This window comes from Juglans regia, chromosome 2 (genome assembly GCF_001411555.2).
Source record: "Juglans regia cultivar Chandler chromosome 2, Walnut 2.0, whole genome shotgun sequence".
Lineage (NCBI taxonomy): Eukaryota > Viridiplantae > Streptophyta > Magnoliopsida > Fagales > Juglandaceae > Juglans > Juglans regia.
This window is the reverse complement of record NC_049902.1, coordinates 23,297,982-23,370,070: the sequence shown is the minus strand read 5'-3', so window position 1 is coordinate 23,370,070 and position 72,089 is coordinate 23,297,982. Positions and strand designations below refer to the sequence as shown.

General features: G+C 35.6%; 4 protein-coding genes and 1 non-coding gene across 9 annotated transcripts; 2 read left to right on the top strand and 3 right to left on the bottom strand.

Annotated features, from left to right (window-relative positions):
- Window positions 1-4,791: 4,791 nt before the first annotated feature.
- On the top strand, window positions 4,792-10,924 carry LOC108991587 (SNF2 domain-containing protein CLASSY 3-like). Its single transcript, XM_018965906.2, has 3 exons — window positions 4,792-5,871; window positions 8,229-8,387; window positions 9,038-10,924. Exons 1-3 carry the CDS (start codon window positions 4,792-4,794, stop codon window positions 10,922-10,924), a joined length of 3,126 nt encoding a protein of 1,041 aa, XP_018821451.2.
- On the top strand, window positions 6,470-6,597 carry LOC118347844. The gene has a single exon (XR_004800989.1). It is a non-coding gene; the product is annotated as a small nucleolar RNA snoR80 (small nucleolar RNA).
- Window positions 10,925-12,624: 1,700 nt separating the features above from the next.
- Window positions 12,625-16,864, bottom strand: LOC108991594. 2 transcript variants are annotated; one of them, XM_018965917.2, is made up of 3 exons: window positions 15,513-16,864; window positions 14,687-14,945; window positions 12,625-13,287 (listed from the first exon to the last, which is right to left on the bottom strand). In XM_018965917.2, the coding sequence occupies exons 1-3, from the start codon at window positions 16,643-16,645 to the stop codon at window positions 13,108-13,110; spliced, it is 1,572 nt and encodes a 523-aa protein (XP_018821462.2). In that variant the 5' UTR covers window positions 16,646-16,864; the 3' UTR covers window positions 12,625-13,107. The 2 variants fall into 2 exon arrangements, with proteins under 2 accessions (XP_018821462.2, XP_018821463.2); XM_018965918.2 differs by having other exon boundaries at window positions 12,754-13,287; window positions 14,687-14,939; window positions 15,513-16,846.
- A 7,390-nt stretch (window positions 16,865-24,254) lies between these two features.
- On the bottom strand, window positions 24,255-30,567 carry LOC109019058 (casein kinase II subunit beta-1-like). Of its 4 annotated transcripts, none has more exons than XM_035687457.1 (5): window positions 30,066-30,567; window positions 25,923-26,141; window positions 25,532-25,641; window positions 25,266-25,431; window positions 24,255-24,751 (listed from the first exon to the last, which is right to left on the bottom strand). In XM_035687457.1, the coding sequence occupies exons 1-5, from the start codon at window positions 30,283-30,285 to the stop codon at window positions 24,621-24,623; spliced, it is 846 nt and encodes a 281-aa protein (XP_035543350.1). In that variant the 5' UTR covers window positions 30,286-30,567; the 3' UTR covers window positions 24,255-24,620. The 4 variants fall into 4 exon arrangements, with proteins under 4 accessions (XP_035543350.1, XP_035543351.1, XP_035543353.1 ...); XM_035687458.1 differs by having other exon boundaries at window positions 25,269-25,431; XM_035687460.1 differs by having other exon boundaries at window positions 25,269-25,431; window positions 25,923-26,126; window positions 30,066-30,553.
- Window positions 30,568-32,058: 1,491 nt separating this feature from the next.
- Window positions 32,059-40,987, bottom strand: LOC118347734 (coiled-coil domain-containing protein 97-like). Its single transcript, XM_035687907.1, has 3 exons — window positions 40,676-40,987; window positions 39,111-39,667; window positions 32,059-32,545 (listed from the first exon to the last, which is right to left on the bottom strand). Exons 1-3 carry the CDS (start codon window positions 40,830-40,832, stop codon window positions 32,288-32,290), a joined length of 972 nt encoding a protein of 323 aa, XP_035543800.1. The 5' UTR covers window positions 40,833-40,987; the 3' UTR covers window positions 32,059-32,287.
- Window positions 40,988-72,089: the final 31,102 nt, after the last annotated feature.

Here is a 72,089-nt window from a genome sequence, read left to right as displayed (position 1 = left end):
TGATGTGGAGTTTCGTAATTGGAGGGCACTAAGGGCTTGGTTTGTGCCAAGACTTTCGAAGTTATTCTCTTAAATTTTAAGTAGAAAAGATAAAACGTAAAAAGAAAATCCAATGGTAATGCTCACCAATCAAATAAAATTGAATAATTTCGAATTCTCTAATACCCCAACAACTAGTTCCATTATGATGTAAAAATTAAAAATGTTATTTAATGTACCATAGGTCCATAGTCATAATACTTTTGAATGTTTTATGATATAAATTTGTATTTAATTTATTATTTTATTGATGCATTTATTTTAATTTTATATTAAAAATTTTAGTCTTTAAATTTTGCCATAAACAAGGGGCTCGGCTTGTTAATTGAACCGAGCTCGAGCTCACTTCCATTCTACAAGAGCCGAGCTCGGATGCTATAATATACCCGGTTGATAAACAAGTCGAGCCCGAGCTTGACTCGAGTAGTGAACGAGCCGAGCTCGCACGCTCCAGGCTCGCTCGAACTCGACTAGTTTACAGTCTTAGTTGAAGAACTCATTCAAAGAGAAGCATATATGCATGCAAAATGGATAATATTTATAGAGAAATCAATACTCTTTTAACCGAACTTGATCGAGAATCTAATTTTATAGCAGTTTCTTTTTCTTAATTTTCGACAACCAAACAGAAAATCGCAAAACAATAAGAAAATACATCTAAAAAGATGAGATTATTGAGGCTTGTTCGACGGTAGAGGGCGACTACAAAAGAAAATTTAATATTTTTGTACTCATCCTCTTTTGATGTTATAAGCTGATGTGGAGTTTCGTAATTGGAGGGCACTAAGGGCTTGGTTTGTGCCAAGACTTTCGAAGTTATTCTCTTAAATTTTAAGTAGAAAAGATAAAACGTAAAAAGAAAATCCAATGGTAATGCTCACCAATCAAATAAAATTGAATAATTTCGAATTCTCTAATACCCCAACAACATTAATTGGCGAATTTTGAATTCAAGATATAATTGGATCGTGCTACACTATTTGGCTGTAACATATATTGTATGTGTTTTTTTTTAAGTTATTTTTTATATAATATTTTTTAATATTTTTTAAAAAATAAAATAAATTTAGAACATTATTAAAAATACTTTCTTAATCAAGAAGTAAAAAAGAAAATTATTAAAAAATACTTCCTTAATCACAAAGTAAAATAAAAAATCATAAAAAAATATTTTATATTTTACTTCATGATTAAGCAAGTATTATTTAATAATATTATAAATTTTTTTATTTTTTAAAAATATTTAAAATTATTAAAAATATTTATATAAAAAAAAAATTAAAAAATACACATTATAAATTACACTAGAGCTCCTGCGGGAGCTCCAGCATTTTCCTATATAATTACTGTATCGTAAGGCTGTCTCTGCTCAGAGGCTGGGTTCTCGTGCTGTCCTATAATTTCCAAGGTAGAGCAAGCATGTCATATTTATTACGAATAATGATATTTTACATCTTTCTTTTATTATTTAATTTAATTTTTTTTTTACTTTTTAAATTTAAATTAAAAATCTCATTATATAATATTTTTGTATAATCTTAAAAAATATAAATTCAATTAATTAAAAATAAATATATATAACTACGTTGATTAATTAAATTTATTTTTATTTAAATTATATAAGAAAATTATATTTTAAGATTTAAAAACATAATTAAATAATAAAATTATAGTGAATGAGGTGTCTATCCATTTATTATATTTATTGATATCTTTTCAATTCAATTTCAAAAGATTTTTCTGGTGTCTGCGTACGGCAATTCAGAAAACAAAAAGGAAGAGTGGGTCAGAGATTTTCTCCGATTCAATCGAAAAAGATATTTTTGGAAAGTGAAAGGGTCAGCATCAGGAGGATCCTATTCATTTATTGTGAATTGTAGCAGCCTGCATATTATAATCGTTACAGATCCCCTAGTCTTCCATCCTGGCCTATACCTTCCGTTCCTCAACCCAAAAAAAAAAAAAAAAAAAGCGCACTGCTACGTCCCGAATTCGAAATTTAAAATTTATTCCGAAAAGTATAATCTTTTTTATTTTTTTTATTTTTTTAATATATTTTTTTAATTATCATAAATATTTTAAAAAAATAAAAAATTCATAATATTATTAAAAAATATTTTTTTAATCATTTGGTTAAAAAAAAAAAATTTCCATTCTAGATAAATTTTAAATCCTGAATTCGAGATCTAAAATATTTTTTTTAAAAAAAAAGAAGAGTTCTAATTCGTGCCAAATTGTCTCCTTCTGTAAAATGGCAGCTTTTTTCCATCTTTTAAAAAATTACTTTTATAAAATAAAAGTAAAAAGAAAATGATAATATAATTTTCACTTTGCATAATATGTATAATTGGTTGTTTTTTTTTTCTTTTTGCATGTATTCTTTTAATATAATTTATTTCTTTTGACGCGGAGGTACATATGACAAGAATATCTTAAGAAAATAAAATGTATCATACACTCTTGAATTATCTCAACTTTTGTAATATGATGCTCTAATTTATTATCTTTTCTACCATTTGGACACCAAATGAAATGAAACTCCAATAGAGGTCATGTGTCATACATGAATGCACTATAATATTGATTCCATTGTTTAGTTAATAATGTCGATCATAGTAAGAGTTATTCTGATGGCTAGTTAATCAACATAAACTTGAGATTGAGATTAGGGAAAGATGAAATATAGAGAGAAAACTCTGAGAATAGAATTTATACATAAAAGTCAAAACTTACGAGCTGAGTTCAAATAGGTAAGAAAAATCAAGATTCTAAGAATTTTGCCCGAAAATGAAAAATTTCAATTATTGTCTAAAAAAATAACAAAGTAATAAAATAAGATTCTTCATCAAGAATATAAACCAGATCGAAATAAAGATCATTTCTTAAAATGATAGCAAAACATTACTATAAAATGAAAAAATAACTTAAATTGCAGATTCATAAGAAAAAATGGCTAATTTCAATATCGAAATGAGAACCACTAGGCATAACATGGTGACCATGACATGTGTTGATTCACAGTTATGATACCCTTCAAAGTTATGGTAAAAAATATTGACGCATGCGTAATATTGCTTAAATTTTCAAAATCTTTATATTTTTTTGTCATATTTGTGTTTATTTGCCTTTTCGAGATAGTGTGGCGCTATTAACGTTAAATATGTCAGTTCAACATCATCAGAACCAGAACCCATCAGTAAGTCACATTCTTGTATTGATTACCCATCATGTGCCATGCAAGCACTTATGGCAAGATGATATAAGGAATCATCTGTTGGATCGATTTATTGAAAAATAAAAAGGGGGAAAATAAGAAAAAAATTAAAAGGAAAAAAAATCCATTCAACATTGGACATTTAAATTATTTAGAGAAAAAAGGCATATATATAAAAATAAATATATATATATATATATATATGTATTATAGAACATCCAATGCAGGTCAGGACAAGTTGAAGGAGTATATTAGGTTTGGCTTGTTATCACAAATTATTTTATTTTATTTAATCATTATATTTATTTTAAATTTTTTTAAAAATTATAAAAAATAATTTTTAAAATAAAAATAATATTTTATTTTTTTTTCGAGACCTTAATTAGTCATTTCGAGTCGTAAGGAAAATTGGAAAAAGGTGAAAGGTTCAACACCTTTTCTCAATATTGTTTTTAATAATATTTTTTTAAAAATGATATTATTTTTTCTTTTAATTCTATTTATCAGTAAGATTGTGCAAACAGTCTCTCAAAACTGCAAATACAAAAATACAATTTGTCATTGTTTTGTGTGTGAATGAATAAACTCCCTTTGGCCACTTCCTTGCATGCACGCTTCGCGCCTTTTTCTCTTCTATTTTTCTCTGACTCTCCGTTGCTCCGTCTCTCTCTGTGTTCTCTTTCTCTCAAAGAAAAATGCATTGATTGTTGAAGGCAAGGCTCACCCGGTAACTGACGTACTCTGTACGTTTTCCATGTATTATGCGTGTTGTGTAAATATGCGTGTTTGTTGATTATCCCTTGTTTTGTTCTTGTTTTTGGGGTTTTCATAGGAAAGATTGAGGACCGATGATGAACTATAGCTTGCCCATAGCGAAGAGAACCAGGCACGGGAGAGCCCTAATTTACGAGGAGTACCATGAGGAGAAGAAGAAGAAGGAGAAGAGGAAGGATAATAATGGGGTTGACTCGGTCACTCCAAGCGTACCCAGTAGAGGTAGTAGGAAGAAATTGGCGGAGATGATTAAAGGCATTAGTCGGTTTGAGAGATTAGGGGCTAACCGTAAAATGGAGACTCAGAGCGAGACTGTTTCTATGCCTCGTAGAAGTGCGGAGGCCAGTGTGGAAGAGATTCGTGTGAATGATTGCGCTGAAGAAGTTAGTGAATCGATGAATTTGATGGGCAGGGAGAGTCTGGGGTTGAAGAATAAGGAATGTTCTAAAATGGAATTTGAGGGATTGGATAATGTGGATGAGATTATGGTGGATGATAGCGAGAAAGATGTGGTGTTTTTGGCTGAAGGGGTAGATTTGGACTGCGTGAACTCGAATTCTTCAAGACTGACATTGGGGTTGCAGAGAGATGAGGGAGTTGTTTGTATTGATGCTGATGATGAGACTGATTTGAGTGCGAAACATGTAAATGAAAGTGGTTTTTTGAAGTACAATGGGGTGAGGGGTAGTGACGAAATGATTTCATCGTTGAAGGGAAAGGTTGAGAGTGGTTGCTTAATTTTTTATGATAGAGAGGGTAAGGATATGGCGGCCAGGACTCGGTCGCGGTTCAGATTGTTGAATAGGAATGATAATGAGGATGGTGGTGATGATGCTGCATCGGCTGTTTCGAAGAGGAATAATGATAAGGATGTTGATGGCAATGTTCTCTCTGATTGGCTGAGAAGGAATGTGGATGAAGATGGTGGTAGTGAAGTTATTCTGGAGACATCGTTGGAATCGTCCTCTAGTGAAGATGACAATGATGATGACGATTATGAAGCGAAACAATTGCAAAGCTGCGAGGATTCTAAGAAGATCAGTTCGAATAGCAGTAGTCAAGAGGATGAGGAAGAGGAAGTTGCTGCGGAAAGCAAGAATATGAACAGAGGAAGTGAAAAAAGAGGAAGGCCTAAAAGATTTGACGCTGGGGTCAAGAGGAGGAGATATGGATTGGACTTCGTGGTGGATAGTGACAAAGATATCGACGTTAATAATCACGAAGAGGGTTCTGTTAATGCGCTTCATTATGTAGCAAAACGAACCCGTTCTCATTTTATTTCAAAATGCAGAAAGAAAAAAATGAAGCTTGGAACTTTTAGTCACCCCTTATGTGTTGATGAGGAGGAAGTGGAATCTTCATCTGCACATGATGACAGTAATGAAGGCGGTGATGATGCTTATGATGATGCTTATGAGAGTGAAGATGATCTTAGTGATGACGAGGCTTATCATGCTGACAAGAAAACTGTGTCTACTAGAGGCAAATATAAGAGTGACAAAGGTAATCGTGGTGAACGTGTGCAATCCACCAAGAGGATGCCCACCAAATGTAAGGGCATCCGCTGGGAGAAAAGTTGTAATGTCATGAGGATTCTTATAGATTCCATTTTGGAGAAGGAAGAAGTTCGTCTAGAAGAGTTGGCTTCTTCTGGAGATGAGGCTTGCAAAGATGAAAGCAATCCATCATTTTCCGAGACGTATCTACCCCTGAAGTTCACTTTTGGAACTGAGGAGCCAAATTCACCAAAGAAATCAGAAGATGATAAAAAGATGGATGAACTTTGGGCTGAGCTTGAGCTTGCACTCAGAGCTAGTGAAATTGGTTCGGTCGATTCTGCTAAGGTATGCTGTCTATGTGAAGATGCAAGCCAAGAGAGAAACATTTTTCAACTCATTTTACTTTTCTCATATGTTTCTTAAATCAGTTCATTTGGAGCCACGGTAACTTCTATTTCCTGTCTGTTCTGCATGACAATTTTATTTAATGGATTATAGTATGATCAATATTAGGAAGCCTGTATATTTCAGCAATCAAAAGTGCTAACTGGGTATGAAATGTAAACGACCTTTGTTTTTAGGTGAAATTGTGAATTAATTTGGTTTTGGTTTTTGGTCATGATATACGTGGTAACTAGAGACCCAAGGGTAATGAGTATACGTTTGCATGGCCTACTGATTGGGGACATTATTTGGTTTTTATGTTACTGGTATTAATTTATAAGAATGGAACTTGCATATCACATTTCGAACAAAATGCTTTTTACTGACAATGGATAATAATCGAGTAATCACTCATGCTGATTCTGCTGGTCCATGGATAGCTTTCATCAATTGGTGAAGTATCCCAGACATGTCTGCCATAAAATAGACAGCATGGTTTCCTTTATTTTGTCAAGTTTTGACAAAGTGGAATTAAGCTTTAAATAATACGAGTTTACTTATCAAAAGGACAAAAAAAAAAAAAAAAATCTTGGTATAATGGCTCAGACCCTACATCTAACTTTTGTGGCTATCCTGATCAATGGTTTCTTTCAATGCCATTTGATCCCAGAAACACCACATATATTATTTGTTACGATCGTTAGAGAACTTATCAAAAAAAAAAAGGACAAAAAATAGTAATAATAATAATGCAACGAGTTTGAAGTATTATGTTTACAGCATTTAAAATGCCATTCCATGTGATAGCTTACAAATGAAAGAAAAGGAATATGTGTAAATTCCTGGATTGATGGACTACATCCATTGATGACTTATAAGCTATGGAGCATAGATGGCCTATATTTTTTTTATTAATGATATGTAATCAAGCCAAATCTTTAATTTCTAAATGTGTTGTTTTAAATATGAACTTTCGATATTGTTTAACAACCTTTTATTCCCATATTCCTGCATGCATTTGTTCATTTTTGTGTGCTGTAAACTATGGCATCCTCACATTCTCAGGATCTGTCTTTGAGTGTTCTGAAGGCTTTACATGAACTATAAAATCTAAAATCATATATTTCTTTATTTCAGGCTGTTATATTATGATGCCTTTTGGCTAAATTAATTGGGCGTTCTATATATCTATATCTATATATATATATATATATTTGTAACTCTTTTAGGTATTGTTAGCAGGTATTGTTAGCACATCTGCTGCTTGGGTCTTTGTGAGAGTAATGTTTTAAGGATATGAAGAGCTTCATCAAAAATATATTTGTACTGAGAGTTAATTGGCCTGGCTGTAATGTGTAATGTTTCATTCACGAGTGTTTTATTTTTCTTTCTTTGATAAGTAGTTCATTTTTTTTTTTTTTTTTGAATTGCAGTTCATTCCATGCTGTAGTTCCAATGTCATTAGGCTGAAAATTGGGACTGGAAACATATTGATTAGAAATTGGTTTCCAAAATTGTTATGATATTTATATATTTACGTGCATGTGCAGGTGTGTCTTGTGTGCGTGCATGTATTCTGTGTGTCTTGTGCATGCAATCCTGTGTGTGTGTATTAAGAGCATCTTGCGTGTATGTGTGCGGTAACTAGCATGGCATATTTCCGTCTGAGTACAAGTGTAGAATTAAGTTTAATATGTGACGAAGCAAGGTTTTAAATGTTATTTTATTTTATGCAGAGCTTTTCTGGTTTTTATTTAAATTTCTGAAGTACTTAAGCATGAAACCCACATTCTTGAGTGTTTGAGTTAAATATATACGTTGCCATTACGGTATTTTCTACTCTGATTTCATATGTGCCTCATATTTATCGTGCTCTTTTCATTATTGTTAGCTAAAAAGGATTTGAGTACTTTGCTCGTAGCTCAATAGGCGATTGTATTGCTGACATGATTTGAAAATGAACATAGCACCATGTATAATGACATTTTTAGGCTTCATAAATGCACAATAAGGCTCAATAAGAGGGAGTCCAAGGTACCTGTTGCCCAGAATGTCTAGCATATGCCCACTGATGCTCTTGGCTACCCCCACAGAAGCATTTATATTTGAAAAAATGGGTCTAACCATGACCATTTATTGTTATTATTTTCTGGCCTTCATCCCCTAGCCGTATATGTACTCATCAAGACAACTACTTTTTTCTCTGCAATTTTTTAGTTTAGTTGACCCTCTCTCTCTCTCTCTCTCTCCATTTTGCCCCATCTACTCTTGGTGTATATGTTGGGGTGAAACTTGAAATGTTAAATGTTGATCAACAGGTTGAAAATGAAGATGCCCTTCCTCCAGAGGATGATGTTGATAGTGCTAGCCTTTGCCACCTAGGGAATCATCAGATTATTCTTGATGAACAAGTTGGATTTAGATGTGCATTTTGCTCTTACGTCAAAATGGAGATCAAGTATATTCTACCATCTTTTGTAAGTCATGCAATTTTGTCTTATTCATGTTCATATTAATCAAGATTTTGTTCTTAATCTCTCTGTATCTCTCTCTCCCCTTCTCTCTCCTGCAACATGCCAACATAGAATCATATTGATATTTTTTAGGATCTAATATTTAATGATAATAACATTACAGAATTCAAATTAATGCAAGTACTTTAACGCATTTGGACTTGACATTGCTAGCTGTTTAGTACTTGTGTTGATTTGAAAGCACAGTATATGATGGGCTATTAACTTGATAATGGGATTTCTTTTTTGAATTGGAGAGCATTATACTCTGTCGAAAAATATTCACTGATGTTACCTTGCAGACATCCACACACATTTAAATGTACAAAGAAAAGCTTGTCACATGTTAATTTGCATGACTTAAAACAAGAATTATGATGCTATTTGAGGTGAATGGCTGGTGTTTTGTGTCAAACCAAGTTTTTTCAGGTTTGCCGAGTTTAGTTGCTAATTTACATTTACTGATTTAAGATCATTAAGCCTAATGCTTTACTCATGTTTTACCTTCAACCTTTTTTCCCCATATAAACCTGTACTTATCAACTTGATAATAGAGGAGCTTTGTATCATATATCTGCTTTTCTTTTCTTTAAACGTGGTTTTGCATATTGCAGAGTACACATCCTTGTGGAAAATCAGACTGGAGGGACTCAGGGGGAGCAATGAATCACTCCATCTTTGATGAGCTTGGTTCTCAAGATTCCCTTTGCGATTCCTACCATGGCAGTGGATCCCGAGAGCATGCTGAAGGCACAGTGTGGGACATCATTCCAGGAATAAAAAGTAGTATGTACTCACATCAACGTGATGGTTTTGAATTTATTTGGAAGAACATAGCCGGAGGAATTTATCGTGACAAGTTGGAAAACCAAACAACTTTCTCTGGTGGGAATGGGTGCATTATTTCTCATGCTCCTGGGACAGGGAAAACCCGGTTGACCGTTGTTTTTCTCCAGGCATACATGAGCTGGAATCCAGGATGTAGACCACTCGTTATTGCTCCTTGCAGCATGCTCCTTACATGGGAAGAGGAATTTCAAAAGTGGAAATTCGACATCCCCTTTCACAATCTGAACAAGCCAGAGCTGTCTGGCAAGGAAAGTAAGTTTGCTGACTACATTGTGAGGCAAGTTGGACACCTGGAGAAAACAGATATCCGTATCTTGAAGTTGTATTCCTGGAGAAAGGATAGAAGCATTCTAGGGATGAGTTACAAACTGTTTGTAAAACTTACTGGTTTGAGAAAGGGTGAATTGAAGCCAAGTACGCAACATGCTCAGATCAGAAATATCCTCCTTGAGCTTCCTGGTATTGTAGTCCTCGATGAAGGGCACATACCTCGAAACTCCGACAGCCATATCCTGCAGGCTTTGTCAAATATCAAAACAGAAAAGAGAATCATCCTTTCAGGAACTCCTTTTCAAAATAATTTTGATGAGCTATATAATACTCTCTGCCTTGCACGGCCAAAGTTTGCAAACATAAGACATCAATGGGGTTCTCTTACAAGTTCCATTACCAAAGCCACTGATGACAGGCTGAAATGTGAGAAACTGAAGAAGGTTAGAGATATGATTGAGCCATTTGTGCATGTACACAAAGGTTCCATACTACAAGAGAAGCTTCCTGGTTTGAGGGACTCTGTGGTTATATTAAAGCCAGCCCAACTGCAGAAGAGCCTCTTTGATGAACTCAGTCATTATGCTAAAGGGAACCATTTTAAATTTGAGCATTACGAGTCTTTGATATCTGTCCATCCTTCAATCTTGCTTAAGTGTGGGGAAAAGGAGTTTCCTTCTGACCGGGATAAGTTAGAAGGATTGAATCCAGAGGCTGGAGTAAAAACAAAATTTTTAATGGAACTCATCCAGCTTAGTGAGGCTATGAGTGAGAAAGTTTTGGTTTTCAGTCAATATCTTCGTCCATTGACCTTTATGATGAATCAGCTCAAGTCTCATTTTAATTGGACTGAAGGGAATGAGGTGCTGTATATAAATGGAAAGAATGATGCAAAGGAGCGCCAATCCTCAATTAATGTTTTCAATGATCCCAGTAGCAACATTAGGGTATTACTGGCGTCGACAAGGGCTTGTTCTGAAGGTATAAATTTGGTTGGGGCTTCAAGGGTTGTTTTATTGGATGTGGTATGGAATCCATCGGTGGAAAGACAAGCTATAAGCCGTGCACATAGGCTAGGGCAGGAAAAAGTTGTGTATGTTTACCATCTCATTGTCTTTGGGACAAAGGAAGAGAAGAAATATTATAGACAAGTTGAGAAGGACTTGTTGTCTGAGTTGGTATTCTCTTCTTCTGACATGAGTGATGACCAGCAGAAACTCTCACCTCCAGACCTGAAGGATAAAATTTTGGAAGAAATGGTTCAACATGAGAAACTTAAACATATGTTTGAGAAGATAGCATACCAACAGAAAGAGTCCAAACTAATTGAGACTTTTACCTTGTTGGAAAAGCGATCTGTTGTAGCATCATCTAGTTCTTGAGGCTGAAATCATTCTCTGTTTGGTTCAAAAAGTCTGGTGGCATTAAAAGGGTTCCAGAAAATCTTGAACATTGACAGTACATGATGGAAATGATGCGAATGGCATGCTTCATATCTAGTCTGCACTCCTTTTGTTTTTTCCCAAGCTACCTAGTCTGCACTTGGCGATTCTCTGTTCTTTTTCTAGAATATTATTAGCTGGATTTCAGAATTTACAGCTTAGTCAAAGGTTGATGCATTTCAATGTTCCACCTGTGATTCTGGTGTATGCTCATGCTATACACACAACTCTTAACTTTTGGGATGGGATTGTGGAGCATTGGTAATGTGGTGAGTTACATATATATATATATAATAGGCAAATAAGAACGATAGTAAGATTGAAACCTTCAAATATCATCCGAGTTTACAATTGTTTCTCTTGTTTTGCCCACACATGCTTGGGATATCCATACATTTGACATTGTAAGTTTGTTTAGGCCAGTCGTGACTATGAGATACACTTGCATTGGCTTCCTGGTAGCTTCATATCCCTCCCCACTTCCAAAAAGAAAAACCCTTCATAAAAGGTGGAAATTTCACTCTTGCAATTGTGTTCTGTTGTTTTTCTCACAATGAACTAGCTGCCCTTGAAAGGGTTATATGATATTTGGCAAAAACTGTATCGCCATACTCTGCTGCCCACTGTAGTCTGTAATGGCAAGGGTAGGAAAGGAGGATCATTTTTCTTTTGGAAAGAAAATGAGTTTTTTTTTTTTTTTTTAATTTTATTATTATTACTATTCATTTATTCGCTTAAATATTGCACTACCATACGACTCAAACGTACTCGAGATTGTTAAATTTGCAGATAAAGTTCTAAAATGTAAATAATAATATATTTTGTGAAAATTAAGTTACTATCGAACAAACTCTAATATGTTAGATTAAAGAAAAAAAAGGGAAGCTTGTTATGTTACTTGATGATAAGATTGAGCTTGATTTTTGTTCAAATATAAATGAACTGAACAAGGGAGAAGTTTTTGCTCTACTCAAATAAAGTTTTACTTGTACCATTTATTTGTATTTTGGAATATAAATCCATATGTACGGTGACTTTGTACGGGCAAAATGACTTATTTAACCCTATCACTACCATTTTACTAATAATGTATTTAAAGTTTTTATTTTTATTTTTTTTATCATTTTATTTTAAGTATTTTTTTAACATCTTTAATCACTAAGAAAAAATTAAAAATATATATAATTTTACTAATAATCATTTTCTTAATCATTAAATAAAATAAAAAATAAAAAAATATTAAATAAAAAAAAGAGTAATAAATGAATAATAAGAGACTAATTAACCTATCATTTTCCTTATTCTACAGTCATATTCATTTCTTCTCTGCTCTCTTCGAATTGTTCCACCCCCTTCATTCCGCCCATCAACTCCCTATGCTACCCATCAATCTAGATCCATTTATTCCATTATTTTGATACTTTCCCTATGAAAATCTGGAGGATAAGACAGTAGATTTCTCCATAAAATATTCACAAATTCACTCTTGACTTGGTCAAATGGCCTGCGCCCACATTAGACAAAACTGCCTTTTTTTTTTTTTTTTTAATTTTCTTTTCTTAATTTGTATTGATTAGAAAAAGGTTTTTGTTAAGTTGGAAAAATCATTAGCTCATACGAACAGAGAATAACAATACTAATAATAAAGAATATATTTTCTTCTTTTCTTCCTGGAAATGATGGTGTACACAACTTTGGCTGGGAAGTTTATCCAAGCGCCAACTCATACGACCACTTGCATGTTTACAGGATGACTCTCAAGTGTTGTGAAAGAAAATCCTATGCTAAACACAGACAGCTGCTCAGTGTCCATCTGCACTCTATGTCTTGTAAACTTCAAACGCCCTATGCACACTTCTTGAAGCCAGCAAAATGGAGGGAACCTGTTTGCTCCTCAATCAGCCATTTACTCTAATGACCGAATGCGGTTCCAAGCAGGTACCTTTCGTATGCAGCACTGACAATGGAGCATTCACGGCAAAAGAAAGGAGAAAAATGGATTTAGAAAAGGCGACTTGTTTGTGCTTCTGTTGCTTTCTCTGTTGTAAAAGCTAATATGCTGTAGTGGTAGGCATTCTTTAGCGGATGCATAATGTTGATGAGGTAAGGTCTTAGAGGATCATTCATACGGATGGAATTGGTGTCTCGTCAATGTTGATGCCGAGATGCATTTTGTTTTGGACAGCCTTTACAGCAGCTACTCTTGCTGCATTTGCTGCTTTATTTGCCGCCGCCATGGCTCGGTTCACTTTCTCATCCATCTTCCCCACATCAAATGCTTTCTCAGCAGCTCGCTGCGCTTCCTGCTCATAAGACATCTCCATTAGTAATTGATAATTGTTCCAATAATTAAGGTTGCGTCTATGTTTAGAATAAGATTAAAATGCCATTGTATTACAAGCCTGTTAAGTTTGTTAGCATTGTTGGCTTTGAGCTGGTGTCTGTAATCAACCAGTGATCAGCTATGTGAACTGTGAAACCTCATCATAAGACAAACCAAACTCAATCTAATAGTTTCAGTGACCAGAAAATAACAAACACCACAAATATGTCCTGTCCTTTGACTGCCCAATGCACCTGGTCTAACAAAGAACACAACTGCATTCTTTTAGCCACTCAACCAGCATGCAAGCTAATCTCAGAAATTAGCTTACCCCTACATAACATTCCTATGTAAAAAGTTAATGTGGACAGGATTGGAAGTTGTGACAGTCAACACATACTATAACTTGTATCTTAACTAGGGAAATCAACTCCAAAGGTGTACAAATTCTTGCACTCTACCATTTACTTAATTAAAATAAAATAGCAAAATTCTCCTTTCACTGACAAAGGTGTACAATATTCCCCAACCAGACATCTTTTCGGATTCAGAGTTTATCTCCCATTTTGAGCATCTTCAGTTGCAAAATGGGTAGATGTCTAAAATTTTCTGAATTAATCATGATGGACATTCGAAGAAAATCCACATGAATATTATGGTTGACATTCAATTTTAATGATTTCTATAGTCAACACACGAAGTTAGGATATTTATATTTACATTCTAAAAATACAAAAACAGCAAAATAGATGTGAAATATTGATTGCATAATACCCAAGGCTTTTGGGCCAAATGATATCTCATTCCCTCATAAAAATGAGGAAAGTGGGTGAGTCATGGTAATGATTCAAGTTCTATGGGATGTGTGAATTTCTTATCAATCACCAAAGAAAAAATAAAGATATTGATTTCAAAAAAATATACGAAGAAAACAAATAATGATAGAATATGAAACTTCAATAGGAGTTACAAATCCGTCTAACAAGGTAGTGTGCTACTTTCCAAATTAGTATAGCCATTTGCCGTGTATGACCAGAAATGGAAGGATGGGTAGGTTTTGTGTCAGAGGGGCATTATTCTGGAAATTTTCCACATAGCAACCACTGGCAATGGTAGCTGCTCAAAACTTTTTACTTTTCAGGTCATCCATTGAATTTAATAGAGGGAGAGGGAGAGGGAGAGGGAGAGAGCATTCGTTACCCTAGGCACAGAAGAGTAAGGACCAAAATGGCATCTTTTTGGTTCTACCATGTTAGTAGTGAAGGTGAATGCATACAGTAACATTTGCTTATTCTACTTTTCATTTTGTTTAGTAGTTTTTCATTGCACAGGAAAATCCTATCACCAAAAGGGAAAAAATTAAAAAAAACCACAGTTACCTGGACTGCATTAAGAACTTTGGTATAGTTGACAGCATAGGGAGATCCATGACAGGTGAGTTGCAGGCAAGGAATGTCAAGAACCCCGTTTTGCCAGTGACCAGATTGTGTCTCCCCATTCCTGAAGGTGTATAAACCAAATCCCTGCCTTCTTCCCTCATGCCAGGATCCCTCATACCGATGTCCATTTCCAAACTGATAGACTCCAAAACCATGCATTTTGTCTGCAAAATATTCCCCAGCATATGTGTCCCTGTTCCTTCATTATCATATGAAACACATTAGCAAGAATGCTCTATCATGCAAACTGCAATTTGCGTCTGGTCACATGTGTTTATATTGCACCATGATCAGGAATAATTTAACTTAAAGGTTAGGAATTAAGACATAAGTAAAGAAGAAAACATTGTGCAATGCCATGGAGAGATGATAGAGACTAAACCACTGATTAATGTCACAAAATGTCAGAGAGCCATTCCTCAAGTTAGGTCAGTGGCCCATTTGGGTTGAAATCCTCCAGTATTAAAATTAAATTATCATGAGATTACAAATTGAAGTGCATTGTACACCACTTTTAATCAGCTAGGGCACTAAATCTAGCCCCTGATTGTAAGATTCTACAATTGATCAACCCTAAAACACAAAGATTAAACATAATTTAAAGAAAATTTTACGTGCTTATCAACAAATAAAATTCTTATAAACACTCGGCAGTTTGGATAAGCTAAACTTCAAGCATCAACATTGTGCCAAAGAGGACATCATACAAAATCTAATACAACCCATTAATGAAAATATCTAAAAACTGAAAGTTACAAGAATTCACCTGAAATGGTAACGACCAAGACCGTGTTTGACACCCCACTTGAATTCCCCCACATACTGGCTCCCGTCCACACAAGTATGGACTCCACACCCATGACACTGCCCATTAGACCACTCCCCAGCATAGACATCTCCAGTGTAGAACCTATACAATCCAATCCCATGCCTCAAGCCCTGCCTATACTGCCCACGGTACCTGCTACCTTTTGCCCACGTCTCAACCCCATACCCATCATACTTCTCATCAATCCAATCCCCCTCATACCTGCCTCTCCTGTGATAGTGGTAAACTCCACTTCCAGAACACTTTCCCTTGTGGAATTCACCCTCATAAACATCCCCATTGCTATAAACTTGCACAGAAGACCCTGAATTTGGCCTTTTTACCAATTCGGGCTTCGACCCAATTGACCAAAGAACAGGCGGATATGGTTTAGAGGGGCAGGAAGCTGAGAAAAACTTAATTGGGAACGAACGGCCAAAGAATAATCGAATCGAGGGCAGGCGAGGGAGTTCAAGATTGAGAGAAATTAAAAGGGCAGCGGAGAAAACTAGCAGTGAAAGGAAGTCAAGGATAAAAGAGCGGCGAGGATTGGAGACGAAGTAGTAAAGAGAAGGCAAGCAAAGGAGGATAAGAAAGCGAAAACGAGCTCGTAGCAAACGAGCACATCGCAAATGACGGAAAAACTTGAGGGCCAGTGCTTTTTTGGCAAAGGAAATTGAATACGAAGGAGTCGAGTGGGAAAAAGATGGTGATGAAGATTGTACATCCAAAGTTTTGTGGTGGGAATTATTGATAGGGGTTGGTGGTGAACAGTATGAAACTGTGGAAGGTGCTTGGGCCATTATAGGCCTCCTATGAGGCGCAGAACGAAGGGTTTGTGAAGCTGAGGGATTGCTGGAAATGGGTTCGCGGTGAAACTGGTTTTGGTGGGGTTGTGTTGGTGGGTTGTGGAGTGTGAGATGAGGGTGGGGTTTGCTTTGGTTGGAAACAAAGTGGATGATGGTGCTTAGTGAGTTGGATTGGGCATGGATTTGAAGGTGATTTTGGTGGTTTGGAGGAAGGTAAAGTGGTGGGGTTGGGTTCAAATCGGAAGCGACTTGTTGTTGAGTTTCGGATTTTTTCTGGTGCATTTACATATAAAAAAATTGATACGTATCGACTGTGTGTACCAGTGTAAAAGGTCTATGGTTTCTTTTTTCTTGCTGCAGCTAATAAGGTTTCTGCCTGCTGCGAATATCTGTGTATGCTTCTGCTTCTGTTTTTGGAGGTATTGATTTCTGGTTTTCGCCGAGAGAGAGAGAGAGAGAGAGAGAGAGCCGTCGGAAGAGGACTCCTCGTGTTTGGGACTTGGAAGTGAGTGAGACCTTGAGAACTAATATATATAGGAGGGGTTCTTCAATAAAAGACTGTGGCTTTACTAAATTTACTGATAATGCCACTACCTTTAAGGAAACTGGCAATCTAAGAGCATTCACATTGAATTTCCTATAAAATTTCCTATAATTTAGCTAAAAAGTATATTTTCTAAAAATTTTTTCTAAATTTTACTCATCTTTTAAAAACCTTCTACATCCCATTCCCTATCAATTCCCTATTCTATTAAAATAATATTTCTCTATTCTTTTTTTATTAATTTTTTCTCTCACTTTCATTTATAAATTTAACTACTCAATATTTTTTTTTATGTTTTGAATTATTACTCTAGTGAAGATTTTAAATAAAAATTTAAATTATTTTTAATATTTTTAAAATTATTATTTTTTTATATTTTCGTAGCTATTTAAATTATATTTAAAAATATTATTTAAAATTACAATAAATATGAGTATGAAAGAAAGTGTAGATGATTGGAAGAAGAATTAATTTAATTGAAATGAATAAAATATTGATAAAAGTGATTTAGGGAATGAATAGTGGTTCCCCAAATATAGGGAACCACTATTCATTCTCTAAATCTTTTTCTTAAAATAGGGATCCGGATGTAGGGAGATTTTTAGTTTATTTCCTAAAATATTCCTCAAATTATAGGAAAAAAGTGGTTTTAGGGAAGCTAATGGGAATGCTCTAAGAACTGAACAAGTTTGTTTCTTTCACTTGGTGGGTATTTCTTATTTCTTTTTCTTTAATTTCAAGTTTTGGTATAAACCAGAATAAGTTGAGATGTCATCAAAGCCTGCATAAGCTAATTCATACTTTATCCAAGGATAAGGAGATCTTGTGCTGGCAGGCAAATTGGGGGGGTTATTATAAGCCACCAATTAGAGCTCCGTGGTCAATGACCAATGGTGTTAAGGGTCTAATTTGTGGTATAAAAATATATTACATCGAAAGAGTTTTTGGTATGCATCGGTTAGTATTTACCTCACGTCTAACAATTATTTTTTTTATAAGGTGTGGGATAGTAAATAGTAACTGATAAAAATAATTATTCTTTCATCAATATTAAGATTTCGAAAAATCTAATTATAAATGATTCTGCATATTAATACATGCACTCATTCAATATGATTGGTCAGAAAGTATATTTTATTAAAAACAGTGCTAATTTGAATTTAGAATATAAAGACAATAATATTAATACGTAAATTAGTATGCAAACTTACTTGTAGATAACAAAACTCTTAAAATTTTTATCACTTGAGCCAACTATTAGAAATTATTAGATCTGTCATTAATCGACATATAATTACGATATTTTCTCATGGATTTTATCTTTTTTCTGCTTTTGTCTTGTTTTTTTGTAACCTATCTTGCTAATAACGTTCTCAATCAATCGTTGTTGTATCGATATACAAGAAGGATCCCCCGACCAATTTGGTCAAGTTGTAACATAATCCTTCGATTATTGTAAAGAAAACTGAAACTTTGTTTTACAAGGAAGGGTAGTGATACCCTTACCACGCTATACTACCGGTCTACTACTGATTTATTTTTTTAATTTCTTTCCTCTGCAGGTCAGGACTTCACAAGTCCATTTCACTGCTCAGATCACGCGATCTGATCGAATCTCAGATGAAAGTGTCAGCTTCTGACAAAAATAATATAAAATTCGTTTCTATCAATATTCAAAGCAAAATGGTAGCCCACGAGTTTACTCTCACATTTTCACCTTTCATCTATTTAATTTTAATTTTTTATTTTTTTAATTTTTTATTTAATAATTAAGGAAATAAAATTTAAAATAATGATATATTTTTTATTTTTTAAAAATATGAATAAAAAAATAAAATAAAATAAAATATAAAATTTATATCAATAAACATGCTCAATCATATGTTAAAAATGTGAAATTTATATTAGAAAAAGGATAATACTAATCTTCTCGCTACCGTTTGCATTTTTTTTTTTTTTACTTTAAGATTATGAAGGTGTTTTTTTAATGATGTTATCAATTTTTTTTTAAAAAAATATATATTTAAGTGTTAAAAAAATAAATGTAAAAAAAATAAGAAAAAAAATACATCAAAATAACTAACGAAAATCAGTCGTAGCTGTAATGCCATCCTAAATTTAAAGAAAATGATACTCTTATCACTAATTCTTACAGTTTGATATTACTGCTGAAATTTTTTATTTTTTTTATTTAATTATTATTAAAGTATTTTTTAATAATATTGTGATTTTTTTATTTTTTTTAAATATATTTAAAAATGTAAAAAAACATATATAAAAATATTAAAAAAAAAAGGACCAATTATACTTAACTGTCGGAGTAGCACAAAAGCTAAAAAAAAAAAAATAAGTCTATATATTTACGTCAAATCTTACCGAAAACGTGTAGAAGGAGGAAATAGTAAAACTGACAGAAAATTCAAAGTGAAGGGAGCGTGCAGCACTGCTGAGGCAAAATAAATTTTAAAAAATAAACGGGTAGTAGGCCGGTAGTACAGCGTAGTAAGGGTATCATTTTCCTACAAGGAATTCCATGTTGAGAGGATTGTTAGCCAATGCGAGCAGGCAATTCTGTAAATAGAGTTACATTCAAGGGCAATTTCCTAGATTATTTGGGTTGACCTTCAAACGGTGGTTGCTTATCTTCTTAAATTTCATCTGCCACTTACAACAAAATACCGTTGCAAAAACCAAAGCTCCCGTTAACGGTTAACCCAATTTTATGGGATGCATTAAAAAAGAACAAAAGTTTTCTTAGGTGCTGTTTCTATAGTTCAATATTTAAATACTATTAAAATATTTTTAATTTCTCTCATATTTTTTTTCTCTAATCGTTATAATTTTTTTAAACATTTTAATAAAACACAAAAACAATTAATTTTTTTAAATTCTAAAACAAAAATAATATTATAATTATATAATATTTTTACTCAAATTTTTCTCTCTTCTTTTCTAAAATTTAATAAAATTGTTAACTCAAATACTACACTTTTTTTTTAATGAAAAATAAATAAATATTTTGTTTTGTGGAGTCTTAATTTCCAAGATTCCACATGTTTGATACTTCATCTTCCCTCCCCTCTTTTAGATTAGATTGACGGGATTTGATAGATGTAGAAAAGGGCAGAACTGAAATAAGGGCATGTACAATGATAGATTAAAGGGTGAAGATAGGGGTCATTGAATTAGTCAAAAATGTGGACTGCCTGCACCTATATACTATATTCAAATCCTTATATCTGGTTAATGCATTAAGGTGACATGTCTTATTCCAGTCAAAAATGAACAAAATAGTTGAAATGGAGAGAGAAGTTATAAGCTTGTGATGGGCTCTTTTATGGGTTATTATTCCTTTTTTTTTTTTTCTTTTTTTTTGGGTCTTCCTTTCCTTTGACTCAAACAAATTTCATTTTTATTGGTTATAGATAGGACTTCCAATGGCATTTTGATTACTAGAATCATCCACTGGTCTTTCTAAAATTCATTTTTGATTATTAACCTATAATCATTAATTACTCATGTCTCATCAGTTTCTTTCTATAGAATTAATGATATAATTAACTAGGTAAGTGGTCTTAAGTTCAAACTTAATCACACGTTGATGACATTATTGTTCTTTATTGACACGGTTGTTCGAAAACGACTAATTCTAAAAGTGAATAGATACTTCAGCAATGATGATAATAATGTTAAGAGTTATGCTACATATAATTATTTTATATATTTTTTACACAATCTATTGATATGATTGATTAAAATAATTATTTTATATTAAAAAAAATGATACAGCTAATTATATTGTCCGATTGGTGTCCTGAGAGCAACGCAAGGACCGAGTTTTGTGGTGGAGTGACACATGGAATTTTTTAAACTTTCCATGGTAAGAAATATAAAATATTTAATAATTCATGTATGTATTCAGCAGCCTTTCCTTCCAAGATAACTAACTTGCTAGTATTTTATTTTATTTTATTTTAATATAGTTTATTCTTTTTTATTTGGCTGAGCCATTGCAGTTCAAATTAAGCTCCACCCATGCTGTGGACTTCTACTACAAATATAATTTATAAAAATTATTTCCATAGAGCCTGGTCTTGGTATACACTAGTGTTATTGAATTGCATAAAGGAATCGAACCACCTGTTGGTACTTGGTAGTTTCATCTTTCATGCAATCATACCGATTCTCAGATTCTCTTACATTCGAAGGTGAGATCCGAGGGTAGTATTTCTCTTTTCCAAAAAGAAAAGCAAAAAACAAAATAAAGAAACTATATATGCAGTTTGGGTAGTGAGATAAGATGATTTTATATAAAAGTTAAATAAAATATTATTATAATATTATTTTATTAATATTATTATTCCTTTGAGATTTGAAAAAGTTAAATTGTTCATTATATTTTTTATAAAATTTTGAAAAAGTTGTAATGATGAGATGAAACAATTTCACTATCCAAACTAGGCAACAAATAGATTTTACAAAAATAAATTCACAAATTGATGTAACTTGATGTGATACGTTAGAGTATAAAACTAATTTTATTGCATATCTTATGAAATCAAATCAGTTTGTATGTATAATTTTTTGTAAGATCTCTTTATAACTGTAGTACTTCTCAACTTATATATGTAAAGGTCATCTGACCCTCTCTCTCTAACTCATCGTTGCCAAGAGAATTTTATTTTTTTCCCCCTTTTTCTTAGGTAAAAAGAAAGGGAATTTAGTAACTTCACCAAGAAACCAAGCATGAATGGATGAGTCTAGCCGAGTTGGCTTTCTATATAACAAGGAATATATTTGGTAGCCGTCTGAAAAGAATGGGGATACCAATATCCATTATTTTTTAAATGATTGCAAGAAACAATTAAACAAGGGTAAGGCCTCCACATCTATGAATATGCAAATTGAGTCGGCTTCCCTTTGTTCTTATCCAACTTTTGCCACGCCCTTGTCCCTGTCATCTTCCTCTCATCCATGTCCATGTCCCCTTAGTTTTGCTATCAAGAAATGGAAGATAAAAACAAAAGACCCTCACTCAGTCTCTTTGGCAGTGTCTTACTTTTCATATACATTTTGGATTGGGACTGAGGCAAGGAAGAAGAAATAATGTACAAATGTATGAGAATGCGATAGAAAAAGGGACCTTTCTATTTGACGTTTAAAGAAAAATACCCTTTTTCTTTTGTTGATGAGTTTGTATGGCTATGAATTATGTATATAATAATCAAAGAGTATTTCCAGTACCCAGTTGGCATATACGACAGAGTCAATTATGTGCAATTTTGTGAGGTTGATGGAAAATGATTGCGGTTCGTGTATGAGAAAAAAAATTTGAATTGAGTTTTGTGCTAGACGCCAACTTGATAAAATCCATGTGATGGTTTCTAAATACTTTATTTTTGATAATCTGGTATATCTATATATCAAGATAATTCAAGTGAGATTTCGACAAATCATTCTTAACGTCGATTTCTAACCACGTGTTTATGCACAAATCACTTAATTTTCCTTCTCGAAATTTGAGTATAGAACAAAGAGAAGAAGGGATTGAGTCGGAAATATTAACAATGATTGATTCTATTGTATGATATAGTTCATTAGCATGCAATAATATTGATAAATATCTCATTTTATTTAGTCATGCAGCCATTTCACCCAGTTCTCTCTCTCTCTCTCTCTCTCTCTGAGTTAAAACCTTAAATGGTAGGATGAGCACAATGCATTTTGTGCAATCTATACTACTCTCAGTTAAAGGCATCCATAGACAAGAAGAAAACACAGCATGATCAATACTGATTCAATTGGCCTAGAGGACGGACTATATTTTATATCGATTTGGATGAAAGGATCAAAGGTATATGGGGTACGTTATTCAGAGTTGTCATAGAAAGGAACAAAGGGGCAACTTCCATTTTGAATTCATGAGGAAGGAAAGTACCATATGGGCCCAACCCATAAGCATTGACCCCAGATTCCGACCAAAAGTTCAATGGGTCCCAATAGCTGATCAATGATTGCCCATATAAGGCATTCTTAGGATAAGCCCACCACTTATCTACCTAACATTAATAATTCTTCATGCCTGCAAGAGGGACTCAAAATAATGGACTTGGCCCAGCCCCTTCCCTCGCCATCTGGGTTTCAACTCATTTTAATTATTTACTATTTTTTTTTTTCGCCAATCATTTAATGCCAAACTAAAAATTCATAACTAGAAAAATGATTGAAAACATTGTACATTGTGAACATGTTTGAAGAAGGACAAACTGAGAAATGCTATGTATCAGCCATTATTCATTTCCATTCCACACCTATAACTTTTTCATGAAGTGTGAGTGAATTTTTCATAAGGTATATGAGCATTTTTCTTAAGGTATGAAGTGTACATTGATGAATAGTGACTGATAAAAAAAAATTTCTCTATCCAAAGTGGGAAAAACAAACGGCATCAAGAATATGGTGCAAAGGGCATCATTTCCCTTTTTGAAAAAGGCCTACCATACATCGCAATTAAGAAAGTGACTAAAAAAATAATATAAAGAGCCCTAGAATTTGACTCACTTGACAACAAAAAGGAAGTGTGTTGGGAAAAGAGAATGCGAGATTCAAGTTGGAAATTGGGAGGGCATAAAGCAAGAAAGAAAGCTGGAATTAACATAGTTAACCTTCTGCCACCCAGCACTTGGATTAATATACTAATACAACTAGGGTTTGACATGTTCACAGTTGAAACCGAGTCACAACGTTCAGTCAAAACCATGAAGAGACGCTCATAATCTCATTCATCACCAATTTCCTACTCTTCCCCACCTGAGGGAGAGAATTATGATTCATGAACCCAATAATCCCAAACCTAGAGGCAGGCAACCAGGCTGGCTCCTAGGATCACAAGTGTAAAGCTAGCAGTCTAACGATGGAGAACAGTTTGGTTGGTATGCATCTGCATTCTTGCAACCTGGGATGCATGCAATATGTACACTGACGAGCAGACTTCTAGGTTTTGTCATGTCTTTTATTTCCCTCGCCTCCAGTACAATATGTTTGACAAGCACAATGTTTAAAGAGCAATACTATAAACAACGAAAAAAGAGACAAATGGTTTCATCTCATCTCATCATTATACCTTTTCTAAATTCCTACACAACATATAATAAACAATTCAACTTTTTCAAATCTCAAAACAATAATAATATTAAAAAATAATATTTTAACAATATTTTATTCAACTTTCATCTAAAACTATCTCATCTCATTTCACTATCCAAACGGGGGCCTAACAGAAACACAATCACGGTACTAAGGCTAAAGCTTATGACAGGAAATAATAGAATATAACATGATAAATCTGGTCATTGGAGAGGATCATGGAATTAGTGGCTAACCTTTTAACTACCAACAATCACGGTACTAAGCTTATGACAGGAAAGGAGAAAGCAAGGAAGGAATAATCCAAAAAAAAAAGAAATCAACTACAGAACCATTTCAATACCTACACTACCAAAAAGTACAAAGCATTAGAGAAGATCGCTGATAAGCACAGCTAAATTGAAAACTGAATACTTGCTTCACGTGGTTGCCAATGGCTTTACAGTTACTTTCAAAAACTTACAGAATAGAGGAAGCTGTAAGTGTGAAGTCCATCTATTTCTTAGGGCAATAGTCCAAAACAGAAGCTAAGCAATGCTAGCCCAATTGAAGCTTGGAATTCCTGCATCATGGCTTGTGAATCTTGAACCCAAACACTCTTGGAACATAGCTCAGTAACGCCTTTTGAGGCTTCAGGTGCCCATAAGTCATCAAGAAGAGGTGAGGAAATGTGGTTCCAAAATATGCTCCATCAATGTCTAGAAAGAGTTAAAGAAACTTAGGAAATACCAAATGCCCAGGGTGCTGTGCTGGGCCACTTAAAATGATTTGGACCTCCACACAATATTGCATTAATGTTGATTTTTAAAAGTAGTCCTACTACTCATATCATCCCAAGTGTAATACCCACATAACACCATTGACATGACAGTTATTGATATGCATATAACATCAACTATATAAAAAAAAAGGCTTATGTCTGCCATGTTAGCGGTGTTACACAGGTGTTACAAATAGAAATTTTCCTCTGAAAAATAATTATGATAAATATAGAAATAACAAGAAGGGGCTCATTCTAGTGTGACTAATAGACAGACAGAAGTGCGAAAAGCCAAAAAAAGGAAAGAAAAAGAGGGGAAAAGGGGAGAAAATGAAAGAAAGGAGGGAAGGGGGGGGGGGGGGGGGGTGCATATCAACAAGAGCACGTGTTGACACCACCTGGATATATGCAGTAAGCAGTTGCAACTACAGGTTCAACTGTATATAGGATACTACCTTGATATTTGGATCGAGGGTAGTAGATATCTTCACATCTGGGGCAGTATATCTTTACCGTGCTTGACCGAGGAATATCTGATTGACCAACTGGGAGGCAGGGTTGTCCACAGCAGTAAACTCTTGGGCATCTCCCAAAGTCATAGTTTTTGTACTTTTCTAACTATAAAAAAGTTCCTAAAATGTCATTCTAGCCAGAGCCAAAAGTTTACAGACATGAATGCATGCAATGCAAAATAGTAAACCAAGTTGAAAAATCTCACCATAGCAGTCATTCCTTTGCTTGTCAATATATATCTGAAATGAATCAGACCATAGAGCATCTCAGCTGCCGATTCAACTAACTCATTCTGTTCCTCTGTAAACATATCACCTGTATAATTCCAACCAAGGGAAAGTGCCCAATATTCAAATTGACAATTGAATGAGTGATTATAACTGGACATGTCACCATACAGTTCAAACTATCAGGAAATAAAGAGACAGGAACAAAAGAGAAGAAAAATAAATTATATGAGAAGCGCAATAAAAAAGGATACAAATATATCATGGAATGCTTCAACAAAATAGAAGCATTAAAGTGATGAACTTAAACAAAATAAAATGATCACCACAAGCAAATGGCTAATTTTAAAAGCAAGAAGATATGCTTACCATGAGACGATTCAACATCCAAAATCAAATCAAGTGCATAATCGTAATAAGGAACTTGACTGCTTAACCCACACAGGTTAAAATCATCTTGTATATAATCATCATCTACTTCACAAAAGAATTCATTTCCTCGCAGATTGCAAAACCATGATATCCAAGATGTGTCATCACCATCAGAACCACTAACGTCTGATCCTTCACTGTCTGTTTCAGATTCCTCTACAAAAGATGCAAATTAGCAAATATTGACAAGAATGTTTGCCCACAATCATGAGGTTATGATGGAATAACTTAAAAACCAAATAACACAAAACAAAGTATACTGTGTCAACCACAGTATGTGAGACTATATACGCAACAAGAAGGTGCTTCTTTCAGGAACAACCAAACATAGTAGAAGTGCAGCACAAATTGTGAAAAAACCCAATTGACGTTATGAAAATCTAATCAAGAATAGTAGTTGTGTGAATTACATAAATCATTTCAATTGAATAGGTTAGACCTTACACAGGCAAGAATAAATAATGCTGAAACAAAACTGATTTGAAAGATCAAAACTCCAAAAAAAAAAGTTTCACTTGGAACAAGGATAGGTTGTTGCAGTGACATAATTCTGTGCAAGCAACACTCTTTCATATCACTGAGGCAGAGTCACAGAGGCTAATTTCACATGATAAAGTAACTGCAACCATCCTATATACAAACATACAATATTAAAAGTTATAGATTACTATTTAAAATATCTGCCAAGCCATTTTGAGAAGTGATATCATCTCAGTCGCAAAATAATCATGCTCCTTTATACTCTTTTTTACTGGCACCGGGTATCCAAGAACAAAGCCCCGACTAATCCCGGGGCTGCACAGTCCCTCAACTAGAAGTTTCCGTTGCACCTCGGGTAATTCAAGGGGAAGTTCCCCTGGTCTGATGGCCCCTAGAAATTGTTTGCACCCAAGAGGATTCAGACCTGGAGGGAGCATGCCACCAAGACCAAGGCTTTTACCACTTGAGCCAACCCCTAAGGGTTGCTCCTTTATACTCTATATAGTCACAAACTTTACTAAGGCTCCTTTAGTTTTATATGAGGTTGGCTCCACTCTAGCATCTCTCATTCCATGATATCTTATCTCATGATACCGGCATAAAATAGAGAATGCTCATCTGATATCTTTGTCCCCTTAAAAACACGCATACAAACGACTAGGAGTCACCCTATAAACTTGATCTCTATTGTTCTGTGTGTGTGTGCAGAGAAAGAGAGAGATCTTTATGTCAATCGTTGAATTGCATGAATACCGAACCCCAAAAAGACTAAAAGAAAATTGGGAATCTCCTATCTTTACTTTCAATTATGATCTATCAAAATAATGCAAAATAAAGAAATTTCAAACGTAAATATTTCTGGAGAGATGTAGAGTTTCATTGTAACTTCAATCTAAAACTCTTAACTAATCCTTAATCCCAAATAAACTGGGCTTGAACACATATTATTTAGTCATTTTATGCATTCAAGATAATATTTACCATTATGATGTAGGATAGAAGTGAGAACAAGAGATAGAAGCAGAGTAATAGGAAATAGAGAAGAAAAGGAACCAGAAGAGAAGAGAGGAAGAAGAAGAAAGCAAAGAGGGGTTGGAAGGAGGCGGCTGTGGCACTTAACTCTTAATTCAAAACCTACATTCCAATGTTCCTTACAAGTCTTTAAGTAGTAGGGCAATACAAACCCTAAATGAAATAAATAACATATTAATAAAATAACAAAAATAGATGATGTCTTTAAATAGTAGGGTAATACAAACCCTAAATAAAATAGACAAAACATTAATAAAATAAATAAAGCATTAATAGGAGATGTCCTCATCACATTACCTCCTCAAGTATAAAACCTCTATCGCTACTTATATGCATGTTCTTCCAACCCATTTTACTCCAACAAAAACTAAAAATGCACATCTTCGTTTGAAACCCAGCATATGCAAAATAAAGAAAATGAAATAACAATGATCATGCTGGCCTTTAGAGCCAAAGCAATATATATATATATGACACCAAAAAACCAAGAAAACCAACCGATCTGCAAGAATTATTTCTGAAAAGAAGAGACTATTGATCTTGTCTCTTCTTCAATGAGTGATTTTCTTTCTAAACATTTCTCCCTAAGCAGCAAGTATATGTCCAGAATAAAATTTGGCTTATATCATTAAATACCAGACCAGAAGGTGTATAGATGTGGATCATCACACAGATGCTAATAAAGACCATGGTTCTCCTTTGCCCTTTTAGAGAGGGATTCTGAAACCGCTTACCACAAATAAAACCAGGCTCTTGATCATTTGTGGACTTCAAACCACTTACTAAATGTATATAGTAATTGGATGGCAGCAAAAGAAGGGTAGTTGGCGAAACTAAAAGACACAGTTATAGTAGCACATTTTAAGAAAGGAACGTTGAAGGAAATCTAGGGAAATGTTTGATACATAACCTGCTTCAAAGCATAGGAATGGAAGGCAACATGCATATATTACAGCTGGGAAACTACAAACATGTTTTAATGTAATATATCATACAAGACAGAGTAAGGGTGTCAACAGGATGCAAATGCACAGACTAATATTTTTTTTTATAAGTAAGAAGAATTTATTAATCTATATAATTAGGCAAAGCCCAAGTACACATGAAGTATATAAGAGAAAAACCTAATTAGAAGCTAATTGCTGTGAAGAGCAGCATAAAAGTCATTAAAGCTAGTCCCATTCAATACAATAGCAGAAGCCCAAGATAACAAAGTATAGAAGAAAAAATCTCTAAACCCTCCCATCGAACGTTCCCTATTATCAAAACAGCAACCATTCCTCTCATTCCAAGTAAACCACATTAGCCATAATGGTGCCATCTTCCAAATGCACAGACCAATACTGATATCTTACATGAAAAAACTTGGTCAATTTATCAATGCATCCTCTCCAACCACCATGTAATTCTTTAAGAATTTTACAAGAAACAATGCCAATGTCTAAAAATATTTTCCCTATTTTTGTGCTCATAACAAAAACGAAAAAACCAAGGACATAAAATGGCCGGAAATGAATATAATATGGCAAGGACAACTGGCAGGCAGTTGAAGGTGTGTGTGTGTGTGTGTGCATCTGCATATTTTAGTGTCTAATATCTATTGTGTGTCTGAGAGAGAGAGAGAGAGAGAGAGAGAGAGAGAGTGAGCAGGTTGACATTATCAGACTTAAGCATGGAAAAAAAAGTAGGCAGTTGTTCATTTTCATCTTAAACTCATTAAGATATTTTGAACTGAATTTACCCAACAAGTGACAGTTGCAGCTCCAATAGGTAATGGATGCCAATAAATCATACTATGGGCAAAGGGACGAGAAAGGTTATTCAAACTTTCCCCCAGAAGGTTTAAATCCATTAAGATGAAAGGAACTTCTATTCTTCATAGGTAGAATGTACCCTGAATATCAAAATACATTTTTCTTGATAAATTCAACATATATCAATTATACTTGCAGTTTCATAGGGATGAAAGAAAAATCACCAAAAAATCGTGTTGATCTAAACTTGTGCAAATATCTGACAAGCCATTACAATTTAAGAGCTTACATATATTCTTGGAAATTCTAAGCTCTCTGTCATAACAATAGTTGATTCGAGTTATCCAGTATTCTAAGTTCTTAAAGTAAACCAAGCGATGGTTGTGAGAAATGACCACAACTATTTTATGCTGCTATATAAAATCTCATGACCAATAGTTAACTTCAAAAAATATTCTAAAAAAAAAACATAAAAACCTTTGAAAAGAAGAAACTTGGAAACCTGAGCCCCATAAAAGGTGACGAAAAAAGGGAAAAAAATTGCAATGAAGATCGAATTCTAAAACTTAAGCCCAACATAGATACCCGCTTTACGCAATTAAACTTGTATTATGTATTATGTATGCACAGAGACGCAAACAGGTTTTTGTCATTCTACTAACAATTACACAACAATAAATGAAGTATTTTCGATACCAAAGACCCATCCCGCGTACCCAAATTACAATATACACATACATGTATTATGTATGCACACAGACTCAAACAGGAAAGAAAGAATAAAAAATTGAAAGAGAGAGATATAGTTAGAGACCATCGGAGAAGTTGTTGCTGGCGAGAGAGTCTGTCTGGTCGGGTGGAGGCTTGGCCACGAAGATGGACTTATCCTTGCCGTTAATTAAAGTAGCGGTCCGGGAAGTGGAGGGAGAGGATCGCTCCAGCTGCTTGTCGAGCGCGTCGTTGATCCGCTGCTTCCGATCGGAAACCGGTCCCACCTCGGACCTGGACCCAGCCACCCCTCTCTCTCTATACATCTCCTCGTCGTCCTCCTTGTGCACCCCCGAAAAATTCCTCCTCCTCTGTCTCTCTGTCTCTCTCTGTATATTATCCTCCCTCAAACAGACATAGCGTCAAATTAATCCTCAAAGAAAAGCCCTAGAGCTTGGAAAAATTAGGGTTTGTGTAATGCACGGCAAGGCCTGCTTCAGATAATTTCGTTGGATTCTGCTCGAGAGAGAGAGAGAGAGAGAGAGAGATGGGGCGTTAAGAACTAAAGAGGTATGTACATATCGTCGGAGGAGTGTGGCTGCCGATATATCGGCTCCGAAAGCAAGTTTGCTTTGTTTATGGGTGGGCCTGACGGAGAGATTTGTCCACGTGTCGTTCAGTGGTGCGATCGGAATAGTTGGACAATGATATTTTTTCCACATTTCCTGATTCATGTTTTTGTATGTTACATAAATAATGATAATTATTAGGAAAACAGAAGGTCATTGACCTTGTTTAGTAGTATTTAAATCAATAATTATTAAAATGATAACAACTCATGAATTATTAAAAATCGTCCCATTAACAAATAATCAATAATAAAATTTTATATTTTTAAAATATATATAATAAAAATAAAATAATTAATTAGAGAAGTATTACATCTACAAAAAGATTTAATAAAAATAAATTTAGAAAATGACGTAAAAAGTTAAACATATTTTACAATTAAAATAAAATTATATTTCGACGTATTATATCAAGACACGTTAATTTATAAATTTATAAAATATTTTATTGACTAAAGTGTTTTTCAATTAATTAATGACGTGGATATCATACTTATTCCTAATAATATTAAAGTCATGACGTACATTAGAGGCAACGTTGAGATGGGTCGATAGAATTGCATTGACAGTGACAATTGTCTGTCCAATTCTTTCCGAGAATTTTGGCAGCACCAAATCTTGAAATGGAATATATATGTAATGTGTTGAGAATGCTTCCAAATGCAACAAAAATCCAGCCCCAATCGGTGGTGGGACAGCTTTTAAATGCAGCTAGCTCATGTCAACCTCATATTAATGCCACTTTTGCACAATAGTCTATTAATTAAAGAAGTGTTTAGATAGTAATTTAAGATAAAAATTAAAAGTTAAATAAAATATTTTTAAAATATTATTTTTAAAATTTAAAAATATTAATTATTTACTATATTTTGTATAAAAATTAAAAAAAATTATAATAATAAGATAAGTTTAGATGAATTAAAATTGCTTCTCAATCTAAATGGGGGCGTAAAACAAACAATTTGTCCGAATCTGGCAACTCTTAATAGTTGAACCAGCAGGAATGTGGGTGGGCCATTATCAGACAAATACCTCTCAAACCAGGTAGGTGATTTTAGAAAAATCCAATGGGAAAATGAGAACAAAAGAGATGCCATTTCCAATGTAGGTGTAGAAGCAACATGAATGCTTATCCCTCTACGCGGATAGCTTGTGCACTCCTACAACTCTCACCGTCAATACACAGCTACAGAAACAAAACGATAGAAAATGGGTGTCTCTTACGTGATCACGAGACCCAAGGTGGCAAGAATCACGCAGATATGCGTTCTAATCAGTGTGTCATCCTACAACAGACTACCACTCTCATCAATCTGTGGGTGTGTATAGAAGAAAGCATATACCACAAAAGCATGACTTTTGAAGCCAACTGTCTAAGATCCTTTTAAAAATTAGATTTCCTCTGCATATAGGGTCCCTTCAAATTGTTAGCTTTTTACCAACTTGTTATGCTTGAATTAATATCGAGTGCAGAAAATGTATCAGTGAATGAGGGATTTCTAATAGATTTGTGCGCTTGATGCACGTCTAATAGCAGAACACAGCTAGCAACAAAAACAAGCTGCTGGTCGCATATAATTTATACAAGGAAGAAAAAAATTTAATTACATTTGCAAGTCTTAGCTGGTAAACACTCCTAGTCAGGGGGAAGATAAGATTATGACAGACAAGTAAAAGCAAAAAAAAACATACATTCACCTCAATCGTCGGCGAAATATTTTTCCTCGGCATCATGGTTGGCTTCCCTCTGCCAGTGATCATCCAAGGTCTCATCGTTGTCTATTTTCGAATAATCTAAATGTTCATAATCTTCCCCTAATAGAAATTTCTGCTGCATGATATGGGTGAATTGGTCCATCTGATCTTGGATCTCTGCCACAGACAAAGTCACTTCCTCACTCTGTCTTACTGTTATTGACTGGGCACTATCGTTTGCATCAGGATGATCCAAGACCATCTACAAATGACAAAGCAAAATTTCAGAATGTCAGTTAGAAACTGACTGACTAATGTTATAGCAAAGGAAACTAGCTAGAAATATTATATTGATCTTTTACTGCTGTGTTACTCATGAATCCAGTGAGTTCTTGAGCTCATAATCTCATTCTCGATATGATTTTCATAGGGGAAGTGTATCATCACTTTCTGCTGTGTTATAGAATATTAGACTATTAAAAAATCCAAAAGATAAAAAGATAAAATAAAAATAAAAATTCAGCTTAGCCAATATGAGAATGTAGACATGGATACGTAGGATTACTAGGAAAAGATGAGACACTGAAGCCACCCACTTAAAAGGTAGAGGTGGGCTTCAATTGAGAAAAAGACGAGAGAGACACGTAAGATGGAGTGAAACGAGGGCATGTGCAACTAATGCAGTAAATGAGATCTAATTGAAGTTAATGGAGTGAAAAGAGGTGTGGAGACAGACTTAAAACAGTAGTAGTATAAATAGTGGAAAAAGAAATGAAACAACATAGAGGATAGAATGGCAGAAAAAATGTGGTAGACACACCAATAGTTGATGGAACCTGTAGCCCAATCGAAATGGATCAAGGCTAAACTAAGTTGAGTTGAGCTGAAAGACTCCAGAACACAAAACATTTCATTGAATGCTAGCAGGTCAAAGTTTGAGAAGTTCCATGAGATACGTTGATACAATTTGAATCAGATAAAATGGTTCATATAAAGATTGTAACAGAATCATAATTAAGTGATAACTAATCTGAACCCAAGTATGTTAGGATATAGCCAGGCTGCTTCAGTAAATAGTATGAAATCCAATAATACAATGGCGGAACCAGCAATTGTTTTGAGGGGGGACAACTTTTCTATTGTGTGACACATTTATGTAAAATAAAAAAGAGAATAAAAAAACATAACTATACATAAAATTAGATCTTGATAATTTGCTATATAAATGTAATTTATTCTAAAAACACAACTATAATGTTTCATAGAATAATATTTATCCATTATTATTTTTGCAATTAAATTTTTAGAATTTTTTTTTTTAATAAGTAAGAGATAACTATTATATATATGAATGAAATAGACATAGCCTATGTACACAGAAAGTATACAGAAGAACACCTAAATACATTCTACATGCGATAAATTAAAGACAAGAAATCATGGATATTGCCCCCTGCAATACAATAGCGGAAAGCCAAGACAATAAAGTGTGGAACAAAAAATTCTTCAACTCAGCCAATGTGCGTTCCTTATCTTCAAAGCAGCGTATTCCTTTCCATCCAAATACACCACATGATGCACAACGGAATCATCTTCCACACCGCTGCCACTTGATGACAGCCTTGCATCTTCCTCCAACAACCCAATAGATCCACCACCCTCATAGGCATAACCCAAGCAACATCAACCCTTTGAAAGATCTCATCCTACAAGACCTTTGTTACCTCATAATGTAGTAAGAGATGGTCCACCGATTCTCCATTCTTTTTACACATGTAGCACCAATCCATGGCTACACATCCTCTCTTCCTCAAGTTGTCCGTGGTCAAGATCTTCTCAAGGGCGGCACTCCAAACAAAAAAGGCTACTTTAGAAGGCACATGAGACCTCCAAATAGTCTTCCAGGGAAACGGGGAATGATCTTGTGTTGTCAAGATGTTATAATATGCCTTCATTGTGCATAACTTGTGATTATTAGACTTCCACTTCAATCTATCTCGCTATGCTATAGGGGTCCCCGTAGAATATAGTGAGCTGAAAAATTCTACAACAATAGATAATTCCCAGTCATGAAAATCCATACTAAAGAGAATGTTCCACTGATACGAGCCATGAGAAAATAACCACACATCCGCCACTGACGCCTCCCTGTTAACTGCAATATGATATAGGGCCGGAAAAGCCATTTCCAAAGCTTGATCTTCACACCACATGTCCCACCAAAAACTTATTCGATTGCCCTCGCCAACCACAAAACGGATTTAATTTGCAAAGCATGGCCACCCATTCCTTATAAACTTCCATAAACCAACACCATACCCCCCTCTCACTTCGTTGGAACACCAACCACCCCTAGCGACACCATATCTAGCGTCAATAATTTCCTTCCACAATGATCCCTCCTCCAAATGATTTCACCAAAACCATTTTCCCAATAGAGCTTTATTAAAAGTTTTCAAGTTACACACTCTCAATCCCCCATTCACAACTGAGGCACAAACTGTTTTCCAACTAACCAGATGAAATTTCTTCTCCTCCCCCATGCCTCCCCATAAGAACGCCCTAAATAGTTTCTTCATCCTATTCACCACCCCTGCAGGCATGGGAAACAAAGATAAAAAGTATGTGGGGAGGTTAGTGAGAGTACTCTTAATAAGAGTGAAACGACTCCCTTTTGATAAATACACTCGTTTCCAACCAGTTAACCTTTTCTCTATCTTCTCCACCACCCCATCCCAAATAGCTCTATTTTTAAAAGTTGCTCCCAATGGAAGGCCCAGATATTTAATGTAAGGACCTTCGCAATAATCTTATACACGTTACTAACCAGGCTTATTGGACGAAAGTCCTCAATAGTCGAAACCCTGTGTTTCTTAGGAATGAGAGCAATAAATGTCGCATTAAGGGATTTTTCAAACTTTTGGAAAGAGTGAAATTCACTAAAAACCTGCATTATATCACCTTTCACAATGTCCCAACAAGTTTGAAAGAAACCCATTGAGAAACCATCCGGACCCGGTGCTTTATCCTTAGCCATACCAGAGATAACCTTGTAAATCTCTTCTTCAGTAAGAGGTCTTTCCAGAACACTTGCACTCTGCGAGTCAATTGCCTAAAAAGGCAAGGTATCAAGCTTCGGCCTCCAAGAAACCGATTCTGTGAGAAGGGTCTCATAATAGTGTACTATGTGATTTTCTAACTCAGGAGGAGAAGAAATCACCTAAGAGCCTAATTGGAGCAACTCAATAGCATTGTTACGCCGATGTGAATTAGCCACTTTGTGAAAAAACTTAGTGCACCTATCTCCTTCTTTCAACCAAAGGGCCCTGGATTGTTGATGCCATGAAGTCTCCTCTGACAACAGAACTCTTTCCAAGTTTGCCATAACCGTGGCCTTCCTCAAAATCACCTCCTTCGAGGTATCTCCCAATAATTCTTTGCCCTCTAGCTCTTGCAATTCCTCCAACAGTGTAGACTTCTAATTGTCAATGTGACCAAAAACTTCCAGGTTCCACTTCTTCAGGACTTGCTTCAAAGCCTTTAACTTGCCTGCAAGAATGAAACTTGGAGTACCAATGAACTGATATGATGACCACCAAGCACTCACCATCTCTACAAACTCATCCGCTGATAGCCATATGTTTTCGAATTTGAAATACCGGCGACCACTGTGAATACCCCCACAGTCTAAAAGAATAGGGAAGTGATCTGAGCTGACTCGAACTAACCGTTTCTGGCTTACTTCTGGATAGTGGGCTTCCCACAAAGGAGAGACAAAGAATTTATCCAATCTCGACCAAACCCTCCCATTTGACCAAGTGTACTCTCCCCCTACTAGGAGAAGATCCATGAGATCCAAATCAAAGATAAACTCGGAGAATTCCTCCATAGCCACAAAATTTCGATAATGCCCTGATCGTTCACTAGGAAAGCGAGTAATGTTAAAATCACTCCCTAAACACCACGACACTTCCCATAGTGAGTATAGGCTTGCCATCTCCTCCCACAACCTTCTCCTATCCCTATCCACGTTAGGACCATAAGAACCTGCAAATGCCCATTTCAATCCATCAACCACATTTTTAAACAAAGTCGCCACCGACAACTCTCCAATACACTCCTCAATTGCCTTTACCACTCTTTTATCCCACATTAGTAATACTTCACCTGAAGCTCCCAAAGAAGCCAAATAAGCCCAACCCACATACGAGCACCCCTATAAACTTCGCACAATTCTTCTATCAATGAATTGCAACTTTGTTTCTTGAAAACAAACCACATCACCCTTCCACATCCGCAATAAAGATTTGATACGAAGGCGTTTATTGCGATCATTGAGCCCCCGTACATTCCATGATAAAATCTTAGGCTTCATAAAAACCTAGATTGCCCCTCCCTTTCGATCTACCTTTCCTCCACACCCTTCCTTCACATCATAGTTAATGGAACAAGTTAGCCGTCTAAGTTCCCTATCCTGCTTTGAGGCTGATTTCGAATGGCTAGCTTCGAGTGCTATAAGAAGGGTCTTGAATTGTTCTTCATAACCTCCAAAAGAAACCCCAATTACAGCTTGAATCTCCTCTACCTTCTTAAAAACCCAATTAGACAGACAACTCCCATACTTAGAACTGGGAGGGAGTGTACATAGAGGAATTAGAAATGCCCCCTCCTCACCAGGACTATCAGGGGCAAATAAGGCAAGTTCCAAGCTACAAACTAAGTCTGGTTCACCACTGGTACATCACATAATAAAGCCAGTTTCTTGACCTCCCCAAACTTGTTCCCATCAAGACACTCCATCTCTAGTGGTAAAAAGCCTAACGGAGACCCCTGTAATGACAACTCACACTCCAACATGTCTAACTGCATTGGCAACGCATCTGGGCCTCCCACCACCATGTGTGACTGGGTCTGTGCAGTTGACAGCCCAAGCAATGGCGACGGGAGATCAAAACTCAACAACCCATCCTCTACTGACGCCTCAAACAACTCGCCTTCCTCTGTACTAATGACTAGTGACTGTGCAGACTTGCGATGATGGTTGACCGTGACCGGCGGGAGTTTCTGTGCCGGAGTGGGGTCCAGCGAGACGCTTATCGGTGCCGTTGGAGGAAGGCACATTGCCTGCACCGAAATATCAGTCTGCGCCCCGAGTCGTATGCTTCGCCCGAGTCGACGCCAGCCAAACCTTGTTTGGGCCTTGCCCTTGACTAGGTCCAAGGCCCTTTACCAACCTAGCCTGCACAAAGGCTCACCCCACCCTTGAGCCCATCGCCCTCTCTTCATTAAACCCATAATCATGGCCCAAGACCATCTGCATTACTTCTTTCCCTTTAACACATCGTTTAAGGCAAAGTATATCTTCCAATAAAAACCCAACTTTTTCCTCCAAATCAGCCAGCGCTCGTAGCAGTTTATCCTCATTTAGCCCCAAAAACACACTGCCATCTCCTACGTTTCTACGCACGATCTCTGGGATGGACACTTCTAGCACCACTGCACTAATGCGAGGCAGTACCTTCTGCACCACCTCACGGTACAACAATGAACCATCAACCGTCGACGATGGAGCACCACCATCTCCCTTTTGCCCTTTCGGCTTGCCTGCCTAAGGAGACCACAGAACACAAGCCCCCCAGTTTCTCCCACTCAAGGCAGAGGGAAGAAATAAGCTCCTTAATGGTGTCTCCAAAATTTTTCCACCCCTCACCCTTCCTCCCTTCCGGTACCACTATCATACCCTTCCTCTTATCATGCCCAAACTCTGAAAGGGAGAAGAAACTACCATTGTGGTTGCATCCCCCCTGCACCATTAACACGGAGTTTCCTTTTCTGTGTGTTCTTAGAAACTCAGGAAAATCCAAAGACGCAGCACATTCCCTCACCGTAAAGCCCAACCACCCCAAAGCTTCATGATCCAAGAAGATATATTTCACCGCACGATGACTACTCTTAGTGATACTCCACCACCTATTATTCTCCTTCCTAAATGCAAATAACTTCTGTTCAATGAATATATCTCTGCACATTCCCATTATAGCCAAGAAAAAAAAACACCAACTCAATAATCACCAAACTAGACTACACAACAAACTGGGCTACAAGTTTTTATTTTCATAGAAACTATCAAGTGATCTTTTAGAAGACCATCTTTTATTCTAGTGCGTAAGCTAGTTTATTAAGTTTCATGTAAAATCGAGATATTTTTGTATCACAATAAACATATAATGATATAATTGAGACCTTAAATAAATTTTTTCTTACTCAATGAAGTTTAAAGAATAAAACCTCTCAACTATTTTTCATATAGATCATAAACCTTAAATAATTTTTCTTGAACTTTCACTTTGGATTCCATATTAAGAAGCCTAATATTGCTTTGGGATCCATATTAATAAATTTATTATATCTCCTAAACTTAGTTTAAATTAATTTTTTTTTATATAAGTTAGTTTAAATTAATTTTAGTGAGGCCACATCCTTGAAAATAGATAATATATAGAAATTATACAAAATTTTGGGACTATAGGAAAGAAATTGGAGAGAGGCATTTATAGGTATATTGAGATTTTAGAGAATTTTAGAATGGAGATTATAAATTATTTTTTTTTTTTTGGGGGGGCAGTTCTCTATATTTATAGAATTATAAATAAAATTTAGGGGGCATTTTGAAATTTCAAAAAATTTTGGCCAACATGGGTCCGCCACTGCAATAATAAAGCTTCCAGTACTGCAAACAGCTAGATACTTGGCTGAGCAAATTGTTTAGGTAAACCAAATAAAATCATTCATTTACTAAGTCATATTAAAATAAACCCAGAAATTACCTCTGCAGATTGTGTAGCCACATTAGCCTTCTCATGTTCTTCTAGATCCTCCTCTTCTGCATCCTCTTCTTCCTCCTCCTCCTCCTCCTCCTCTTCTTCCTCCTGCTCTTCTTGTTCTAGCAATTCTCTTTCTTCTCCTTGGTTTCTATCATTACCAATCCAGTCCCTCTCATCCACACCTAACCTCTGTTGCTCCATTCTTATCTTTGCAACCAAAAATGCTTCCTCTGATCTTCTCATCAGAGTCTCTGACCACCGTTCCCCTGGTCTTGCCATGCTTCTTCCACTTGGATCTTGATACTTACCTACGTACTCATGATGCAAATAGGGTTCTCTTTCCCTCATTGCGTCCTCCGAAAAATACTGCCCATCATGTATCAGTCTATTCAAGTAGGCCCGTCTCCGGTTCTTCACTGTCACTGATCTTGACTTCAACTCATCCAACGTCGGACTCATTATGCTTCTGAGGTGCTTTAAGTGCCAATTGATTTCATAATCCTCTTTAAGTGCATCAAATTCCCGAAGCTCATTGCTCGTAAGCAGTGACCCATATCTTTCTGAATAAATGAGCAAAGGAAATTACTAATTAATTTGATACGTAATAAAAAAACTACACTGGAAGGAGGATAAGATCCATGTACATAGGCAGCATAAGGAAATTTTTACAAAAAGTTAAAGAGACTAACCGTTAAACCAATGAAGAAGGTCTAGAAGAGAAAGAGCTAGGAAAAACAGCCACTAAAATTGAGGATAATAAAAGCTTCAGCTTCCTTAGGTGAGATCTATGATGGTATGAATTTAAATTTATGTAAAACATATCCTTCCCAATTAATATTCTGCTCTTATCTAAGCATAAATAAATTACTATCAATGTAAATGTGCCTTTACCCTTCTTTTCTTTTTTCCTTGTAAGTTGTAAGCGAACTGAGACATCGAAGAAAAATAAACTTCACTCTATTAACTTAAATTCACTAATTAGCTTAGTCAATCCAAGTTTTTTACGCTTTCAAGAAACCACGACAACGCAAAAGGCAAGTTACTATTCTTCTCGGTAATTAAGATTTTTATTTATTTTTTTAGGAAGAACTTGTAAATAAATATATACATATCCCTTTACTTTCTTACTTTTCTCAGCAACCGAACAGAATAAAACGGTATTAACATGGCAGCGAAGCTTTTGCTGCCATTAGCTGCCGAGTAAAATGAACGAAGAAAATTTAACCAAGAATGCGAAAATATTTCAGACTCAAGATGACCAAAGCAAACACACACAACACACACACAAAACTGTCCCAGCTAATCAGCTTAGTTTCACCATAAACTGAGTAATAATCACAAATGACTTGGTTTCTCCACTCTTCCTTTTTTCCCCTTTCCTCCATAATCTGTCCAAACAGATAACTAGGGCTTAAGATTAACGCAATTCTCAAACTTTATAACCTCAATTTAAAAAAAATACAAAACAAAACATATCGCATACTTAATTCCACAAAATTCCCCATAGACTTTGCGGCAACCAAACAGAACAGTATCGAGAGAGAAGATCGAATATACGCAAGACGTACCCAAGAAGAGGGCGATGTCTCGGGAGAGGAGGTCAAGGAGGACTGCCTTGCGCTGAGATGGTTCTTTGGTGTCGGATTGGATAGCCTGAGGAAAGTAGAGGTTATCCTGCGCCGACAGCCTCTCTGCTATGCTCTCCACTCCCTCCCTGCTCACCATTTCTCCCTCTCTATTTTCTAGTTTTTTGCTGCTAAAATCTCCAATCTGTGAGTCGGTGCGTTTTGGGATGTTGGTGGCCCTCGCGTGCCCCAGAAGGCTTCCTCGTGTGTTAACTGTTAAGCATCCAAAATTGCATTGCTCAAAATATTTATTAATTAATTGATGGGTTTTGATGTGTTTTGAAACTATTTTTCAATAAGAATTGGTGGGAATTTATTTTTTCCCGTATTGTATATTATATAATTTATCTATTGTAAAAGATTATTATTTAAATTTAATTTAATTTAATAATTGATAAACATATATCATTATAGAAGACGAGATAACTCATTTAGTTTACACAATTTTAATATACAGGATAACTCATTTAGAAAAGAAAAATTAATTTTGCTGCTTAATTTTTTAGACTGCGTTAAATTGAATTGAGTTGAACTGAAATGATAAAATATTATTAAAATATTATTTTTTAATATTATTATACTTTAAAATTATATATAGTATTATTATTATTATTACCCCGACATACATAGAATATCTTAATCACAAAGGTAAGCAAAATCCAAAAATACGAAAACAAAAACTATTACGGCGACATACAGAGTATATCTCAGAGAATCACAAAGTTGTGCAAAATCAAAAAATACGAATATATATATATATATATATATATATATATATATATATATATATATATATATACTAGCAGTAGGGAAACGTCCAAGGGACGTTTGCCTAATTTTTTTTTAATTTTTTTTTATTTAGTGATTGAAGAAGTGTTTTTTTAATAACTTTGTGAATTTTTTATTTTTTTTAAATGTTTATGATGATTAAAAAAATACATGAAAAAAAAGAAAAGAAAAATAAAAAAGTGAAATACACATTCAGGACATATTTTCAGGCTACTTCTTTGTTAATTGTAGCAATTATTTTTAGTTAATTAAGAATATTATTATATTTAAATTATGTTAAAACTTTAATTATTTATATAGTTATACTTTTTTAAAAATATTTGACAAAATTTCATCATTCATTTAATGATGAAATATTAGTATTTTATAAATTAAATTTGATAATTTATTTATGATATGATATTTATATGTTAATTATCTATTTTAAATTAATTTAAATCAGTCTTTAAATTTTTACCATTTGATCAAATTTGGAGAGTTATGATGAATGGTTAGATTTAAATCCTAGAATGTGCTTGGTTACTTTGAAATTAGTTATACTTGTATAAAATCCTATATGTCGTAAGATTTTCTAATTGATAAAAAAAAACATGTTTGCCACATCTGTCAAATTGAAGAAAAAAATAAAGTATAATTTCGAATATTAAAATAGTCTAATGTATAAGAATAAAATTATTATTTATTTATGTTCATAATTTATTATGAAATTTAAATTATATTAAAAATTCAAATTAATTAGATAGTTTTTTTCTCTTAAAAATGTACAGTAAAATTTTATCATTTATTTAATGATGAAAAATTAGTATTTTATAAATTAAAGTTGATTTTTAGTATATGATATAATATTATTCTCTTAAAAATATTCAGTAAAACTTTATCTTTTATTTAATGATGAAAAATTAGTATTTTATAAATTGAAGTTAATTTTAAGTGTATGATATAATATTTAAATTTTAATTATCTATTTTATATTAGTTTAAATCAATATTTAAATTTCTACCGTTAGATTAAATCTGAAGATTAAAGATGAAGAGTTAGAATTTAAAACCCAAAAACTAGTATTTTTTCCTACTTTTCATTTCTCCCTCTCTCTCATTCCTCACGCACGATTGTGGTAATACGTCGCACATTGGCATTCACACGGACAAACCCAAAAAGAAACAGAAAAACCAAACAAACAAGTGAAAAAAAAAAAAAAAAAAACCTCTTACTGTTCATAATTACTGTTTATAAACAGTAACATCAACAGTAACAAACAGAATAAGATATGTGAAAAAAAACCATTGAAAAAAAAAAAAAAAAAAGAGGCGTCTTTATTGTTCATTCCATATAGGCTTTTTAAGTAATAGGTATATATATGCTAATGATAGCTCGCTGCTTAGAGCTCATCCGTCCCTATTTTATCTATACCATTAAAGAAAGAGAATCTTAGTCATCGGTCGCTTCAATTTCAAGCAGTTCAACTTTAATTTCAACTTGAGGAGGTGCTGGTTCTCTTTGATATTGGATAGTGTTGGAATATCTCGGAATATTGTGCCGTAAAACCAACCAAGAAAGCGTTTGAATGCATCCCAAAGCAATCGATACCAAGGGACGAGATGATCACTATTGAAAAGGCAATCCAGAAGAGTGATGGCGGGAAAATGAGTGAAGCCAACATGGAAAGAGTCAATGGAAGAGAGAAATCTCCCACCTGCAAGCGGATTGGCTCCATAGTGAGAGTGAGGGGAAGCTTCACAGATATGGAAAGGAAGAGCAGAATGAGAATGGCCAGAAGGAAGAGAAAAAGGAGATGAGCAAGAATGTCAAATGCCAATATGACATGATCTTGAGACCAAGACAAGCCTTGGCCTTGGGACAAGAGGCTGAGGAGCATCAGAGTGAGGTTTATCAATGGTGGAAATTAAGAGAGAGCGCAAATCCAGGAGCAGATAAGTCATTCTTCTATGTAATTGTCAAATGGATATTTGTTATTGCTCCTACTTATAATTAAATAAAGTTTAAACAATCAAGCGAGAGAGAGAAAGACTATATATATATATATATATATATATATATACTATGCAAAAAGAATGCAGGATAGGAAAAATGTAGATGATGTTTACGATGTCCTAAAATGTTCGGCAGCCGAATATTCAATGTACTAATAATACAAAGTGACAAAACACACACACACACACACACTCGAAAACTTCTCCCTCTCCTTCCCTCCTATCTCCTAATTTCTTTCTCCTTTTTCCTCCTAACATCATCTCCTCCTCCCTCTCTTTCCCTCTTTTCTTAGTTTATTAATAGGGTTGGCCGTCGTTTGTGATTGTCGGTTCTTACCACGTCATGATCATCTCATTTATTTAAATAAAATGAAGCTTTATACATTAAGCGAAGGCCGGGGGCCCGGGAGTCGAAACTCGAAGGACGAACTAAGCTTCAAAGTAACTTTAACCCAATGCTGCTCTTTGTTAATTTGTAGAGAACTATATATAGTTTATCAAAAATGCTAGGGACAACTGCCCCTGCGTCCCCGCCGCGGAACCGGCTGCCACGTCAGCAGAAAAAAGAAAAAGAAAAAAGGGGAACATCCCATACGCGGAAGGAGGGAAAATCAAAACAAAAAATAAACAAAAAATCAAAACAACATTGCCGATTGCAGAGGCGACCCAGCCAGTGCAGCCAAACCTTTCTCCTCCTCCTAAACTTAATACCTTTAGAGCAGTTTCAGAGTCCAGAAAGTCGAGCCCCCTTCTCATACGAATCAGTAGTCTCCTGCATCTGGAGACATTTGTTTATCTTTAGAATAAAAAACTTTATGAATTTTAAAATCTGCTCTGGTGGGTTTGGGATACTTGAACTGAAGTCTTATCACCTGGTGTTTTAATTGCTCAAAATGCCTGAGACCTAACTGGACTATTGCATGTCATGCAGGCCTTCTGGAAAATAAGCATCGGAAAAACTAAAATTGCGTGTGAAAGAGATATGGCGTTTAGAGGGTAGGAGATGATGAAGAAAGTACTTGGATGAAAGGTCAGCTTATCTCTCACAGTTTGGTGAAGAAGCCGATGAGGAGTTTGACAAAATTAGAGATGCCCTCAAAGGACTGGATGAAGCCCAGTGCTCGTCCACACACGTCCAGTGCTCTGTTTTTTGGTGCAAAAACAGGGGCCTCTTGGACGTCTAATGTTGACTTGGGCGACGGTGGTGTACGGCAGGGGTTGTGGAGGATCTTGACGTTGCACGGTGGAGGAGACTGTGACGTGGTTGCTCGGACTCTCCTTCGGGTTTGATCTTTATTCTACGGACTTGGGGAAGATTGCTCTGGGAGTTGGGAAAGATGAGGGGTCTCTGTGATTTGGGGGATATGAAGGAATTTGCTCTGTGAGTTAGTTTTGGGAAATGAGCGTTTTCATTTCTTTCCCACGTGGGACGCGGTTACGCCACGGTTCCCCGCGCAGTTGTATATATCATTTTTGATAGTTTATACCACCAACGTCAGCCTCTAGTTAATTTAAACACATGAAAGTGACGCAGACTTAGTACTCGTTAAGCTGTAGTTTTTTTCAGATTTATACCTTTCTCTCTCTAATTTTTATATAATGTTACACGTGGCATAATCTTATTGGAGATCATGTGGCCCTTAGCCACATGACAGTGATATCATTAGTTAATCTTAAAGATCTGTGTACTAGAGTGATCAAGACGACAAAGCTAAGAGTAAAAGGAAGAAAAACTTTGTTGAGAAAAAAAAAAGGGAAGAAAAAGTTATTTTTAAAAATTAGAGACAAATTTATCTAGAGGCCAAACATGGAATATTTTAATATTTAATCATATTTTTAAATACTTATTTTGTTAATGCCCAAAACTGGCGCAGTTCGAAAGGGGAGAAATATCAATTTCCAAATGTGCTAAGGTGAGTTGGGCCTCGATCGGTGAAGTGTGGAGCCCCCGACAATGATCCAGTGCGATTGTTCGATGTTCGTGCGTATGTCCATGGTAGTGAACAATATTAAAATGCAGAGAAAATAAAGAGAGGTAGACACATAGATTTACATGGTTCGACATTAGGCCTACGTCCACGGGAGTTTGGGAAGGAGAGATTTCACTATAATATGCTTATTTACAGTCTCTCATACCCTTTCATTTCTCACTGTACAATGAGGGCTGGAGATCTACTTGCTGGAGAAGTGGTTCTCCTTGGAGCTCTCTATCTAGAGGTTGAAGAAGCAGCCGAAGAGAAAGCCCCCCAAGAAGCCTGGCTAAAAATCCCTCCACGCGTCCAAAAGAAAAGTCTTTGAAATCATAGGCACCATGTCTCTTTTATCTCCTGCCCCCTTTGCTTTATGTTACTTTCCTTTACCTTATGTCAAATCACCAATTTTCTCTATCGACACACTACCCCTTGCCTTCCCTTGTCTATTCTCTGTCCACTTTCCCTCTCTCTTCCTTTGTCTTCTAGTGATGACCCCTTGATGGACTGAGTCTTGAGAACCATTTAGAGCCTGGTGTATTTTACCCCCTCACAGTTGCCTGCGATTCTTAAGGGCAATTTGTTCCAGAAAAGACATTGAGAATTTCTAAAGGTAAAATATGCAATCGAATTGATCCGCCCCATTCTTAGAGAAATAAATTCTGGGAGTTGGCCCTGGTCATCGGTTCTTCTCACGTTAAACAGTAAAGATTCCCGAGTGCGGGATTAGGTGGGAGATGGGCTTGACCACGTAGAGTGTGAGCGCAAAGCTCGTCTTGGTGAGATAAGCAGGAGGTAGGCTCGATCGCATGGAGTGTGTAAAGCGTGAGTACATAGCCTGGTTATGGCGGAGATGGGCTCGACCGCATAAGATGCGGGCATGTAGCTTGGTTGTGGCAAGAGATGGGCTTGACCGTGTAGGATATGTACGAAGGTTGGTTGGGCAGTCAAGTGACTTACTTGCCCATTCGAGCACCTGGGAGGTTAGTCGGGTGTAGGGGTGTCAATATGTGACACGACCCATTAACCCAACACGAACACGACACGATAAAAGCGGGTTAGGGTTTACTCTTAACGGGTTCGGGTCAAAACGGGTTGACCCGTTAAGACATGATAGCTTAACGGGTTGATAACGGGTCAACCCGTTATGACCCGTTATGACCCGTTAAGAAAGTTAAAATTACAATTATACCCTTATACCTAAAAAATAAAATTGTTGGGATTTTAATTTAGATATTTTTATTGTTTAGATTGTAATTTTGGACTTGTAGTTAGTTTTATATTTTGTATAGATATTGTGATTTTAACATTTATATAAAATTATGCTAAACTTAACTAGATTAAGGAGGTTAATTTTGGGTTTGTTTCAATCCATTTACATAAATAGGTCAAAACGGGTTGACACGACACGACACGACCCGTTATGTTATTGGGTCGTGTTAGGGTTTGAGATTTTGACACGATAAGCTTAACGGGTCGGGTTAGGGTTGACCTATATAGTATAATATACATGTCTTGACACGATACGAACACGACCCGTTAACACGATTTGACACCCCTAGTCGGGTGGTCCCTGGCCTTTCCTGCCTGTTTACTTTTTATAGAAATGGTAAAGATAGTCGAGCAGCTTGTAAGACTGGACTCACCTAAGTCTTTTCGAAAGACGTACGTTCTTTCGGCGTCTTTGCTTTCGATGATGCTAGTGAACTTTCCTTTTCCGATGTGAATTGTGGTTAATGTTATAGTATGTTTGTTGTATCCTGTGTGAAGTAGTCAGGGATCTCGTCGACCCTCTGGGTCCATTTCAGGCAGTTGTAGAGCTTGGAGACATGTTAACTCCGAAGGCTCGTTCCCGAAGGTAACCTATTGGCAGCGATTATGGCACCAGTGCGAACACCCGGCATTCGCTAGTAGAGATGTTGCCTCAAGAGTAATGTCGGGTAGTCGAAAGATTGAACCCACACTTCGGCATGAGGCACTTGTTGACCCTCACCAGAAGGCAAGTAGGAGATGCTACAAAAATCAAACCTGTTAGTGCAAATATTTTCCAATCACAAGTGCGAAATTCGTGAATCTGAGTTGTCTTGACGGGGGTATGGTGAAGGTCTGAGGCGCTATCTGTTTGGTGTTTTGTTGTTGGAGATGATGTTCCGTTATAGGAGATGGCATTTTGTTGCAGGAGATGATGTCCCAGGAGTAGTTCGGGTAGCCGAAGGCTGACCCACACTTCTCCGCGAGAGGGATAGTGCAGCCTTAGGCATTACATTCATCCATTTGGTGCCTCACGAGGATATAAGTAGTTGATGGAGATTTCGTTGATGGAGATTTCGTTGGTGGAGATTCCTTCTTCGGGTAGCCGAAGGTTGACCAACACTCCTCTGCTCGAGGGAAGAGTAGTCTTAGGAATTACACTCATCCCTTTAGTGCCTTGTGAGGAGGTAAGTAGTTGATGGAGATTTCGTTGATGGAGATTCCGTTGGTGGAGATTCCTTCTTCGGCTAGCCGAAGGTTGACCAACACTCCTCTGCTCGAGGGAAGAGTAGTCTTAGGAATTACACTCATCCATTTGGTGCCTTGTGAGGAGGTAAGTAGTTGATGGAGATTCCGTCTTCGGGTAACCAAAATTCTTAGGGTTTTTGGTTTGACTGAAATTTGCATCACCTAGGGTTTCAAAATTCTAGGGTTTCTTGCATATCTAAGTTTGTCAATTGCTTGGAGTGTCGTTCCATTGATTCTGTTCTACTTCATTGTCAATTCTTGTGTGTTTGAATTCAATTGCTTGTTTTCCACAATTGAATATTGTTGTTTATGATTGAATTAGAGAAAAGAAAATAAAGGAAAAGAAAAGAAAGGAAAGGAAAGGAAAAGAAAAAAAAAATCGAAAAAAAAATAAAAGGAAAAAGAAAAGAAAATGTAGCATATTCAAAAGTTGCTACATAGTTATAACAAAGAGAAAGAAAGACATTTGTTGATTGATCATTATCATCAAATGGGCTGAATACATCTTTCGAGTTGGTATCTTGTTTTATAATTATTCTTTTCCTCGTATAAATTCCTTGAGTCTTGTGTCATTTTATTCCTTCCTTATTTCTTGTTCTTGTTTATTGAACCTATTGCTGGTTGGAATAATACAAGGTTGTATTGTTTTGATTTAGTTCAACTAGTTATTAAAGAACTTGAGCGGGAAAACTAGTGAGGTAAAAGACAAGAGAGTGTGAGACTATTATCGGAAAAAAATCAATTAAGAGTGAAACACGTGGAGTGTCATTATTCGAGTGTAAACATGTAAGAGAGTGTATGAGGTTTTTCACTAACATTCTTTTTGTGCAGCACATTACGATGTCTCATAGGAGTGACTCATCACCAAAGGAGATGACAGATAACTCATCATTTGTGTTGTAAGTCATGCAACAATAGTTTGAGCAGTTGAACTTGGTGTTGGGGGAAGTGAAGGATATGATGGATCATCAAGAAGCAGTGATTAGAAATCTGCAAGTGAGAGAGATAGGAGACGATGTTAGCTTAGTATTTAGAATGGGTATGAGAATGAAGAGTATGGTGAGGATGAGGTAATATCTGAAGTTGGATTGGGTAGACATAGAGGAGTTAGGCATGAAAGAGGATTTAGGGGAAACCCAGGGGGTCAAGATGGAGTAGATAGGAACCTTGAGAGTATCAAAATCAAAATATCATCCTTCCAAGATAGAATTGACCCTGAAGTTTATTTAGAGTGGGAGAAAAGAATAAAGTTGGTGTTTGATTGTCATAATTACTCTGAGGAGAAGAATGTGAAGTTGGTAGTAATTGAGTTCACTGATTATGCGATTATTTGGTGGGATCAATTAGTGACCAATAGGAGGAGAAATCTTGAGAGACCTGTAGAAACATGGAGAGAGTTGAAAGCTATCATGAGGCAAAGGTTTGTACCTAGCCACTACTATAGAGACCTCTATAAAAAACTACAAAATCTTACACAGGGGTCTATGAGTGTAGAGGATTACCATAAGGATATGAAGGTGGCTATGATTCGGGCTAATGTAGTGGAGGATCGAGAGGCAATGATGGCTAAATTTTTGAGTGGGTTGAATAAAGAGATAACCAATGTAGTTGAGTTACAACATTATGTGGAGGTAGAGGACATGCTGCACATGGCTATGAAGGTGGAGTGACAGTTAAAGAGAAATGGTACATCAAGGTATACTTCAGTTTCTAACATTCCTTGGAAACCAAAGTGAGAAACAAATGATCAAGTTGTAATAAAGGGGAAGACTGAACCACCTAAGAGGAAAGATGAGGGAACTAGCAACAAATCCAAGGTAGAATCCCAACCTTCACAAAATAGATATTAAATGTTTTTAAGTGTTTGGGTTCACTGCACATCTCATCTCAATATCCAAATATGTAGGTGATGATTATGCGTGACAATAGAGATGTGATGACTGAGAGTGAGGGTGATAGTGAGGAGATGCCCGAGTTGGTTGATATTAGTGATGATAATGGAGTGGAGTACCCTGTGACAAGTGAATCTCTTGTTGCCAGACGTGCTCTCAATACACAAATCAAGGTGGATGATACGGAGTAGCAAAGAGAGAATATTTTTCATACTAGATACCACATCAACAACAATGTATGTAGTATGATCATTGATAGAGAGAGTTGTACTAATCTTGCTAGTACTATTTTAATTGAGAAATTGAATTTGCCTACCTTGAAACACTCTAGACCATTCAAGTTGCAATGGTTGAATGATTGTGGGCAGATTAAGGTAAATAGGCAAGTGTTAGTTTCTTTTTTAATTGGGAAATACATGGATGAAATGCTTTGTGATGTAGTGCCTATGCATGTTGGCCATATTTTGTTGGAAATATCGTGGCAGTATGATAGGAAAGTGATTCGTGACGGGTTCAAGAATAGGTATACTTTGGTAAAAGACAATAAGACCATTACTCTTGTACCATTGACTCAAAGACAAATGTATAAAGATAAAGTGAAATTGAAAAGAGAGAATGAATTAAAAACACTTGTGAGGCCAAGACTTCAAAAAGAGAAGATGAAAAAAAGAGTGAAAGAAAAAAAGAGAGTGAAAAGAAAAAAGAGAGTGAAAGAAAAAAAAGAGGGTGAAAAGAAAAGAGAGAGTGAAAAGAAAAGAGAGAGTGAAAAAAATGAGAGAAAAACAAAGAGAAAATCGAGTTTTTATGCTAAGACAAATTTTACTACTAACAAACTTGACAAACCATTGCCTAGTGTTGTTTTCTCTTTGTTGCAGAGATATGAGGTCATGATTCCTAGTGGTACGTTTAATGGATTGTCACCTATTAAAGAGATAGAGCATTACATTATTTTTTGCCGAGTGCGACAATTTCTACCCGACCTTTCTTTGACGAATATGAGTCCTTGAAGTACTTGAAGGGATAAGGTAAGTTGAATAGAATGCATGCCAAGTGGGAGGAATTCATTGATACATATCCTCCTGTAATCAAATGCATACAAGGTAAGGAAAATTTTGTGGTTGATACTTTAACAAGAAGGAATGTCCTTGTCTTCATTTTAGATGCAAAGTTATTGATATTTGAATATGATAAAGAATTACATGTTAATAATGATGACTTTACTAGTGTGTATGGAACGTGTAAGAAGACATCGTTTGGTAAGTGCTATAGACTAGATTGATATTTGTTTAGAGAGAATAAACTTTGTGAGCCTTTTAGCCTTATGCGTGAGATGCTAGTGCATGGATGTGGTTTGTTGGATCATTATGGTGTAAAAAAGATTTTAAACGTATTGCATGACCATGGGTGGGGAGTATTGCTTGCCATTGATTGAGTTTGCACATAATTGGAGTTGTCATTTTGGTACAAGGAAGACTTTAAATGTGTTTCATGAATGTTTGTATGAGTATCACTTGTCATTCATTGACTTGTTACATGAACGTTTGCGGGAGTATCATTTGCCCTTATTAGGGTTTGCATATAATAAGACTATGCATACAACTATTTCTTATTCTTCTTTTGAAGTTGTTTATGGTTTTAATCCACTTATTCCTTTATCTTTAATACTTTTGCTTGTTGATGACAGGAGTAACTTGGATGGACTTTTCCAAATTCTTGAAAAAATTAGTTACAATTCATATCAAGTTGATCTTCTACGTAAGTATCATATTTCTGGTACTTTTAATGTTTTTGATCTTTTTTCCTTTGATGTAGGTGGAGATTCAAGCTCGAATTATTTTGAGGAGAGGGGAATGATGGACACCAAGGTGGACCAAGTCTTAAAGATTCTTTGCAAGTTTCAGATGGAGCAATCAAAAGATCGAGAGCTAAGAAGTGCAATGAAGCAATGCAAGGATTGGTGCAATCTACTTGGGACGAGTATAGCAAGAGCCGAATATTCAAGACGAGCTTGAGAGAAGGAGATTCAGTGATCATCCACGTGATACAAGCTATGGAAGAGTGCAATATAAATTAGGGCCTATTATTATGTTTATGTGATTGAAGGCCTTTGACTTGTTTAATTCATTAAAAATGCTTATTTTATTAGTTATAGGAATTAGTCTAGAATAATCGGCCTTAAGGATGCATGACCCACATATATTTTATTTTGTGAACTAGGGTTTCAAGAAGCTACTGTGGTCGAGTTACTATAGCTGCATCACTATTCATTCAGGGGTATTTTGGAAGAAAGGGTTTTTATTTTGGTTAGTATTTTAATTAGGCTTTGGTTTAAATACTCTTTGTAATCTCATTTTAATTAGTTTATAAAATTTGATGAATTTATTCATTGTGAGTTGTGTTTATCTTCACTTGTTCTTGAATGAACTTTTGAACTTATCAAAAGCAAATCACAACCTTTGTGGCGTTCTTCTTTTTAATTTATGTTCTTGAGACAGGTTCTTCAACGATTCTAGATTTTTATATAATCTAGGTTTTTAAACGAATTTCTCAACGGATCTAAATTTTCCATTGGCTTGATTTTGGCTTTCTTGTGTGAGTTTTCAAATTGATTGTAGTTTCAAGAGATTCTATTCCCATGGGTTCATATCACTGGAACTATGTCATGAAATGAAAACTTGATACTACTTTAGCATGTTTTTTTAGGGCCATGAATAATACTGTCTCACAGAGCATGTCTAGGAAAGCAGTCAAGTCTAATTAAATTGACATGAGTGTCTAGGGAAGATTGTTTGGATTCTTACTTATTCTTTTATGTCTCATAGCCTTGGCAATTGTGTCGTTTTGACTCTATATAATCATGAGCATATTATATATGTGAGGTCAAAAATTTCTTTGACTTATAAACTCGTGAATAATTAAGGACACTTGACCTGGTGAGATTAAATAATTTGGGGCATAGACGATATATAATACGTGATGTACTATGTTAGTATGATGATGACTTAATATAGTACTCCTACCCTTTGCCATCTCGTCAGGTCACATGTTTCATTTTCTGTATGAAGGATAATTGATTAAGAGATAAAGAGGAGATTGTTAATGGACATAGCACCCATAGTGGACAAGTGAGAGATGTTGGTAATGGGTAAATCCCATGACCAAGTAGTATCCACATGGGTGAGGAAGTTATTTGTTAACTCCCCACCACTATCACAATTCTAGGAAGTTATTTAACTACCACTAATTTAAGGAAGTTAATTAACTTACAAGAGTGAAGACTCTTTAAATAAGAGTATGTACATGAAGTGTAAAAAAAAAAAAAGTCCCGGAAAAGAAAAAACTTTCCTTCCACTCTCTTCATTTTCCTAGAGAAACTATCTAGATCTCTTGATCTTGAAGCGTGAAATTTTCTAGGAGACTCTAGTAGCCTCCTAAACGACGTAGAATTGCAAACAACAAAGTAACGTGGGCTGTAAGAGGAGCAAAGATCTGGCCTTGTGGAAATTCCACTCCTTGAGGTAATTTGATTTAACCTTATTTAACATAAACTAATCATGGAACTGCATACAAATTTGAATTTTGTTTATTATTCTCGAGAATGAGGTGAATGATAGAAAAAGGACTGAATCAAGCTGCACTAGCAAGACTGCAAGATAGCTTCCAAGAAAGTTCTACCTCTAACCCTCTAAAATGTGGCATTTTCTTTTTACTTCGGAGTTCTTTTATATAGCATCCCTACACTGCACACAACTGCTAGATCATAATATATATATATATATATATATATACATATATATTTCTCTTTTTTAACCTAACCCCTAAATACGCATCTCTTTTTTCCCATTTCTTCATTTGGATCATGCTAGCGGGCTACCTAGCATTTATTGCTAAACGTTGGCGTACTGCAAGTTATAAAATTTTTGTTCTCTTTTTTAAAATATTCTTAATCATTAAGAAAAAATACAAAAAAATACACAATTTTATTAATAATCACTTCTTTAACCATTAAGTAAAAAACAATTAAAATACATAAACGGTAAGTTTGAGGGGCCCACTAGCATTTTCCTTCTCCATTTTCCCCATTTAGAATTTATCTCCCTTATCTACCGTGTTTCATCCCCCTCTCCCATCCATATTTATTCTTCTTTCTATTCAGGTTTATATGAGAGGTTTGTCCACCCAAACAAAGAAGGTGAGCAGAGAAGATATGGGGCAGATCAAGAAGCTATTGTTTTCTTCTTTTGAATGCTGATGTGAATTTGTAAAACAAATATAGGTTATCTTTAGTTTGTGCTCTTTTTCTGGGAATGAGTTGGGTTCGATGGGAGAGAGAAGCAACAAAGGGGGAGAGAAGTAACAGAGGGGATTTTGCAAGATTTTCAAACTTGTAACCTAAACTGAGAGAGAAAGAGAGAGGAGCATGGGAGGATGTGTGTGAGAGAGAGGATGAACGTTTCACATTTTAGAATTGATTTGGAGGAAATAATTGTGACGTGACAATTAGAATCAGTTCGCCACATTAGATAGGTGTGCAATGTGCCGTGGGAGACTGGTCACCGCCAAGAGGCTGGTTTGGATTCAGAGATAAGATAAAATGGTTTTAGATAAAAGATAAAAGTTAAATAAAATATTGTTATAACATTATTTTTTAATATTATTATTATTTTGAGATTTAAAAAAGTTGAATTGAGATTTGAAAAAGTTGAATTGTTTATTATATTTTGTGTGAGAATTTAAGAAAGTTGTAATTATGAGATGAGATGTGATGAAATACTTTCTGAATCCGAACGGGGCCTTATTCTTTACTTTAATTATTTCTGTGGTGACTTTCAAAATTTTTCTGGCAAGTGAAATTGACTTTTTTGTAGAGCTTCAACCTTTGGTATATAAAGGGGAAGGTACTTACTCTCACAAAATTATATACTCAATAAATAGGTGCGTAACCGGTCTGATTTTGGACATCTTTTTTAAACAAACTGAAATATACTGATGTTAAAATTTTAAGAAACGATATCAAATCGATTCATCACCAAAACGGAAAATTTCAATTCTTAAAAATTTAAGAACCCCGCCAGTCAAAAGTTTTGTGAAATTTGTTGTTGGCTTTTTTATGTACACTTTTTAATAACCACAAATGACTTGGTTTCTCCACAAATGACTTGGTTTCTCAACTCTTCCTTTTTCCTCCCCCTTTCCTCCATAATCTGTCCAAATAGATAACCAGTACTTAAGAGTAACGCAATTTTCAAACTTTATAACCTCAATTTAAAAAAAGAAAAAGAAAACACATGGCACACTTGATTCTACAAAGTTCCGCATAGACTCTGAGGCAAAGATCAAATATACACAAGACGTACCCATACCTAAGAAGAGGGCAATGTCTCGGGAGAGGAAGTCAAGGGCGACTGCCTTGCACTGAGATGGTTCTTCGGTGTCGAATTTGATAGCCTGAGAAAAATAGAGGTTATTAAGGCATCTCAGCCCACTACACCAACTTCAAAGTGATCCATTGAACAAATCCAGCTCAAGTAACTGTGCACCAGCAGAAGCCCATAGCACATTCTGGAACCTGCCTTCATAACCTAATAATGATTTTCCACAGCCACCTTTCATCACATGAGTGGCACACATTGTAAAGTTTGTTATGCAATATACTTTATAAATAGACAATCTGATGTACACGAAATAGAAAGAGAATGGAAGAATTTCACAAAGTATTGATTGTTTGTGATAAGTATGAACTTTCCTCAAACAGTTTGCATGCATTTCCTTCCTTTAGTCTAAACATGCTATCTAGAGCCTAAGATTTACGTCCTCTCCTTCCTCATGGCCTCCCTTGAAAATCCTCCCCATCCTTCTAATCCCTCCTCCATCCTCACCTCCACTGCACATTTCATTACCATTAAACTTACTATTCACAATTTCCCACTGTGGAAGGCACAAATTGTGCCTTTCCTCAATGGCTGTCAACTGTTTGGTTATGTTGATGGTTCTATTCCTTCTCCCACTGCCTTTGTTGATAGCAAAACCGACCCAGAACATACCCGATGGGTCTTATAGGACCAGCTCCTCATCTCTGCCATTGATTCCTCTCTCTCCGAGTCTGTTCTTGCCCAAGTCTTGGACTGCACTACATCTCACGACGTCTGGATGACTCTTCAAAATATTTTCTAAGCTCAATCTTCTGCTCATGTTATCCAAACCCAATATCAGCTTGCTACCCTAAAAAAAGGAATTGAATCCATCTCAGATTACTATAACAAAGCAAAAACCCTTGCCTCTTCCCTCAGTGCAGCGGGTCACACCTTCACCGATCATGAGTTCTCTATCTATCTCCTTGCAAGACTCGGGGACTGATTATGAGTCCATGGTTATCTCTCTAACCACACATCCTGATCCACTTTCCCCCATCAGATTTATCGTTACTTTCTTAACCATGAATATTGCTTGTCTCATCAGAATCAATCCTTGCTCATGGGTTCTTCCTTCTCTACAAATAATACAGTTGCTCGAGCACCTTCATTACTTGGTCATCCCCCTCGTGGACCCAATTAATCGTGGATGAAATGGTGGTTGCAATAACGGTCGTGGTGGCTTCTCCCCCAACTATTTCAACAATCGTAATGACTCCCGCCCGATTTATCAACTTTGTCAAAAGCCAGGCCACACTATCATCTCGTGTAATCTCCACTTCAACCATGCTTTCCAGTACCCTGCCCCTTCCTATTTGACTGCCAACTACACCCATCCTACATCTACAACCTCTCTGCTATGGCCTCTATTCCCTCCCTGCCCACCATTTCTCCTTCTCTATTATCTAGTTTTTTGCTGCTAAAATCTCCAACGTGGGAGTCGGTGCATTTTGTGATGTTGGTGGAAGCGTGAGCCTCACATGCCCTGGAAGGGTTCCTTGTGCGTTAAGCATCCAAAATTGCACGCTCAAAATATTTAAGGCTAGTTTGGATAGTGAGATGAGATGAGATGAGATGAGATGAGATAATTTTAAATGAGTTGAATAAAATGTTATTAAAATATTATTTTTTTTAATATTATTATTATTTTAAGATTTGAAAAAGTTGAATTGTTTATTATATTTTGTATGAAAATTTAGAAAAATTGTAATGATGAGATGAGATAAGTTGAGAGTATTTCTATATCCAAATAGAGCCATGTTTGAGTAATGTTATATACAATTTTAATGTATAAGTCTCCGTTTATTATTAGAAAAACAATTCTTTTTTATATGGATCTTATTTTTGCATTGTCTTTAAATGACGTATGCGGGACTTGTATATTGTAAAAATGCAAATATCATTGTTCTTAATTTTTATATGTTCTCAAGCTCTTTTTGGATAAGAATTGGTGGGAATTTATTTTTTTCCTTATTGTATATTATATAATTTACCAATTATAAAAATTTAGTATTTAAGAGTAAAATCTAATTTAATAATTGATAAACATCATTATAGTGACGAGAGTCTGGATAAAAATATACGCAATATTTAATATACAGGATAGCTCATTTAGAAAAGAAAAATCAACTTTGTTGCTTAACTTTTTATTCTTCGAGAAGTAATTATCGCCTTTGTGAGTTCTTGTTAATTTGTTAAAATTATCAAAGTCCTACAGAATTTTTATCCAAATATAACACTTAAAATTATCAAGCTTCACGCAATCCACTTAAAGAAAAATGAAATCCATCATAAATAGTAAGTTATTTTTTTAATATATAAATATGATGTATGGATTAATTTTTTCAAAATGATTATGTAGTGTTTGACACTTAATATTGTATAAATCATTTTTTTAACGTACGCTGTATATCTTAGAGAATCACAAAGGTAAGCAAAATCCCAAAAAAATAAAAAAAAAACTATATGACAAAGACAGCTCCCTGATTAGAACTAATCAGTCATCCGTCCCTATTTTTAATTTATCTGAAGCATTAAAGAAAGAGATGTTGTATCTTAGCCTAGTTTATTTTTATAGTTTATCTCGACTGATCTTATTTTATCTAATCATTATAATTTTATTAAATTATTACATAAAATAAAATAAACAATTCAAATTCTTTTAAATCTTAAAAAAAAAATAATATTAAAAAAATATATTTTAATTATATTTTATTTAATTTTTTAACTTTAATCTCAAATCATCTCATTTCATTTGTGAAAACAAACGAGTTCAGCGGTACCTTCAATTTCATCCGGTTCAACTTCAATTTCAATTTGAGGAGGTGAGGGTTCTCTTTGATATTGGATAGTGCAGAGAATGATAAGTGTAGGAATATCTCAGTGTGCGCCGTAAAACCAACAGAGAAAGCGCTTGAATGCATTCCAAAGCAATCGATACCAGGAAGACGCAATGATCACTATTGAAAAGACGATCCAGAAGAGTGATGGCGGGAAAATGAGGGAAGCCAACATGGAGAAACAGTCAATGGAAGAGAGAAATCTCCCACCCGCAACAGTCAATGATATCCAAACTAGTATTTTTTTTCCCAATATAAAACTACTCCACCACTAAGCCCTTCACTACCAATAGCAAGACAACCATAAATATTCAATGAAAATTTTAAAGCTTCCATATTTCGAACAGTGGATTTTGTTGCATATGAAACACAACATCGGGATCTTCTCTTCGCACTATATCACAAAGTACTCGAACTCCCGTGGGTTTTCAAGCCCACAGAAGTTCCAACCCATAATTTTCGTGGTGACCGGTGGGGCTGAACTTCAGCCTCCCCCGGTATCACCTGAACGTCCACCAGTTTGTCATCATCCAAGACATGAAATCTCTTTGAATCAAGAGCAGCAGAAACATCAACCAAATTAATCGAGTCTTTAACACGTTTTGCGGGGTGAAGAAATTGCTGCTTACCTGATTGCTTCACTGAGTGATGAACAAATTTCCATCGCCCCTGACCACGAACCGGCACGCGTAGATTCTCCTTATTTGTAAATCTCTGCTTCCCTTATTGATTCAGTAGAGAAAACTGCGGTTTTGATGGTGTCAGATTTGCATGGGGGAGAACCAACAATATCAACCGAGCCTGAACCCTCTCCTTCAAATGGTCTATCTGTTTCGTTCGGCCCCTTAAGCAACAACTGTTTATTCTTCAGCCCAATCCACTTCCCTGCAAGCCCGATTTCTTAGTATACCTTTCAGAGACAACCGCCAATAACCCCCTCCCAACTGACAATTTTGCTGCATCGGTGATAGATGGAGCACCACCAGAATCCATCAGCTTTTCAGATGCTGAAGCATTGAAAACCCTTTTACTATCAGACGGAACACCAGACTTAATTGGAACCCCAGAGTCCATGCGAACTTTGTTCCTCAGCAAACCAACCTCTGCTCGTAACCAAGAGCGAATGGGAAACCATTTGCTTCATATTGGATCGATTTGTCAGCCACAAATAAGAGTCACGATCAGTGTGTCCCAAAATACCACAGCAATAACAATAGTTCGGCAATCGCTCATACTTAAAAGAAACCCACACCAATTCTACCGAAGACTGTGTATTGAAGTGTTTAAATCGGGGCAATGGTATACGAATGTCCATTTTCACTCTTAACCCGTGAGAATTTTCCCCAAACCAAGGAATTTTCTGGTAAATCAAAATCTTCTACTTTACCAATGGAACTGCCAATCATTCGAACCACCATTGCGTTCATACAATTCAGGGGGAGATCGTAAATTCTTACCCAAAACAAAGCAAACTCCAGATAAATTTGCGAAACTTGACTGTCCCCATCGTATTCTTGCATCAATACAAGACACTCACCAAAAAACCAGGGGCCCATTACGAAGAACACGTAATTTGTCCTTAACATCACTGAAATGCGCAATAAAGAGACCATCCTGCAAGGCAAAGAAATTTACCCCTCTACCAGGGTTCCTTACCGCTCGCATCATACTCTTAAAAGCCTCCTTGTTGAAATTTTTTATGGACAGAAGTTTACAGAGAATATAGAATTGGAATTGCTCCGTTGGGATCTCTTGAATATTATTGATAAAGCGAGGATTGTTGTGTATATTGAATTTTATAGATTTATATTTATACATGCATTATATATAATCACTATTACAACAATTTAAACTAATTAATAATTAATCAATATATAAATACATAAAAAAAATGGACTAAAAATTGTACATCTATATAAAATGAATTTACTTTACCAATAAATTAATTCATGGTCAGTTTATAATATTGAAAAATTGATATACAATGCGGTGCATGCCTCGCATTACATGAGTTTTCACACAAAATACAAATTAAGGAGAAAGAAGCGGGAATGAATGATTCTAATTTGTAGTGTATGCACATTTGTTTTGATGGAACAAACGAAAGAAAATGAGGGTGAGAGATCTAGAAAGAGATAGGATTTTATAGTAGAGAAACCCGGGATGGTTTATATGACAGTTTATTTTGACGAAACAATATATAGGTTGAGATAGTATTTTTGAATGGAGTTTTAAATCGATTTATATATTTATCTATACGAAAAGAAATGAAACTTAAAAATTACAACCGTCCATAATAAAACATTATTTTTTAAAGAGTAACGCTATATACAGTCGTGGAATGCGTAAACGTCATGCAGTCACTTTGAAAAAGAATGAAATCCATTTATAAAAAATTAATTTCTTTTTATGTAGATTTCATATTTATTCACTTTTTTCAAAACGACTACATAACACTTGTACACTTATAACTGCAAATATAATTTCTCATTTTTAAAAGACATAACATTTCAATATTTCATTTTTCTATCCCTACGTGTTTGTGCTTCTGTACATTTGCAGATATTCTTAAAGTTGGCGTGGGAAAATGAGGCCGTGTCTGTTGTCTCTCACTGCCACTGCCATTCCCCTCCTACTCTTGCCGTTTTCATGTACCTCTATTCTTATTGAATTCCCAGAATTGTCTTTATATTGGCATTTCCTTTTCTTCATTTTTTTTTTTCAATTTATATCTTCTTTCGGAATATTACATTACAATGGGATTCTCTTAGTTATCTATGAACATTTTTATTCAGTTTTACATTCAACATATTCACGTGTTTGGCGCAGTTTCGTATTAAGTAGCCATTTCAACGAAGCAATATGGTCGAATTTCCTTCTACTCTGCCCCAGGAATTCTGTCCAGTGCCGAATCAGATTGCTCATTGTCTGGCAAAACATGCATGGTCTATCCTAGATTTGGAAATATGGATGGGGTATTTTCCTCATTTTCTATCTCAGTACATTTGGTTAGATCGTTCAAATTTGTAAGTACATTATTTTGATGTCTTGAATGAAGATCTTATTATAAAAAAAAAAAAAAAAAAAAAAAAAAAAAAAAAAAAAAAAAAAGATACCAACCTCGGAATTCCCTTTAACTTTCAATAAATTAAACTTTTCACACATTTTGATAGAAAGTCTACATGGAAAAGTTCTAGACAATTCTTAATCTGATGAAGGAATATACCCAAAACAGATAACAACAGAAAGGAAAGGAAAGGAAAGGAAAGGAAAGGATCGACAATCACTCCCAAGTGAGTAACCAAAACAGAGATTATCCACTAGGAGAAAACTCCTAAATCGCCAGAGAAAACTAAGAAAACAAATACTTTCAATAACTCCTCTTATCTTATTATATACATATATATATATATATATATATATATTAGTGTAAATATTATGGGAATCACGGTGGTTTTATTCTGGGCAGTTTGGTTTCGTGCAGTGGGGCATGGGTTCACTAAAATGACGCTGGCTGCTTCATGCATGGAGGCTGAGGGAAAAACAAGTTAAAGATGGTGACTGTGGTGTACGGCGGAAGAGCCGCGATCTATGGAGATGCCGTGCATGCACGGGTTGCGTCGATTTTGTATGGGGTAGTAAGAGTTCTGGGCGGTGCAATGACTGTTGTGCCGTGAGATGGAAGCCGTAATGTGCACTGGTGTAGCGGCGTAGCAGTTCACTCTCGTTGCTAGACGCTTCTTGGACGAGGACTAGAGGCCGGTGGTGCGTCGAGAAGGGGTGGTAACCTAGTCTAGGGTTGCAGGTGGTCAAAGCAAAATGAGTCTTTGCGTGAATTGCTCGTGAAGTGGAAAAAAAAATTATGAATAAGTAGTGGTTCCATTAACCTAGCGGAAATAGACGTGCATGCAAAGGATACAAACATGCACGTCGTGGATTCTGATACGATATCCTACGGCTTAGGCTGTTTGGCCAATTCAAAAATAAAATAAAATTTTGTCTCCCAATGTTGTGAAATAATAAATGGGCTTTTTCACACATAAAAATCCAAAATTTTTGAAAACAATTTCGCACTGGGTCCGGGTGTTACATCCTCCCCACTTAAAAAATTTCATCCTCAAAATTTGTTGCACTTAGCAAAGTGTTTCCACACCTAGTTTAATCCTCAACAATTATGTTGAACCTAACATTCAAAAATTCTAACTTTCTCAAGTTTTGTGCTTGATGCCTTAAAATATCTCTTAATCCTCTTGCCATTCATAGTCACACACCTAGTGTCAATCGCCGTACACTTCTACAATACAATTAAAGTCTAATAACCATCCCACATATTTTTTTTTCAACTCCCAAATGACTTAAAGAGAGCTCCAAAAAAATAATATTACACATACTAACTCATCAATCACCTAAAGCTAGAGTCTCATAGATGTAAAATATTGGGTCTACTCCCTTTGAAAACCTTTTTAACCAAACTTCAATATTCTAAGCTATATAACTAGACAAGTTCTATGCAGGCATGATTAATCCCAACTCAACTAAAATAGTAAGCTTTCAAGAAGAAAAAGAGTGGGGGTACTTGTGATCTCATTGTTGTCGCTCTTAGCATCTTCAGCTGTCAATGCAAACACTCGAGCTGGTCCCATTCTACGTTGATTGTTTCCCTGCGTCGTTTGTTAGGGGCTTGGAGGTGTATTGGACTTATTCTTCTCGTTTGACAGTAATGGGCATTCTCTGATAAAATGGCCAGTTTTTCCACATCGAAAACATGACCCATATTCCTATCTACACTCACCTGTGTGTACGTGGTTACAAAACTTGCAGGGGTTATTTGATTGATATCCTTGCACTTGCTTTTGCCCCGAGCTGCTGCCATCATTTCTCTTCTTCCATGGACCTTGATCCATCGCAGAATGAGACCCTTGTGGCGCAGTCCTCTTCCTCTGTTCCAGCAATGCTGCGCTTCTTTGAAGGCTCCACTCGAATATTGTGGCCTTATTCACCAACTCTGAGAAGTTCCGGATTTGAAAGCCCACAATTCGTTCATAAATCTTTTCATTCAGCCCTTGTTCCAACTTACGAGCCTTCTTCTCCTCATCAGGGATCAAATATGCACCAAAACATGATAACTCGATAAATCTAGCTGCGTACTGGTGTATTGTCATGGCTCCCTGTACCAAATTAGCGAACTCCATAGCCTTGTCGTCTCGGATTGAGGAAAAAGCGTTCCAGAAAGATCTGCTTGAAGTGCAGCCAACAGACTATTTCCATCCCTTCCGCTTCTCTGATGGTTCTTTCAGAAATCCACCTTCTTTTTGCTTCTCCCGTTAGTTTGAAAGCAGAGTATAGAACCTTTTGTTTGTCCGTGCAGTTTATAACGCGGAGTATCTCCTCAATATCTTGGATCCAGTCTTCTACTAAGGTTGCGTCACCCTGACCATCGAAGGTGGGAGGATGCATTCGATTAAACTGTTCTATGGTGCATCCCCATTCATCATTTGTCGCATTCATACCCGATACACTTCTTTCTCGACGACGAGGTGGCATCTTGACAATTTAGATTATTAAAAAAAATCATTACAAGAATAAAGGGTTCGTACCAAACAAGCAAATGGTGATAATAGTAAAACAAACATAAAATACATATAAAAAAAATTTTACACACAACCGTAGTAACTCTAAATAACCCCAGACTCTAAACCTTCAATCCTGTCAAAAGTCTTATATGCGGTCTACAAAACTGAAATGAACCTCAATCAACATGAACATCTCAGAAGGTCTATAAAAAATCCTACCCTTCCAGTTCCATAAAATATCTTTTCTAAAGCCTAAAACTTTTAATACCCTACATACCAATAAAAATTACCTCCCACAGTCCACAAATGTCTACACCACCACTCTGAAAATTATTTCCTCAACGTCATGATCCAGTGCCTACAAAATTCTAAAACCTTAACTCTCTACGTAATCATCTCTTATATTTTTAAAATTCCACACCTCAAATCTGAAATTTCTTCCTAAACCCACATATATCTAAACCTCCAAAGTTTATAGTACGCAGAATCTCTAACCTGGCTCTAATACCAACAGTAACGCCCCGTTCCCGGAGGTTCGGAGAGTTGACTCTTAATACCTAAAATCAACTTAAATAACACAACTATAAAATCCAGAAAATCCCATAAAATATTAATCAATTTAATCAATCCAAATATCTAAGTTCCTCCATTGGGACAATAAAAAATTTCTCAATAACATAAATTAGAAATCCTCCAAAAACTCGAAATTATCCTTAACTCATCAAATCAAAATACCCGAAAAGTAAATCAGTTTATTAACTACGACTCTCAAATAAGCACTTGTACCATCGGACACTTATTCCATTACAGACGTCACACCTTACTAAAACTTCCTACTCTTGTTCTCCAGCTGAACCATCAAAATTATCTGAAACATAATTGGAGATAAGGGGTGAGTTATCAACAATTCAGTAAGCAGAGGACATATACTAGTGTGTAAATATGAGCATTTACAGAATTTAGAATGTAGAACAAAATATTTTCTTTCAGAATGTAGAATCAGAATAATGTTTTCAAAATGTTGCATCAGAACATATTATCAAAAATATCAGAGCGAAAGTTCGAAAATATTCATAATCAAAATCCCTTTGGCATAGCATAAACTGAAACATCACATCTTATCTTACATATCAGAACAAATACCATTTTTAACCCCCATGGTAGGGTTGTGCAAACCCTGGTAGGTAACCGAGCAGAAACAGAATGTGAATCTTCCAATGTACTTTGGCATAACATATCTGATTCATCATCATCATCATATCAGAGCATGATATCAGAAAAGAGGCCATGTTTAACCCCCTTGGTAAGGTTGTGCATTTGCAGATGACCAAGCAGATGCATATCAGAACTGAAACAGAATATCACTATTCTTTCCCATGGCAGGGCTATATCATATCGGAACAGAAGGCATGTAAAACTCCCGTGGTAGGGTCTCTAACTAAACTGAGCAAAACAGAATCAGATGCAAAACCAGATAGTCATGCCGAAGGTTTTTCAGATGCCATATTTTATCAAAACAGAATACTGAACAGAATCAGAACACAATAGAGTCATATCACAAAACCATCATTTATGTACAAAATTTCATATTCGCTCGCTTTTTCAAAGTTCAGAAACAGAATGTCAAAAATAAGCTCATGTCTACACCAGTTATGACAAAAAATACTTTCTTTTTAAACAGAATCTCATCAGTATTGTGGAATAAATAACTGAGGTAGATCAAATTTATTTTCATAACCAAATATATATATTTTCCAAAAAGTCAACCTCAGCTCATTTTATTTTAATGCAAAGTCTAGCATAGAAATCCCGCTTACATGGACTTCTTAGTTTTTTCAGAATTTTCCTAAAAAATGTCAAACAATAATTAATCGTCACCTATAAAATAATCACATAATTCTCATAAATTTTCAATTAATCTCATATTTTGATATTCAATCCTACACTTCTAAAATAACCTATTAAATTCCTCAAAACCTAAAATTTTCTTAACTCTAAAATATCATCACTTTCTAAATTCATCATTTTTCACTTAATAACTCCGTCTAAAACATTAATTTCTAACTTATTTACTATTGAAGTTCAACAAAACAATATAATATTGGATAACATAATTATATCAAAATCTATTAAAGTAGACAAAGCAAAAATGTCCTTTAATTAAAATAGACTTAATTAGTTTTAAAGTATTTAAAATAAAACTAAAATCTTATTATAATAAACTACTGAAATTAGTAATAAAATACTAAGCAATTATTTTGAAAAGAAAAGTATTTTTTTTATAGACTTTCTTATCACTCAAATAGAGCCATGCAAAACAAGTTTAATATGACAAAAAAAAAAAAACCCATGAGCTATCCTTGTGACAAGGGCGATTTGGGAATGTAAAAATTATAACCATGGGCTGTTTGGGAAAAACTTGAACACAGAAGGAAACTAGTGTGTAAAACGCAACTCCGGACCAACAATGCAACATAGGCGTCCATGCTCACCGAGAGAGTGGAGCTGCGACGTAGCTGGGTGCGGTGGGCAACGATGATCACGACGCCGGAGTAGTGAGAGAGAGATCTAGAGAGAGAGAGACCAACAAATGAGAGAAGAAAAAAAAAAGAAAGCGATAGAGTAAGGTGAGAGAGTGTGACATGGAGGTGCTGTTGATGGCTTACCGAGCGGGACGCGGCGGATAGGAGTGGTGTGGAGTGACCATTGGAGTTCTTTGTGCCGGTGGTAACGACGTGGAGGCGTTGGCACCATGTGTGGTGGAGTTGAACGACAAGGGCACCCGGTTGTGTTGCTCTGTTTTCGATGGCTAAAACAGGGGACAATGAGATTGTGTGGGGTACGGTGACGCATGGCAGTATTGTGGGCAAGCTGTGGTGTTGCACCAAGGCTGAATAGTGGCAATCACTGTGGTTTTATTCTGGGCGGTTTGGTTTCGTGTAGTGGGGCATGGGTTCACTAAAATGACGCTGGCAGCTTCATGCATGGAGGCTGAGGGAAAAACATGTTAAAGATGGTGACTGTGGTGTACGGCGGAAGAGCCGCGATCCATGGAGATGCCGTGCATGCACGGGTTGCGTCGATTCTGTATGGGGTAGTGAGAGTTCTGGGCGGTGCAATGGCTGTTGTGCCGTGGGATGGAAGCCATAATGTGCACTAGTGTAGCGGCGCCGCAGTTCACTCCCGTTGTTGGACGCTTCCTGGACGAGGACTAGAGGCCGGTGGTGCGTCAAGAATGGGTGGTAACCTAGTCTAGGGTTGCAGGTGGTCGAAGTAAAATGAGTCTTTGTGTGAACTGCTTGTGAAGCGGAAAAAAAAAATTATGAATAAATAGTGGTGCCGTTAACGTAGCGGAAATAGATGTGCATGCAAAGGATACAGACCTGCACGTCATGGATTCTGATACGATATCCTACGGCTTAGGCTGTTTGGACAATTCAAAAATAAAATAAAATTTTGTCTCCCGACGTAGTGAAATAATAAATGGGCTTTTTCAGACATAAAAATTCAAAATTTTTGTAATCAATTTCGCATTGGGCCTGGGTGTTACAATCGATGTCGTTGGGGAACTCACACGAAATTGAGAAAAAAAAAATGAAAAGTCCCCATTTACGATTTTGTTGCGGCCGATGTTGCTGGGGAACTCACAGAAATGAGAAAAAAGCAATGAAAAGTCTCTATTTACATTTTTGTTCCTTCCCTTTTTTTTAATATAATTACACATGGCATGACACGTGGCATGCCACGTCGAGTGGGAGGGGCGAGCGGTGCTTTAGAAGAACTTGTTTAGATAGTGAGATGAGATAATTTTAGATGAGTTAAATAAAATATTATTAGAATATTATTTTTTAATAATATTATTATTTTGATATTTGAAAAAGTTGAATTGTTTATTATATTATGTATAAAAATTTAAGAAAGTTATAATGATAAAAACGAGATAAGACGAGATGAATTAATAATATTTTTGTATCCTGACAAATCTTTATCTTTACATATGATGCGCAAGGGAAGTAATTCATGTTAAGCCCTCTGATGCATCAAGTCAACCTTACACATGTCATGTCCTTGTTTTTTTCCGATCTCCTCGTTGGACAATATTTTGGGAAGAGTCGGGCTACTCTGCCGTCCAGAGTAGCCTACTCAACTTTACCATTTTTGTGTTTTGAGTTTTTTTTTTTTACAGTTTTTAATATATTTAAATATTTTAAAAAAATAAAATAAAAATTTCTATACATTTAAAAATACTTTCTTAATTACTAAATAAAAAAAAATTATTCAAATAATCAAATATAGCGGTAAAAATAGTAGGCAAAGTAATTTTTTCCTTTTGAAACCCAAGTCCAAACCGAGGCAGTACAAAGTTTGATTAGTTTGGTGATACCTGGTCCCACCCCAGCTAAACATTTCATTTAGAGCTGCACCGCTTGCAGCTTACCGCTGCAATTGCCCGCTAGGTAAAAGTAATATTTTTTTATTCAATTGTTTTATTCACATTTTTTATCATTTTTAATTATTTTAGATAAATATAAAAAAAAATATATTAATACATTAAAAATTATTTTCTTATTCATTAAATAAAAAAATCACTAAATAATCAAATGGAGCAGTAACAATTGGGCGGATAATAGTTTTTTTCTTTCCTTTATAGGACGAGATTTTGTCCGAAAGACTTGTGATGCCCGGACTTTTGAAAGTGGCAAAAGAAAGCTATTGGAAATTTGAAAGGTGTTTTGCTATACATCATTTTATATTATATATTATATATTATATTGAATTTTTATCATTTTATTATTAAATTAATTGAATTCTTTTATTTTTTTTATCTTTATATTATATACTTGTTAATAAAAAAAATAAAAAATTATGTATAACATGTGAGAATGGGATAACGATTAAAATTATTTGGACGGTACTACGTCTACCGTTCTCAACTTTGGCTGGGAGCTATCGTTAGATATAATTAAATTTTTTTTATGTTATATTTTTTGTCTATTTAATGAGTCCTGTGACATATACGCATGGAACACGTGCTCCTGATTACGTTACAGTACTACTGAAATCTCATATCGCTATTAAAAAATTTATAAAGAGAGAAAATTTGACAAACTCCAGCAGTCCCATTTCTCTTTCTCCCGTTCCGCTTTCGAATATTTCAGGTTTTGAATCATTTTTATTTTTATTTTCAGTTTTCTTACATGTGGCATGCCATGTCAGCATAATCAGCAGTTTACTAATAAATTTATAATAAGATGATGAATTTGCTGGGTTTTAATTATTTTCATATATAGTCGGATGTCATAATTAATGATGGGTGTGTCTTGTTTTTGATATATGGGTGAAGTGAGTAGAATTATTAATGATGGGTGAAGTGTGTAGAATTACTCATAGATAAAATATCCATATATCAAAAACAAGACACACCCATCATTAATTATGGAGTAATTCTACATACAACCGTGAAGTGCGTAACCGACGCGTAATCGCTTTGAAAAACAGTAGGGTTCACTATTAAAAATTAATTTTTTTTTTATGTGGATTCCATATTTTATTCATTTTTTTCAAAACGATTACGCAACGGTTATGCAATTCACGATTGTAAGTATCTTTTCTTTTTATCTATAGATCTTACGTACATATTTTGTTATTTGAATGTGTTGTCGATTTGATCAACTTGATTTTCATAAATCAATATCTTTTTCTCTTTCTTTTTTTTTTTTTTTTTAATTTTCTATTTGTTTTATTGTTTATAATTCTGTGGAATGGGTTCATGCGGTTATATGTTAGGGTTATTGCACATATGACATATAGTTACTGGAGGTGAAAAGTAGTCATGCCAATTGTATTTGCTATGCCGAAAAAATTGACTTCAATATGATACATTCGTACCATTATTAATAAAAATTGAGTAATAATACATACAGTCGTGAAATGTACAAATGTTATACAGTCGCTTTGAAAAAAAGTAAGATTTATTATTAAAAAGTTAATTTATTTTCATATAAGTCTCATATTTGTTCACTTTTTTTAAAACGATTATACAACACTTACACATTTACGACTATAACTATTATTTCTCATAAAATTTTAATCACTAAAAATATTATCTGCAATAAACAGCAGACCAGTGACAGTGTAAATGTAAAATATTTATTCTCTTAATACAAATTACTGAAAAGATATTATTCCACAAATATTTTGCTTTACAACGAAAAAAATAGAGCGTTGATATCAATATTGACGAGACACATAAATGTCACATCAGCCACTTTATAAAAAACTATAAAAATAAGAAAATGTTAAATAGACCGGTGAGTTTGTATCTTCAATATTATCGTTGATGCGGTCTCACTTGGGAGTGAGTTTTCTCTCTAGCTAGAGTGAGTCTGAGGCTAGCTTATGCTGGTCTGAGTGTGACGAGCATGGAGGAGGAAATGTCAAAGCAGTGGGAGAGATTAACTCTCACAGAGGAAGAAAAAGAAGGAGTTGCTCTAAAACTCCAGCCAACAATATCTACAATGAGAACGAACCACTTCTGCCTACTGGTCATGATAGTGGTAGAGAAATTCATCAACAGGGAAGCTTTCAAGAGCACTATGTCAAAAATATGGAAATGTGATAGCTGGCTCCAATTTTCAGAAGTTGGGACTAATAAGTATCTGATTGAGTTCCAAAGTAAAAAGGATTTGGACAGGGTGATCAATGGCAGGCCGTGGTCATTTGATAGGTGGCTTTTATGTATTCAACCTTTCAACGGGTCAATGTCCATTAATGAAGTAAGTTTCAGCAAAGAGGAATTCTGGATACAAGCCTACAACCTGCCATTCGACTACATGAATCAAGAGGTTGGAATCCAGATAGGAAACAGCCTGGGAAGGTTTATCAAAGTCCATGTAGATGAAAGAGGCATTGGGTGGGGCAAATTCTTGAGAATAAGGGTGGAACTTGATATCACCAAAACTCTCCTAAGGGGTCTGTTTATTAATGTTGATGGGAAGAAAACATGGGTGTATTTCAAGTATGAGAGACTGCCTTCCCTCTGCTTCAAATGTGGAGTGATCAGACATGTTAAGAACTCATGCTCAAACCAAGAGGGCAGGGAAGGGCAGAGCCAATATGGGGCATGGTTAAGGGCACCTATAGTAAGGGAGAACGAGCTGCTATTCAAGAAATATGGTGAAAGTCCTGATCATTCACCCAAGTCTGAACCATGGTCATGGTGGAAGGGGAAGGAGGTCAAGGAGGAAGACAACAGTGGTAAAGCAGATTTCATGGAAAGGTGTCAGGAGCTTTCAAAGAAAACTGATACCATCGAGGGAGAAGGTGAAGGGAAAGGAAAGGAGCAGGTACTAGGGGACATGCCAAAGTCAAAGTCTCAAGCTGATGACAGAGAAATGGGAAAACTAAAACACCCAAATACTGCACTCTTAGGCCAAGACGTGGAGAATAGGGAGATGTTGGGAGTGGTGGAGTCAGGATTAAGTAAGGGAAAGACTGTTTCTAAAGAGACTAGATGTGACTTCAACTCTGACAGAAGAACTTCAAAGAGCACAGAAACCTCGACTGACCTTTTGCAACAAGTTCAGGACTTTAACCAGTATGTTTCCAACCAAGTTAAAGTACTTGATCAAGTCAAGAAAACTGCCAGTTGGAAGAGGAGGGCACGAGACATATGCATAGGGAGAGGCTCATTGGTTAAAGGGTCTGCACCAGCTTTCCATACAGGTAACTAAAGAAACAGAAGTCCCCCACTAGCTAGTGTGGATCAGCTCTTAACAAAAAAGATTAAAACTGAAAAAGATGACAAACTGGTTTATCCTCAACTTGAAATGGTGGAGGCTGTGGAACAGCCCCACCAAGACAAATGAGTTGCCTCAGTTGGAACTGTCGGGGGCTTGGGAACCCCCAGACAGTTCATGAATTGCACCTTCTGGTGCTTAAAAAGTCCCCAGCATTTGTGTTCCTTATGGAAACAAAGAGCAGTAGAAACAGAATTGAAAGCCTCAAGAAGAGTCTTAAGTTAGATAATAGCTTTGTAATTGACTGTAAGGGCAGGAAGGGTGGTCTTGCATTCCTTTGGAGAGATGAAGTGGAAGCCGTAGTGCACACTTACACTCAACACCATATTTCTCTTATGGTGAAGGGGGCTGAGGGGGGAAAGGAGTGGTTACTGACTGGTTTTTATGGCAATCCTAATACTAGTAGAAGGAAGGAAAGCTAGTAGCTTCTCCAAGCTATTAATCCAGGAAGTCTAATAGGGTGGGTGTGTGTTGGGGATTTTAATGAAATACTCAACTTTAATGAAAAATGGGGAGGAGCCTTAAGACCTAAAAATCAGATTGATGAATTTAGAGCTGCGGTTGATGCTTGTGGTCTATGTGATATGGACTTG

Excerpts from the sequence above, each read along its gene's own strand:
- LOC109019058 (XM_035687457.1), bottom strand. The coding sequence starts at position 30,285 with ATGTATAGAGAGAGAGGGGTGGCTGGGTCCAGGTCCGAGGTGGGACCG. Across the intron at positions 26,142-30,065 it reads CAGCAACAACTTCTCCGATG|AGGAATCTGAAACAGACAGT; the intron begins GTCTCTAACTAT and ends CATCTTTTGTAG. Across the intron at positions 25,432-25,531 it reads GCAAAGGAATGACTGCTATG|TTAGAAAAGTACAAAAACTA; the intron begins GTGAGATTTTTC and ends ACTTTTTTATAG.
- LOC118347734 (XM_035687907.1), bottom strand. The coding sequence starts at position 40,832 with ATGGTGAGCAGGGAGGGAGTGGAGAGCATAGCAGAGAGGCTGTCGGCG. Across the intron at positions 39,668-40,675 it reads AGACATCGCCCTCTTCTTGG|AAAGATATGGGTCACTGCTT; the intron begins GTACGTCTTGCG and ends TCATTTATTCAG. Across the intron at positions 32,546-39,110 it reads TGGCTACACAATCTGCAGAG|ATGGTCTTGGATCATCCTGA; the intron begins GTAATTTCTGGG and ends TGTCATTTGTAG.
- LOC108991594 (XM_018965917.2), bottom strand. The coding sequence starts at position 16,645 with ATGCACCAGAAAAAATCCGAAACTCAACAACAAGTCGCTTCCGATTTG. Across the intron at positions 14,946-15,512 it reads CTTGGTCGTTACCATTTCAG|GAACAGGGACACATATGCTG; the intron begins GTGAATTCTTGT and ends ATGATAATGAAG. Across the intron at positions 13,288-14,686 it reads AAGTTCTTAATGCAGTCCAG|GAAGCGCAGCGAGCTGCTGA; the intron begins GTAACTGTGGTT and ends TCTTATGAGCAG.
- LOC108991587 (XM_018965906.2), top strand. The coding sequence starts at position 4,792 with ATGGCGGCCAGGACTCGGTCGCGGTTCAGATTGTTGAATAGGAATGAT. Across the intron at positions 5,872-8,228 it reads GTTCGGTCGATTCTGCTAAG|GTTGAAAATGAAGATGCCCT; the intron begins GTATGCTGTCTA and ends GTTGATCAACAG. Across the intron at positions 8,388-9,037 it reads AGTATATTCTACCATCTTTT|AGTACACATCCTTGTGGAAA; the intron begins GTAAGTCATGCA and ends TGCATATTGCAG.